The sequence below is a fragment of the Pyrgilauda ruficollis genome, unplaced genomic scaffold, assembly GCF_017590135.1.
Source record: "Pyrgilauda ruficollis isolate IOZ18807 unplaced genomic scaffold, ASM1759013v1 scaffold37, whole genome shotgun sequence".
NCBI lineage: Eukaryota > Metazoa > Chordata > Aves > Passeriformes > Passeridae > Pyrgilauda > Pyrgilauda ruficollis.
Window position 1 is genome coordinate 7,225,913 of NW_024525156.1, and position 72,089 is coordinate 7,298,001.

A 72,089-nucleotide genomic window follows, 5' to 3' on the forward strand; every position below is an offset into this window, starting at 1 on the left:
TCTTAGTTATTATATTTCTTTTCATTTAGAGTGGAAATCTGTTTACCTGTGACAACTTGGAGAAACTCAAGACTGTTTGTCATTCATTATCTGTACAAATATTCCTGGATCATCTTTGTAACACCGAAGAGAAAGAAACAGAAATATTAAGTCAATTTTAACAATGATGTAATGGATGTAATAGATAATTATGTCTTAATAAGGCCACAAATAAAATAAAATATGCAAAAAGGATAACATATTAGGAAGTCAGGAATGACAGATTCTATAAGAAAATATTTATAGTTGGAAACCATCCATTTGAGAGTTTTCAAGTCAATCTGCTATGACTTTGCAAATGTTTAGTTAAATCCTTCCCATTGACTGTTTATGTACCAGGATTATTTGGCTGGCTTTATTTTGCATACTAATTGCTATTTTAGGCTACTATTACTCTAGAAACAGCACTGTTAATATTTTTTTCACCCAAATAATTATGAATTCTGTGTCACCTTTGATTTACCAGATACAAAATATATTAATTTGAAAGACAGGATGGACATAGAAGTAGCTTTTAAAATATATTTTTAAGAGGAAAAGATGCAAAAATTGATTTACTTTCAAAAGATAAATGCTATTCAAAGGCTTAGTTAATTTAAGAGTTACAATTTTATAGACCACAATATTTATGGATTTTTTAAATCTTCAGCACAATCTAAACACTGAAATAGAAAAACACTGAGAGAGGAGAACACTGAAAACTGAGCACTGAATTTGCAAGAAAAGTCAACTCACAATGTAACCACTGCAGTATAGAACTGAGATTTTAAAAACAATATTTTCTGGTGCATAAAGCTTACAGAAATGAAAGAATTATTTTTTTTTACCTTATCTGTCTTGCATGGGTGGGCAAATTATATATTGGAAAGCTGAAGGAGAAGAAAAAGAGAAATATAGTTGGGCATCCTTAAAGTTTCAATCTGACTCCCTATCAAAATTTAAGGGGGTTAAACCTTTATGTCAATAATGTCAAGAAGGACACTTCACTTTCTTACTTCTGTGAACCCTGGTTTCTTTGTGAGTAAAACTCATATTTAGGAGAAGCATGCTGATAATCAAAGACTTACATGAAAAACAGGAATAACAAGTTAGGGGAGAGACTATTTTATTATTATTGTCATCTGCTTTTGGGTACAAGTTGCTATCAGCAACCATTTTGGGCTAATAAATTGATTTCTACATGCACTTTTAATTTAAATTGATACACTTAATCATGCATTCAAAAACCAAAAAATTATTTGTAGTCTTGTAGATTGATGGCTTCAGTTCGCACTGATGGAAACAGATGGAAAAAGAAAGCAGAGGACAAATAACTGCAAACAAACCTCTCTTTAAAGGCTCTTATGCAGTCTAGACGGTATGAAGTGCAAAGAGCTCACAGGGCAAAGAACTAAACTGTAGGACGAAGAAAATTGCAACCCTTTCATGCATCTTGTTCTTCCTCTTTTCACCACAGCTAATTTTAAGCAAAGTGTAAACCTGCTAAAAGTTGGAAACTCATGGTGGTAAAAATTTTTGATATATATTACTTGTTAAGATTGGAAGCAGAACCAACACTGACTGATAGCAAACTCCAAAAAGAAAGACTTCCCAAATTTCAATACTATTCCTTTGTGAAGCAGTTTTTCAAATTAATACATCAAATATGATATATTAATATATCAAATATCAATTCAACTTATATATTTTTCTAGTTTCACTTTGAGCTGTCATTGGCTGTTGCAGTCAAGATTTTGTTATTAACCATGTCAATATTATGCTTTAAAACATTGTCTTAATCTTTGTCTGATGAAACATGTTGATTTATTATGACCTGAAGTAGTAGTCAATAAAAGGATCATGATTTAAAAATAAAAAAGAAGGAAAATCCATTGCTTTCTAAGCCATTAAAAAAAGCATCAGCAACAAAACCAATTTCTAATTTGCCCATAAAGCATTGCTAAATTTTTCAATTTTTTTCTTAAGTCAATATTTTCCATTAGTGTTGAATTTTTACATCTAATATCACCTAACAATCTGAATGGTCACACTGCTCTAGAACTTGTTCTTTACAGACTGATCCTTCCTTCTGCTCAAGTTAATTTCTGAGTCTCTTGCAGGGTGGTTCATTTAATGGCTTTTATTAATTACTTTAGGTGTGGCTTCAAAATTGAAAACCTATCTGAAATGTGGATTTCCTTAAACTGGGTTTGGTGTTGGGGGATCAACACCAGCTACACTAGCAAAGATTTGGGCTTTTCTGCCTTCTTCTGAAATATCTGACCTTGTGAATGGAATGTGACATGTCTGGGACTGTGAAATTGAACTGTGGGAAAGGGCTCCTCTTCCGTGGCAATGAAGGGCAGAAAAGGAAGGACGGGGAGAAATGGAGGAGGCATGATGGCTGATGATAGAAAAGTGCTTCATTTTAAAAAGAGTCTCGTCGCTTCTAAAACAAAAGTCAAAAAAAGTCTTCTGTCTTGCAGCAATAAAGTAATAAAACTCTGTTGAAAACAAACTTAAATAAGTGTTAAATTTTACATGAGAGAGGCCACACCCTCTATTACTATGTACAAACAACAACATAATTAGATTATGAACAATGTATTGGTATAGAAGATACCGCTGCTTTCAGCTCAGGTTAGGAGACCTACAGAAAGATTCTCTGTGTAGGAAGAAAATAATCACTTCTGCAACTTAAAGTACATTCAGAAACCAAGCCTAGTGAGATGTGAATGAGAACAAGACTGGTCTGTACCACAGAATGTCATGAACAGTAAGGGATTGAAATACTTTGTTATGGTTTAAGAATAACATGCACAGGCAGCAAAACTGAAGCTGGTGACCTAGGTCTCAGTGCATCAGTCAGGGCACCTTGAGATACCTACAGTGACTCAGATATAAATGATGGATGTAGTAAATTATTGTCCATGGAAGTACTCCATCACATTCTCCTAAGAACCGTTCATCTTTGGTTGTGGTTTTATGAGAAAGAGCAAGAAGATTAATCCTAATTGATGCAGCAGGCTTAAAGGATTTAAATACAAATTGATTAAATACAAATAAACCTGGTAATCTAAAAAATTAGAAAAAAATCCCATACAAAATTAAGTAATGTATAATTTGGTAAGTGCTAAGTGAAAAGTCAGTTTATTTTCTGTCACTAGAAAAACAACCACGACAAACTTTTTAAAAAGTAATATAGGAGTAGCAATGCTGTGTTTCTAAGGAAAAAAAAAAGGCTTACCTCAGTTCAGGGCAAGGTTATGGAAGAGATCAACCTGAGTGACATTACACGGCACATGCAAACATGAGGCCTTGCCCACATGGACTTATGAAAGGAAAGTTGTTCTTAACAAACCTCATCTTCTTCAAGATCAAGACGACCTGCTACTAGATGAGGGAAAAGATGTGGATGTTGTCTCTCCTGACTTCAGTAAAGCACTTGGTGCAATCACCCACAGCATGCTCCTGGAAAAAATGGCAGCTCACAACTTGGATGGGTGACTGTGGTGGGTAGAAAGCTGGCGGGATGGGCAGCCCCAGAGAGCTGTGGTGAATGGAGTTAAATCCTATTGGCAGTCAGTCACTAGGGCTCAGTTTTGGGGCTGGTCCTGATTAGTATCTTTATTGATGATCCAGATGTGGTGATCAAGAGCACCCTCAGTAAATTTGCAGATGATATCAAGTTGGGTGGGAGTGTTGATCTGCTCAGGGGTAGAAAGGGTCTATAGAGAGACCTGGACAGACTTGATCAATGGAGTAAGGACAACAGCATGAAGTTCAATGACGCAAGGCCCCTGGCTCCTGTGCTTGCGTCAAAAAAATCACAGAATTCTTACTTGAACTGACCTCTGGATATAATTTAGTCCAAGCACCCTGCCAAGGCAGGGTCACCTAGAGCAGGTGACACAGGAACACATCTAGACAGGTTGCAGCAATCCAGTGTAGTAAGGCTTGGAGAGCAGTGGCTAGAAAACTGCTCAGCAAAAAGGAGCCTGGGGGTGCTGGCTGGCAGCTGGCTGAGCATGAGCCAGTGCATGCCCAAGTGGCCAAGAAGGGCAATGACATTGTGGTCTCTATCAAGAACAGCGCACCCAGCAGGACTGGGGTAATGATTTCCCCCTGTACTCAGCACTGATGGAGCCACCCCTTGAGTACTGCATTCAGCTTTGGACACTTTGCTTCAAAAGAACATTGTGGTGCCAGAGCATGTCCAGACAGGGGCAACAAGATTTATGAAGGGTTTAGATAACCTGTCTTATGGGAATGGCTGAGGGAGCTGGGTTTGTTTGGTCTTGAGAAGAGGCGGCTCAGTGGGTACCTCATTGCTCTCTACAGCTGAAAGAATGTTATAATGACATGGGGTCCAACCTCTTCTTCTGTGCCTGCAGAGAGAGTACCAGTGGAAATGGCCATAAACAGACAGAGGAGGTGGTGGAGTCACCATTCCTGGAGATGTGCAAGAGGTGTCTGGATCTGGTGCTGAGTGATGTGGTTTGGTAGCTTAGGGATTGCAGAGGCGGTGCTGAATGAATGGTTGGACTGAAGGATCTTGAAGGTCTTTTTCAACCTTGATGATTCTAGGATTCTATGATTCTGAGCTTGAATTAACTGAAAATAATCAGTACTGGTTTATTTGTGAAAGTGTGTGTAAGAAATCTCATTACTGAATTATTTTAAGCCACATCAAACCTGGCACAGCTAAGAACTCAGGCTTTTATGTTCTCAGGCAGAGAAGTTTTTCTTAAGTTCTCTGATCCTTGTGTCTGTTTTGCATACTTAGATGAGATGTCCTGTTCATTTATGCCTCATACAGTATAATGTGTCATTCGAACAGAGCTAACTCTTCTTATGAAATATGTCTGTAGTCACAGATAGTATTTTCTCACATTGTACTGCTGCACAACTGCAAGATGGCTGTGCACCACCCCTTGCAGTAAGGCTACATATTGTTCTAGTGCAACTGTGCCAAAAGTAGCCCTGTTTCAAAGCTTCCAAACTTGCTGGTTTTGACAAAGTAGAGTCATTAACACGAACCTTGTCTTATTTGAATACCTGTGGGAAAGGCACTGACATTTTTAAGGAGGATGGGTAATTACCAAAGAAATCACCTTAGTGTATTCAGCTATTTCTGAAATCATGACTATTCCCTTGGTGTACAGCTCGTCTCTTTTGCAACCAATTTGTACCAGCTATTTCCAAGTACAACTTGCCCTGATGTCACCAGCTATGCTTTGAGAGTATAAAATATCATCATCACCTGAAATTATGGCTATAAATTGGTATGAGGATAAACTGCTACATTGGGAAGCTTGCAGAGCTACAATTTTGTCAAGACATTTTACATTTGAAGTGAATATGACTCAAATTTTCAATCAGAGAAACATGATATGTCACTATATAGAGAGACAAATTGAACAAATTTCTACTCCTACCAAAAATTTATAATTAGCAGCGCAATGTGATGGGCTTATTTAAAACCAGACACAAGAAATTCCTTGGAAGACATAATGAGCTGCAGAATAGTTTATGGTGAATCCTTGTTTTTACACAGAGTCAAGAACTTTATCAGGAGAGAAAATTTCATTACTTTGTCATTTTGTATACCCCGTCTTTCTTTGTCCTGAAGATCATTCTTTTCTTTTCTCATCAGGACACAGATAATACTGGAAATGGTTCAGAGAAGGGTGCCAAGGATGATCAAAGGTCTAGAATGTGTTCCACATCAGCACCATTTCTCTATATGTGTTGTGCATTCATTTGCTTGTTTGCCTCTAAATCTTAAAGGAGACAAAAATAAGGTTGGAAAGAGGAAAAGGATGAAGACTTGCAAAATTGTGAGCAGCATCGGAAAAACAATTAGGAAATATGTTTCGCTATCCTCCTGTACAGGTAATGATAACATCAGTTAAAGCTAGAAAGTGAAAGGTTCAAAGCAGTCAGATGGAGGAACTTCCTATGGCACATTGTAAATAAGCTGAGGAATTATTTTCTGCAAGATGCTATGAGTTTACCAGTCAATTAGATAAATTGATGAAACAAGAGTTTCATCAACCCAATTCATCAACCCAATAATTTCATACAAATAACACCAAAGTAATTTCTAACACTTGGAATCTCCAAATATTTTCTCTTTTCAGCTTGGTAAATCCCGAAGATGAATTATGTGTACACTCTTTTGTCATCTTCATGCTTCTATATGCGTCCACAAAATAGTAGGCTAGGCAAACTTCTTGCTTCCATGTAGTATGTCTGTCCTTATACCCTTACTTCCTCTGTTCTCTACTGGCTATGACAGTCTCCTGACTGCCTTCAAGAAAATGAATAGTTAAAAAAGAAAATAGAAGGCAGCTTTCTTTTACACTATGTTGTTTATATTGCTGTTCTTTCTTTTCAGCTGGTATTTGGAAATCCAGGTGTGTCCTCATTTCCAAGACTTATGGTGAACGGGTAACATTACTCTTAAGAATTTAAAAGATTTTTTTCAAATTGTATTGTAGTGAAATCCAATTATCTCACTGTTATAGATTATATACCTTTCTTGCATTAAGGGCTTTTGGAAAAGAGTTTATTTTTATACTGGACAATTTTCATATTGTTGATTTGCTGTGCTCAATAGTATGTGTAATTCCCATTTCTTTTCAGCTTTTATGTTGTGACTTCAGTGTGTTTATGGCATTTTCACTTTATATGTAGATATAGATACTGCACATCAGGATTAGGAGGTCCATTTTGTAACACTGTTTCTTACAGAAAAAGAAACATCTTTTGCATAAAAATCCACAAATATAAATATTTCATATTTATATATTCTTGCAATACATTGCTTTAAAATGTTAAACAAGACATCTGAAGGCTGTTTTACCTTCACAAATTCCTAGATAATTAAGTTTTCTATTAACTTCAAAAGAAAACAGGGACATCACTGGCATGTGTTATACCATCATTCTTAAAAAGCTCACGTTGATTTTTGGCATTATACATAAAATTGTAGAATTGTATATGTTGGAAAAGGTCATTAGGATCATCATAAAATCAACAAATCATTAAGGTTGGAAAAGAGGGAATCATTTTAGGTTGGAAAAGACCCTAAAGATCAAGTCCAACCATTATCCCAGCATGGCCACGCACACCAATAAACCACATCTCTAAGCACACACCTACAAGCCCTTTAGATAGCTCTAGAGATGGTGACGCCACCACTTCCCCAGGCAGCCTGTTCCAGGGCTTAATGACCCTTTGGGTGAAAACTGTTTTTCCAATATCCAATCTAAAACTCCCTTGGCACAACTTGAGGCTGTTTCATCTTGTCCTATCTCTTGTTACCCAGGAGAGGAGACCAATCCCCACTTGGACACAGCCTCCTGTCGGGTAGAGGTGAAAAGAAATAGAGACACCCTTGAACCTCCTTTTCTTGAGGCTAAACAAACCCAGCTCCCTCAGCTGCTCCTCACAGGGCTTGTTCTTTAAATCCTTCACCAGATTTATTACCCATAAACATACAAATGCATTGCATTCAACTAAAAAAAAAATAAAAAATCCTAAGTAGAGCTTATCCCAGGGGATGCTAGCTGGTTTCAGTGGAAGTCCCAATGCGGCATTAACACTATCATAGTAGATTTGGAATTCTTACAGAACAGACGTATTCATAAACCATACATGAGCATAACTCATGTATTCAAATATACATATATGTGAACATTTTCAAAACTAAATCTTTTCCTTTGCTTATGAATTATTTGCAGATAGTCATTCTTTCCCTTTGCAATTTTAATGGAATTTTACAACAAGATTTAAATACTGGTTGATTTTCCACCATGGAAATTTTCACTATAGAATATTTGCTATTTGCTATTTTGAATTGCTATTCATGATGTGCTCCATTGATTACATTAATTTAGTAAAAAACTGTTCTTTAAAAGATTTCTCATACTCATAATTTTAATATACTGCGTAGATAATAAGACTTCCTAAAAATATGTCTAAAACCAGCAAAAATGTCATTAATTTGCAAGTAATAATTTCATTTTTTCCCACTAATGCTCTTGAAAACAAAAAGTGACTTAGCCAAGCATTTATAAAGTAAGATACTAAAAACCTAATCGATATCAGTAAAACATGTTAGCACTTTTGTATTTCACTGAACTATTTATGAATGTATTGTATTAATTTTTGTTTTGTCTTGATATTTAACCTACTTTCTTTGATTTTGCAACATAGTTACTGCAAAACAGATTTTACAGTAATTTTTGGTCAATACAGTAAATATTTTACTAAGGCTATTGCTGTTCTTCTCATACATCTGATTCTTGCTTTGAGAAAATAGGAAACAAAGTCAATCCTGAAATACCACCTTGCTGGGGAAAAAATCCCACTTTTGCTTGTGTATTTCCACATTCATGTGTTCAATTGTTCTTTCTAACCATCACTTTTCAGCTAATCCTTTTCTTATTCTTTTTTTTTAGCCCCAACTGCTAATGAAAAAAATCAAAATTAGGATAAAAATTATCATGTCACACAATTCAAAGCTGCGATGCATGAAAATTATAACACAAAAAATTACCAGAAAAAATAGGATTTTTAAATTAATGCTCTGTATGAGTTCAGATGTTGTTGTAGTTCTTTCTGCAAGTTTAATACAGACTAAATGCTCCACAGAAAGCTAACACAATATAATTTGCAGGGTAACCAAAAAGAGATTTCAGAGCAACAATAAAAATGTAACACTGATGTTTAACAAAAATGTCATCATTTCTGCACAGGGATACAGTATTTCAATACAAATAAATTCACAGGATCAGTAAATGTAATAACAATTGATAACATAACAGGGAGAACAGAGTTCTCTTCTGGGATATAGCTGATAGCAGATAGTGGGAGCAGCTATAATTGAAAATCATTCAGAATGAAAGTACAAATTTTTATTTGTAAAATTATTTGTTTAAATAAAGGAAGAAGAATGTCTCTAGCATCCTGCAAAGAGCAGGAAAGCTGTTATAGTCTGAGCTCAACTTTTCCCTATTGCTACATTGATGTATTTGCACCCTACTCAGCAATGGGACCTGTAATTCTTGCTGTTAACAGCACAGTTCAAAGAATGGTACAGTAACAGTGTTTCTCTAGTGGAGAAAATAAAGGTTTTTCCTTTGCTGTTTTAGGTTTTGAGAATATTAATGACTCCTATTTACATTAACAACTGTGGGACAACACATGCACCAACTGTTGCATTTTCCTGAATAAATCTTTTTCCTTTATAGGAGAATGCCGTTTTATTTTGTACTGGCAGTGCCATGGAAATTACGCATACTGATCTGTAGGTTTGTAGGATAATTGCTTGTGCTCTAAAAAGAAAAAATCACTAGATATCATTCATCAGTCCTTTATTACAGCACATGCAGTCAGCCAGCCATCATACCGTTGCATACACCTTTGCTTTAAACAAAACTGTGAAAAATTCAAAGTAAAACCAGGCATGACAAGAAAACAGGTAAGAGGATAAGACTTCAAAAAATAACAGAAATTGAAACAGAGCTCTAGAATAACATTTTTATGAAGTTTTTGTTTTCAAGAGAACCATATAAGAAATTCTGAAAAACTTCTCATTCCACATCCTGGCGGATAGAAGTCCCCTGAAATTTAGGGAATAAAGAAGCAGTAGGAGAGAGGCTCATGCAGACACTAGCTGTCCAAAAATAGCCACTAACCTGGTGCATAAAAGAAGCAGAAAGATGATTGCAGTGGTTGAGGGCTCAGAACAACCTTTTATTCCAGCTTTGGACTGCTAGAAACATCCTCCTTAGTCCTGCAGTCCTGCAACGTTTAAGGGCATCTCACATACTGAGACACTTTTTGTAAATTTATGTTAGGTGAGAAACTGGAACCCAGACAAGTCACATAATGTCTTTCAAATCTCCTCCATTCACTGCAAGCGTCTTTTGGAGAAGGGCAATTAACTAATTTTCTTGAGTGTTGAATCCTTACAACCTTAAAAAAAATCACTCAAAGCTCAGGTGTGGAATTCACTTCCTAAGGAAATGGAATTCTTTCCCTTCATGACTGACAATTCAGAGTAGCTGAACCTAGATGGACAATGTACAGCTGACTAACCTACTGGTATAGGGATTTATTTCATTATTTTGGTTTTTGTTCTATTGGTGAGTCATATGTAGCAGCTTGTTCATTTTTCATCTTGTTCACATAAAATATAGTTGTTTCAGATGTAGAAAAATCACCTGCATGTGTACCTCTTTGCAAATTTTACATTTTATCACAAACATCCAGTATAGCCTGTTCTTTTTGTGTGTATCATTGAGTACTTTAAGGGCAATCTAATCTGACAGACACAGCAGAACCACAAACCTATACTTCCAATTTCCTTCTCCAATTGTACAAACCGCTTTGATGCAAAGAAACAAAATGATTGTTGACAGAATATATTTCATGCTGTGGTTAGCAGTATGATAAAAATTATCATGGAATCATATAAAATATAAAAGCTTGGGTTGGAAAGGACCTTAAATATCATATAGTTTCAACCCCCATGCCAAGGGCAGGGATGCTACCCACTGGATCAGGCTGCCCAGGGCCTCATCCAACCTGGCCTCAGACACTTCCAGGGGTGGGCCATTCACAGATTCTCTGGGCAACCTGTTCTAGTGCCCCACTACCTAGTGAGTAAAGAATTTCTTCCTAACATTTCTTCCAACCAAAATATCTCATTTTTAAAAAATTGTAAACTATCCCTAAGAGTGGACAAAGTTTTATGGCTTCAGTTTTCCGGTATTTGAAGGCTGGTGTCATGTTCTTTCTCCGTTTGCGTTGCAATGTGCCTTAAAAACGAAGCTCTCTTCACATCTGTGAATATAGGATATCTTTGGATGCTCTAAGAGACATAACAAAGTGTTATACCCTACTTTATGCAAACTGAGAACTGGGTATTTACTACCACAAAAGACTCTTCCCTCCACCTCATTCCAGGAGTTTCAGTGAGAATATTTTCTTGCATCAAGAAAATTAGCTTATACTGATGCCTTTTCTCTGGTCCTAAAAATTAAGAGCCAGACACAATCAAGGGATAAAGGGTTTTTACCTCGGTGTTTAATAAAGATCCTTATGGTGCACCACTTCGCCAAGGTGGAATGCGCCAACATGCACACAAAAGACAGATCAAATGTACAGTTTTATAGACCTTACCAATCAGTATATCTAACAAAGATGCCCCAATGAGAAGCTTGAAAGAATAGAGTTGACATCCTCCCATGCTGAGGAATTCCCCCTTGGATGGGCGGAACCTTAGTTTACAGGGTATATTCTAGAGAGGTTTCTCAAGATAGCGTAGGGCTTTTTGGCCTCCAACTGCAAGGCCTCCAGGATGTTTGGTGCCTTGACTTCAGAGAATTCTAGGACTATGCTAAGTTATCAGACTTCAGGAATTACAAGTATGCATGCTAGGAGTACTGAGGAGACATAAAAGATATATAAGAGAAAATGCAAAAAATCATCTTGGCATCAATACAATGTCTTAAAAAAACTAACCTTGTAATTCAAAGATGAGCACAGTTCTGAAGGGAATGTCAGCATATGGTTTAAATTCTGCTGTGGCATCAGATCCCATGAGAGAGCAAAGTAGGAGGCCTAGACTGTTTGCTATAATAACACCTGTCTGAGTCCTAGCAAAACAACATTCCTGCTTTATCTGTGCTAAATTGATTACACCTGAACAGGCATACCAAGTACTACTATGACACCATTATTTTCTTTGCATTTGTATTTCACATAGGTATACAGTAAAGTTATATTTACCTTAAGCTGGTGTTACAAAAACTTTAATTTCATCTTTCTAAATGTATAAGACAACTTTCCATATCCACTTACTCTTTACAAACTAAAGCACATATTTATAAACCTATCATAGGTCCATCAAAAATATTTAAACTTTTACCATTCTTAGTATAAATGACAAGAATATCAGTTTATAAGTGCTACACTCTATATAGATTTATCAGATGGCAAGTCATGCTGTGTGGCATACTAAAGCAATTTGTGCTGTTTGTCCTTTGCCAAAAATGCTAGATGTGTTAGATTCAACCTGATGTTAAATATTTTATGTAAGATTGTCAACTCTGCCCCTCAGTGTTCTTAGGAAGTTTATAGTCTTTCATTTCCGGTACAGTTAGAAACTGACTACAATTAAGAAACGGGAACATAGCTCATTCTTTCTCTCTCTCCACCCTCTTTTTTCTGGGTGAGCTCCCCAGATGTTCTGGCTTGTATGCACGTGCACAGCTGTTGTAGGGTCCTACAGAAACCTATCCTTAATAACTAAAAGTATAGTTTATACTTTGATGTCACAAAATAATTAATTCTCAACAGTTTACACAAACTCTTTCTACCTTTCCCCCTCTTGTGACATCAAAAAAACATCAGTATAACTGCCCAACCAAGCTGATAATGTTGCAGCTTGCATAACAAGACTTTAGATTGATTCCCAAATTCTGGGAACAAGATAGTTTATTATCTCTGTAGTTTTCTGGACTGGTCCGCACAACAGTGAAAACCTAATTAATCACTATGTCACTACCAAGTTATGCCTGCTTAACTTCAGCAGTTTCCTTGAGTTACTCTGATAAATCAGGATCCTGAAGAGTGTAAGCTACTATGAAGGTCCATCTGTTGGACCAATCACATCCTCTGCCAAACAAGAACAGCTGTTGACTACAGAAAATTAATTTCAAATGTTTTGGCACTGTACTGGATTGACTCCTGTTAAGATGCATAGTAAAGAAAATCAAGAACTTACAAGAATGACTTTTCTCACTACTACATTATTGTGTAATTGAAAAAGCATAACAGAACCTCTGAAGAAATGAAGAAATAAGGAGGTGTGAGGATCCTGTCCTAAAACAATCACTAGCACTGAAACTCCTTGAGAAAAAAACACAGTTAAAAAAAGAAATTAATTCTTTACTGTCCTAGATGATCTTTAAAGCTCTTTCAAGATGGACTCTTCTATGATTCTGTAAGCACAATAAAATGACTATGCACCAGCATTTTGTTTTTTGGAAGTTTGTAACAAGATATACAATAAATGAAAAGAAATTAGAAATCCCACAAACTCGAAAAGTTACGTTATTATAGAGAGTTATATGAGAAACATACATGTGCTAATGTTATGTTGGTGTATGAAACAGGGCATAGGAATCTTCAAAGCAAATTCAAGGTATTATGAGAAATATTTGTTTAAAGAGTAATCACTTGAAATAGCCACAAATAGAAATGGGCTCATTTTAATTTGAAAAATTCTGGTGACAAGAAAGTCAAACATAATCACTGAAAAGAGCAAAAGTCTTTTAGAGCACTAAATTCCAGTAAAACTTTAAAGTGTATCAAGCGATATATATATATATATATATATATATATATATAAAGCCAAAGTAATTTTTTCCTTGTGTCCTCACGTGATACCAATCTTTTAGTGAGTCATATAACAATTTTTAATAGGCACAAGCTTTATGAAGAAATAGTTAGTAAACTTCTATATTAATTTGGGATTTTTATAATGTTTACAAGTAGACCAAATCTTGCTTTAGTTAAGAATAGTCACAAACCATAAACCAACATAACATCTTATTAGGTATTAATAGGATTTCTGCAATAGCCATTCTGCCTTCATTATTATGAAGCAAAATAAGCCTACCTTATTAAAATTTCAATTTAATTACAACATTATTTGTATCTTTAAGTAAAATCTGCAAAAAATTTAAAATTACCTTTGGAAAAAAAAATGCAATAACAACTGTGTGTTTTTCATCTCTTTCTCAGCATTTTCATTTCAGTGCCCTCTGATATCTCTCACCAATGTAGTGAAGGAGGATTGCCACTTCTGCCAGAGGACCCTATTAAAAATCTGGGGCAAAGAACTATGGATATTTTGAATATTACAATAGTCTATCATTCTGGAACATCAGAAAATGCCAAGGTTGGTCAGGTTCCTTGACTTGTCCTTCCAGAGTACAAATTTTGTGTGTACAAAGGAAGATTTTCTTTAATTTTTAAAAGTCTAAGAAAAGAAGAGATAACCAAATAACTTCTAATTATTCTTGCATTGAGTTTTTTGATGGAATTTCATAAGGTGTTTGCTGGGATTTTTTTGTTGACATTGCTAGATTGAAGGGTAAAATGTCTCTGATTTAGTAAACTAATATCCTCTGCCGTTTCTTATTTTATTACACTTAGTATTAAAAATTGAGAGATAACTTGAATTTAAAAAAAAAAAAGCTAAAAACATCCCTGACTTCAAGGGGAAAAAAAAAAGCAGCTTAAGAGATTTCTCAGGGCAATGTTTACCTAAATACCCAGCAACATCCAGCAATGTTCAAGTGTAAGAAAATCAATACTTGAAATCAAGATTAGCCTCCAAGAATAATTTTATCTGTTTCTTGAATCTATGTAAGTTAAACTTACAAAATAACATAAAAAAAATTTTTTTTTTTCTGGTGCTTTGAAGTTTCTGAGACCATTCAGGAAGGATGATCACAGAATCACAGTTTTCACAGAACTATTTATTTCCTGTCTTCTCTATTATATTAGGAATATTTTGGTTGCAATATTTTTTTCTAATTACTTAGAACTAAAAAAATGAATAAAAAAATCAGGCTTGCGTGTTCCCCTATTTCTCCACTATTCAGTCTTTGGCTGGATAGTGGAGTTATCTGCAAGAGCCACTTTGAATCATACAGAATGAATAAACTTGCAGCAGTAAATATGAGTGATAGACTTACTAACAACCTCCCTCTCCCTACAGAAGTTGGGAAAACTCTCCAGCTTCTGAACTGCATTGTTTGAAACTCTTAAATATTTTTACAAAGCCTTGATTACTCTACATAGTTCCCAAATCCATGTAATTCTACATCTTTGGCTAGCTTCTTTTTTTTCATGGAGGCTCCTACAATTAGGAAATAGATAACTTCCATGCAGAATGACTGAGAAGCCCTTACAGAGAAATAAAACTTTGAAGTAAAAGAAATATTTTCAGAAGTTTGTCCTGTCTTTCCTGAGATGAGTTTTGCTTCTTCATGCAGGACATCTGCACTGACATTTCAATGAAGAACAAAAAGGAAGAGGTGATTAGTTAATATTTGATTGATCATCACTCTCAAAATTGTTGAGTATGAAATAAAATATTTTGGCACTTTATATGAGCAATTTTCGTTATGAGGAAGCTGTCTTGTTAAGACCCAGAACTTTACTATGTTTGAAAATGCAAATGGTGGAAAAAAACCCATAAACCATATTGCAAAAATATATCCCAATCAAAACACAAACAAAACAAAACAAACAAACAATAACAACAACAAGAAAAACCCACAAAAAAGCCAACACAAAGAGTATAAAACTTCTATTAAAATTTAAGTTTTAGCAGCACTTTCCTACTCTCATCATCAATCTCCTCTTTAACATTTCTTTGTGAGTGCAACAGCAATAATTAGAAGGAAAGAAAAAGGCAACAGTTGCACCTGGTGTGACCATCATAATTTTAAAATAATTCCTGTTCTTTTTTTATGTCAAAATAAAAGTATTGTTATTGTCACTACTAATATTCTGCAATTTCCTTTTTTTTTGTGAAGGCTTATATCCCATATAATTGAGTTTATTTCTTCTCTTTTCTTCTGGTTTGCCCCAGTTGATCTTCACATTTCTTAAAAGTGACTGCAAATCTGCTGGAATTGTGAGGTGATGCAATTAGCTTTTTGCTCAAAAAACATGGAAAAAAATAGGAAGTCTTTCTTAAATAACATGGAGAAAACATAGCTTGTAGGAATGAAGGATGTGAGAGAGCAAAAAAAATCATATTTTCATCTTCTTTAACATGAAAACTTGATTTATTTTAAAGACCATCCATAATAAAGCCTTGTTTTTCCAAATGAAAGGCAGTTGCACGAGTATTGGCAGACTTAAAAACTCATTCATTTTCAATATGTGAGCCTATTTAGAAAAGACTAATATATGAGAAGTTATCTGGTTGTTATCTATTGAAGGAATAAACAGCATCTCTGACTACTCCTCAGAATGCAATGCACCTTGACTGTATAGTTCATGCTAGATGGAACTGTGGAGGTTCTTGGGTTCCGCTGAGGATTATTTAAGGCTTTTATCAGAAACAGAATAACACTTAGTCTTTCATCTTAATTATATTCTTGACAAAACAAAGTACATGATAGCTATTGAAAAGTACAGTTGTTTTAATTCTTAAAGATGCTACAATTTTCCTTATGTCTGTAACCAAAAGGTTGCAATGATGTCATACATTCAAAGCGTTAAATATGTATTTGTTTCTGTTATGACATTAAAACAGTGTAAGGCAACAGGTGGAGCTGCCAGTCTCCAGAGGTGCTGCATCTATAGTAAACAGCTGTAATGTATGACCACTAGAGAAAAATTAGTTTCACATGCCATTTTCCCAGTTTTTATCATGCCATGGGGTAGGAAGTTATCTTCAGCAAGGTTTCTCATAAGCAAAGCTTGATGGCTATGTGTGAAAAATGAAAAGAGTAACATTAGAAAATTTTCACATCAAGACTTTTTACTTTCAGTAAATCATTTTAGAAACTGACGGGACTTCATATTTTTTAATATATTTACATAAATATATGTGCAAATTCCAGCAATTTAGTTTTATCAATGAGGAAAATTCAAATGCCATTAAGTTAAGTAACGGAAAATCCAGATCCCTTAAAAGTGTAAATTTTACCATAATTTTAAGATAACTTGCAAAAAGCTGTCTTTTATTGGATTTGATGCTGAATATTTTAGTTTCTTCTTTCCCCTTTTTGTTTCGCATTTCAACTTTTTAAGTTCTCCACAGCAACTTAAGAAATGCACCATTAATATTTCCACTAAGTCTGTGGGAATACCTTGAAAAATTTCCCTGTGTATGAGACACTACTAATGCATTTGCCATAAGTTTATTCGCAGTACAGTGTAGACTGAATTTTAATGCTATGAAAAAGTACTGGGCTGCTACAATCAGAAACTGTGAGACCACAAGTGGCAATGATAATTATGGTGGGCGTCTGTAAGTCACCACTAATTTCTTTTCTGCTTACCTATGTAATTTAACCTTGATGTGACAAGGCCACCATTCTCCAAGTAATGGCAGCACAGGAGGAAGTGACAATGTTTATTACTTTTTATGATTAAGACATTTGTCAAATGGGAGTTCAACTGTAATCTTCCCTGTCATTTCATTTAGGTGACCCATTAACCAACTGAAGCTGGCTGCAATGTCGTTGTGCAACTTGTGAGCAGAATATATTCTACACAGTGATTGCAACTAACATTATGCACTTTCATGAAGCTTGTACTAACCACAGCTAGACAATAATTTTATTATTATCATTCAGCCACAGGTTATAAATATATGCCATTCAACCATGTTGGTTTGTCTCACTAGATTTGGCTTTGGAAACCTAAGGGCTAATTCAAGCATTTAAGATTTAGACAGAGCAAAGGCTGAAGCTGACCAGACTTTAAACACAATCTCATCCAAATTCCAGTAATACAAAAAACAATGAAAGGTTTTCAACATATCCCTAATTTATCCTGTGGGAGGCTGCTTATTCTCACATCTCAAACTTTCTAATAGCCAATTAAGAAAAAGGCAGAAGGTTAGTCTGTGTGTCTGCATTTAGACAAGTCTTCATCCAATAGATTCTGGCTTTCCTAAAACAGGAGTCCTTGTGGTCTATGATACGTGGAGTAAAAAAAAATTTAAAAAAAGAAAAAGTGTTAGCTGGTAATAGAGCAAATAGAGCATAGAATTTATTTTTACCCTCCATTATACTACATGGCACAACACCAAATTTTTAGTGACCAAAACTGAAAGTCTTGACTTAGTCTTCATTAAAATCATTGGAATATAACAGACTACACAGAAATAAGTCTTAAGGGTAATATAAAATAATAAAAATTAATATACTCCATTTATTTCCTTTGATACTTTAAGCAACTTGGTGTTCTGCCAAACCAAAAGATATAAATCTTGTTTTGCATTCACCTGAAAATGCAAGTCATCTAAAGTCTCTTCTCCTCAATGAAATTTTTTATTATAATGAGTCCAAGATTATTTTTTCCATTTTTTTTTTCTTACAGAATATTTCAAGAGGCTGACCTTCACTTACATGTTCTGCTTATACATCGAAAATAATAATTCTATATAGTCCAATTATTGTTAGGGCTTCTTATCAGTTAAACCTCTTTTATTTCTTTCTAGATCAGTAACATACAGTTTTGTTTCAGGGGAGGGAAAAAAAAGGCAATAGAATCTAAAAAGGCACACACAAAAAAGAGAACCTACTCCAAAACCAAAAAAATTGTCACTAAAGAAGCTCCTGCTTCTTTTCCAAATGTCTTGAGAACCTTAAATATCATGGGGGTTTTTGGCTGTTCTGAAAAACTGAATTAGTGTCAATCCTTCCAACTACATTTAGTTAGTTAATTTGTTAAACAGTAGACAGACAACAGAGTGTGTATATATAAATATATATACATATATTTATATATACTCTATTAGTATATTTATGCTACCCTTAATTATTATGAAAGGGTGGTTAACCACAGCAATTTCAAGATACTGTTTCAGATTGTTTATATTCCAAGAGTAGTAATAAATCTTAATAACCTCCCAGAAATCCTAGTGCAACTTAAGCATTGTAGAATTTACTATATAATTGTTATGAAGTGCAGTATTACAAATGTGGACAAGCTCAAAATGCTTTTAAGTCTGTGCCATATTTGATGAACTCCAATGCTGCCCTTTTTATGAGAAACCTACAGAAGTCACTATGGTAGTAGACTTCTGCATCACAGTATGGTAATTTCAGCTTCTCTACTTCTCAAGAGTATCCCTGAAATTTTGCTACATTTCTAATCTTTCCCTTGGTTTTGTGTGTTACACTGATAGCTGGCATGCCTATTTAAATACATTCTATATGAATTTTGTCAAGAAAATACATGTTGTGTATTACAGGATGTGTAATCGCTGTTGTTAGGCAATGACACCAAATATGGAAGAAACTGGAGGCAGCAGAACTTTAAAATGATTGTTGTGCTGAAAGACATTGACCTGTTCTACCTGATAAATACTCATTCAGAAAGAGGTGGAAAACATGACTGCTGCATACCTTTGCCTTTATTTTAACTTGTGTTGACAGTCTCATGGAGTTTGCAAACTACACACTATGCAGCATTAGAACAAAATAAATAATGATTTCTTAACACAAAGAACTTACTGGGTCACAACTAGTTATTTAACAAGATTTCTATAGGTGAAGTAGGGAGAGCTGTGATATGAAGTGATCATTGAGAGGCATTGAGAGTTTGTTATCAATTCTGTTGGTACTAAGAAAAAGTCAAAGGTGAACAATTGCATCAGAAATTGCTTTCTTTTATTCTGCATCTGGTGCAGATTTTCAAGGTTTAAGAGCTTTCCAAACATGATTGACTGCTAACTGCATTCAGAAGCTTTATTACAGTTCTGGTTTGTATGTACTTGACAGTTGTCATCCTAGCTCTAAATTCATATTCTTAATTTTAATTCTCAATAATAGCAGAGAAAATAAGCAGTCTGTTGTTTTCACCCTCTTAAATTCTTCTGAACTACTTTTTTAAAAGTTTGCTAATAAACTGCAGCTGGCTATACTCAAAGATATTTTCTCTGCTCTCCTCCCCTTTGATCACTGAAGTGTTTTCAGACTGTAAATTATTTATGGCTTATCTATTACTTCCTTGGGCTTTCAGGGTTTTGTGCTCCAGTGGTTTTCCAGTTACCTCAGCCTTACTTCAGTAGCTCTTGTCATATCCTTCCAGCAAGACCCCAAAATTTTATTTATGTTTACTTCTTTCTGCCCACTTGTGCAGAGGTCTCTCTTTGTCATGCTTTCAATGACTAAGGTCAGTTTCCAGTGTAACCCTTAACCTTAATATATCCAGCTTTTTCCCTACTAAATTTTCAGTTGGATTCTGACTTCTCTTACATATTTTAACTGATGTTTTTTAACAAATCTTTGTATTTGTTATAAAATTACCTCTCTGCTTATCCAACTGTGAAAAGGAATTTTTAAAATTATAGGCAAGTTAGTATTAGTTATTGTTTTTCCTCAATGTGCTCAGCATTCATCATTTTGTATTTATTCCTACTGGCAATATTTTTGTATCTTATCTAGAATTTTCAGCACTGATTACTTCATTCAGGTTGTTTGCTGAACACTCTTGCCACTTGTTTTGAACCACTGTATATCTACTTCATGAATGTTTGGTTATCTTCCAAGTATCCTAGAAAAACTGTGCTGCATGTGGTTGCATTTGTTGCTTTCGTGATTTCCTGAATTAATTATATATTTTGAAGAACATACATGCATATAAGTCACATATATACATCGTACCTTTGTAAGTATAACAGGTTTTCTCTCTTTCATATTCATCCTCAAAATGGTTTCTCTTTTTAGTTTAGCATGTATTTCTGCCCTCTGATTGGATACTACTTTCCCTTCTAAGAAAAAAACAAAGCATATATCAGCTACAATGTTTGAAAAAAATGACCTGTAAGATTATGTTTAACATGAAATCTCTTCAGTGCCATAAATTTAAATTTTCCTGTCAGCTGCCCTACTTATCTTTGTAGTCAGGTTGCATGTCATACTTAATTTAAAACTGAAAAAAATAGAAAAAAAAAGAAAAAAGAAAGAAAAAACCACAAACAAAACAAACAAACAAACGAAAAAAAAGGAAACAAAAAACCACCAAAACCCCAAAAATCCAAAAAGCCCAAAAACAAAGAGCATAACATAAAAACACAAATATCTCCTCACATCATACTATATGTCTAAGGAAGACATTTTTCCTGTCACTGTGGTTCTAGCCTCCCACTGTTGAATTAAGCTGGATTATTGCCATTGATTCATCTGGAATAGTTCCTGAGTCACTTTAAAACAATGGGGGAGATAAAAGAGCTGTGCAGTCTGTCAGATGGATTATCTTTAAAGAAGATAAACAGCTGTACACATTTTAGTTATAGCTATTATTAGAAGCTGATGTTGAGGTGATAATGTAATTAGTAGTGTTGTGAAATATTAAACTTAACATGCTGTATATTGATGTTTCTTCCGAGGAAATCCTTGATGCTTACTGTTTCTGTCAGACAAGGTAACGTGCCTTAATATTTCATCTGACAGAAACAGCAACTCTGCATAAGCAGCTCTGGAAAACATCCAAACAGTGAAAAGGGATAGCTAAATATTTTTAATGGTGCTCATAATGTAAATCCATTTTGTCCAGGGGCTGTAAGACTCTGTGTGAAGGCAGTCTATACTCACTTGAGACAAAAATTATGGATATAGAGAGACAGATAATATACTGAAAGGGTTCATACTTTTTCCCAAACACTGCTAAGCTTCAAACTTCTCTGTGGGAAACAAAGACGGTATTTAATGATTTAGCTACTGCTAAATAAATGTACAAAATGGAAATTGCAATATTTTATATGACTTGTAATAATTAGATTATTAATATCTTTTTCAGTGCCATGTTTATGCACTATGCTGTGTTAATCTCTTTGCCATGGGAAACATCAAATGTGGTCATAACCTTAACTTTGCACTAGGTAGACCATGTGCTGTCGCAGACAGTCTGTACAACTACAAAAGTTCAGTGTACTGGAAGACTTTGGTGTGCTGCAGAATCATATTTACCTACAAGAAATAAATGCCTTGACTCAGTGCAGCAAACATCACTTTTCAGTTTAGTGTTTATGCATACAGCAACTGGACAACTCCTTTCCAGCCAGCTTCCCACTGACTGTGGAGGTCAAGACTAAAGAATGTGCTGCTGGCCACAAATTGCATAACAATAAAATAATGGGGAGACCACATATATTACCTTACACTGCACATGAAATTGTGAAGGTGAATCCATTGAGCACCTACAAGCCTGTCTGCAATGAAATTTTAGCTTTTGCAGGAAATTCCACATTTGCATTTAGTTGAGTTTTTCTTCAAGGACTCACCAGAAAATATGATTATGGAAAGGCAAATATTTTTTTCTTACTGCCCCAGAGGGGCAGGGGGAGGAAATGGAATTCCCAAGTAGCTGGAACAACAGACCTAGTTGCAATGTCTTGAAATTGTTCAACCAAATGACACCTATATAGAAGAAAACACACTCTTTGAGAAAGAGGATTTCAATATATAAAAAGATTCAGAAGTTATGTGAAACTAAAAATGCTAATACATTTTTTAAGATGAAAGAAGTATGAAATAATAAGATTAAAGATTATAACACCTCAACAGAAATATAACACTATTATAAAGCACAAGTTTATTAGAGTCTACATATTCAAGAAGAATAATTTGATTAATTTCTTACTTATATTCAATTAATGACTCAGTTAGACAGCTAGAGAACTTTGACAGAACCCATTATAAGATATCAGAGAGTGACCAGAACCACAGAAGAAATTTATTTCAGCACCAGATAAAGTAAGGAAAGCCTATGCATCTCTGCCAAGCTGGAAAAGAAAAAAAATAAGCGCATCCATGTCTAGAAAGCAGGCAATTTGTAGCCATGCTCTGGAGAATGACCATCAGGAAATTGGAAGTTAATAACACAAGTGGAAGAATGAGGAATTGACTCCCTAGAGCAAGCATCTGTTGAAGCAGTATGAGAGACCTCTCTTGTATTCTTTTATTTTCTTGCAAATACCATGCAGAATTTCATCAGAAGAGGAATGTCCACAGTTAGCTAAATCCTTCCTCTACCAATACAATTTAGTTGGGTATTTGGAATCTAGCTATGCTAAAGTGTTATGCAGAGATCAGAACAGCACAAATGCAAATAGGGAGCTGAACATTTTAAGTGGAAGAATTGCTACAGACTAGATAAGCAAAAAATAGTTGCCATTTCCAATATTCATTAATTTTGTGTATTTTATAAATAAATATATGTGATACACCTAGACACATCTTATGGTATAAAATCGAAACTTTTCTGTTACTGAGTGACTTATCTCATTTGATAGCTTTGGTGACTGGGCTGGGAAGATGCCAGGTTGTGTGGGCCTGACAGTGGGGTACTGTTGCAATTAACCTTATGTTTCAGTGTCAGTACAGCAGAAAGTACTGATACACAAAGTTTAACACCCAGAGTAAAGGATGTCTATAGCTATAAAAACTTATATGCTTGGTCAGAGATTTAGCATATGTAAACCTCCTACATATTCAGAAGGATGTTAGACATCCATATTACCAGCGAACCTTTGATACAGAAACCAACTAATTGTGTCACCCAGGGTTTGATTGTTTCTGCATTATCTTTTCTTGTGACTTCTTTCACAGTCTGTTTTCTCATGCCTTCCATACTGATATCCAAAGGTCATCAGCTTTTTTCACGTTATCAGGAAATGTTTATCAAATGAAATTTCTATAATTTTAACACCAATATGATCCCAATGCACTATGGATGATTTTATTACTGGACTATTCTGTTTTTGGCAATTTCTGTATTATCCCAAGGAACCACAGTGAGAGTCACATAAACATCTAAACAGAGCTGTCTGCCAGTGCTCTTGCTTCCCATCCATGACTGCAATTAACAGCCGCACTAAGTGAGGATGGGACACATTAAATCCTGTGCCCAAGAGGATGCTCTTCACAGCACATCAACACACTGTCTTATGAACCATATGACTCGTTGCTCTGTGACAACTGGTGTTCTCAAACCCTGACAGATGCTCGCTAACATAACTTGAGAACTGAAACTACATTTCCTTATCGGAAATAGTGAAAATTATGCAGATTTCTCATTTCTTCCCAGCTGACAAAGTCAAAAGACCTCTCTGTGTATCTTCTTTATCAATGGTTCTACTAAAGAAAGCCTGATTTTGCTCTAATAGAGAAGAACTTAATAATCCAGGTATGTTGTAATGATGATGTAGCTAATCCTGATACACGACTGAAGGAGCATAAGCACATGTTACTCTAGGCTACTGCAGAGTAATTTTACATGAGGGCAAGAATATCTTAAAGGTTTGACTCATGGCTTTAGTACAATTCCAAAGTTCCTCCTAGCACATGTTATTTTATTGCTGATAGGCACACTGAGTGAGTGATGGAAAGTAATATAAAGTTTCCACAGCATCTTCTGATATCAGGAAGGCATATATTTGAAATCATCCCTACTGACAATTAAACAGCCAAGACAGAAAGAGTAGTCTCCAAACCATAAATATATATTAATGGAGATAATTATTTGAAAGGGAAATAAGAATTTAAGAATGGGAATGACAGATCAGTCAAGGCTAATTTTTTTTATAATTAGTGCTTGATATATTTCTCTTCCTTGAATCATCTGTGCAGCTGATTTTAGTATCTCAGATATCCAGTTGACACAATTCTGCTGTTTAAGTGTCCCATTTTAGGAAAAGCAACCTCTAGCTTTTTTCAAACCTCTTGCTGCTATTCTAATTTGGCACTTTCTGTTTATTGGATCAGAAGACATACTGGATAATCTTACTAAGCAATTGCTTTACTTTTTGTATATCCTTTAAATTCCTTTATCATAAGAAGCATGATTTCTAAGGTTCTGTGTACAGTGAAATACTTGGTTTTAAGGATAGGGAAGAATTTTTTCAGGTTATAGTCAGGTTGGTCAAAGAGGCATTCAGCTTCAAAATTTCAAAGTTGACTTTTACAAAGTTGACTGGACATTGCACCACATAATACAATACTTGTTGTAGTCTCTCATGATAGAAATACCTGCATTCTCTTTTATAATTTACAGCCAGAGAATTCAATATTGTCCATTTTTTTAAACAAGAAATAACAGACATATTATTTATAAGAAATAAACTTTTTTTAAAATGTGAAATGGTGGTCATTTCTAGCAGACAGGGTTTAACAGCAAATAAGATTTAGTTACATTGACAAAAGTGTCAATTTAGGTATCAATTTTTCCTTCCTTCTGAAACCAAACCAAACCTTTGTTCAAATATTTTGATATAGACATTAAAGAGAAGCTGCGAGTCTAAGGACAAAAAACTTATTGAGTCCAAGGTAAGGGTAGGGCAATGTCTCATCTATTAGATGGCTCAACATTTTGAGGTGACAAAGGATGTAAGTGAAAACCTAATTCAACAGGGGGAACTAAGTGGGATCCTCATCATATGATTTACTGATTGTTATTGCCTATTACACTAAAATATGTCCAGAAGATCTTTTGGATATTGTAACCTTGTATTTCTGTTTTACCTGATTGGAGCATTATCATAATTTGAGTTCCCTTAAAAACATTTACTGTCCTAAAACAACAGTTTGTGTATCATGATCTCTGGATACCAAAAATCTGTTGTGGGAGAAAAGGACCCTCTGTCCTGTCCAATAGGATGCTCATTTTGAGACAGAAGGAAGTATTTTTAGCAATGGAGAAAATGGGCAGCCTCGAGGGATACTGCATTTGCTGAAAAAGGGAGCACATCAATGATGACATTAGATAAGAGTTTGCAGAAGAGCAGCAGGAATTAAATAGGATTGCCCAGACTTTTCAGTCATCTGTTGGAAAGCAGTGTTTCATAAATGTATTTAATTAACTGAAGGTTTATACATAAAACAACAAAAAACTCTTGGGAATTAGTGATATGAAAGGACAACAAACATCGAATAACATTCAGTTTTTGGCTGCTAGTCATATTTTGATTCCCCTTGGAAACAAGACAGAAGACTAAACAACTGTATTGTTTAAAAAGCTAATACCCCCATGTCTGAGATACTGCTTTCTTTCTGTATCTTTTAGCATAATCCAAAATATTTTATTACTGTCAAGTAAAATTTTCTTTTCTTGTGACAGAATGGTTTACTGCTTCTCTTTGCCATTTTTCAGATCTCCTAGACTCAAAAAGTCCTGAACTCTAAGGGAGCGGTATCTCATCTGTATTACCTCCCTGATATAATTTGTGCTGTTTTAACTAAGTGTGATGCAGTGGGAGATGTAATTAGAGACACCAACAAACTCCTTTACAGCCTACAGATGATTTGTCTAAATCACTTTGACTCCTCTGCCATTTGCATGACACTCACAATTTCACTCTTCCAAAATATTTCCAGCTCTGAGATAAGAAAGTGCCCAGTTGTGTGGGCATGTAAAAAGTCTGAATACAAATTTCCATGTTCTAATTTTTGACTGACTCATCTGGCCACTTTAGTCCTGCATACCTAGATCCTCACCAGTAAGGCCAGGCTAATTAAGGAAAAATAGCTGTGCATATTAAAAATTAAGTCATATAAGCCAGTCCTTTTTAATTGAAATACCAACATGTGAGGTGATGACAACTTAATGGCAAATGGAATTCAATGATCCACAGAAAAGAAAAATTCAAAACCAGTTGACCCTGAGTGAGGTGCTGTCAGATGGAAAAATAAATGCATGATGCCTTCCTTACATTTGATTAGAGGAAAATTAAAGCACATAAAAGACATCTTCAGAATAAGTTGTGCTCTTAATTAATGTATTGTTGGGATGGTCAATGTACAGAAAAAGTGAGTCCTCCCAACCTGCACGGGGGACCAGCATTATGCAGATTGCAGATGTTCATGCACTTAGCAGAAAGCCAGGTGAATTCAGCCCCTTAGAAGGGTACTGTGGGCTGGCACCAGACAACTGCTGGGAAAATGGCTAGATGGACTAAAATCATAAACTCCCCAACAAGCCAACCCTGAAAAAAGGAAGGTTCACAGTTAAATTTCTTGGGAAGCTATTAAGACAAAACTGATTGTATTGAGCAGTATCTTATCACTTTTTAGTATCAACCGAATCAATATCTAGAAAAAAGGATTAGATTTGTGATTCACATCTAAAGCAAGAACTCTTTCTATTTTTAGTCCTGAATACTTTTTTTTGTAGTGTGCACAAATGAAAGTAGAGTCTAGCTAGGGTCATAAAAAATTCCTGTGAAATCTTCATTGTACCTTGAAAGTAGTAGATTAAACACACTAAGCTACATTCCAAGTACTGCTCTTGGTAATATAGAGTTAACACCTGTTGGTTTTGACAGAAATTGTACATACAAAATAAAAATCCACTTTCAGTTAGCTCTGCCCTTCAGGACTGTATTTAATTGACCTTAGGACAGAGAGCAGGGTTATCTCTCTCATCTCATAGACCAGCTGTAGTGCTGCTTCCAGCAATGAAATATTTCAACCTTCAGGAGAGAAATCCTTCAAAAAAAAAGTGCTGTTAAATGCTCCTGGTAATATTCTGAACAGGATTGTTACTCAGTGCCCCATATGGCCCTGGAATTCTGGCACTGTGGAATAACTTGGCGTGAACTAAATTACTTTCACTCCTATCCAGGATATCAGAATGATCTGCAGTAGTTGCCCTTGAGCAAAAGGGCAAAAAAAGAAAAAGAGCATTTGATCTTAATAACGACTTACTAATTCTCATTAATGAGCAGGATATCCTTTGTGAATTATAAAAGGAATAAAGAAATGAAAGAAAAATGTATTGATAAAAAGCAATTAGAATAAATCCCAAAGAAGACCAACTCATGAGAATGTGGAAGTTCATTTAAGGTTGAGTTAGTAGAACAATCATGTACACATTTTAAATTACTTCACTTTTTTCCCCAGGTTCTAGATTCATAGATGGCCATGGTATAGTTAATGGGGTCATGCTATACTTTTTTTTTAATTTTTGTTTGAAATATCCTATTAGTAGCAGTTTTTCTAATGCTTTGAGAAACTATTATTGCTTTTTTTCTTTTAAATAGCTGATACAGGAAGCTTATTAAAGAATTTCCAGAAAACTATTCAGATTTTCTTCTGAAAGGTTTAAATAGTGGGTAAATAGGATAAGTAATTTTTAACCACATCCCAAGATACTGAGGTTTGTGCCCACAGCTGCAGACACACACACATTTGTAAATATTTACAACAATATTTTATTCTTATGATTTCTCTAAAATTTCTTTAAATATTATTTTTGGTCCTGTTAATTTTGTATTTCATAATAATCACTCATAAATATTAAACAACATTAAATACCACCTAAATATTAGAACATAAAAAAAAAGGTTATCTGATAACTAGTGAGAAACAGCAAGCTATACAGGAATCAAGAATAGCTAGAACTGTAGCGTAAATAACTTTGCCAAACGCATTTGTAAAAACCTGAAGTATTTTTTTTTCTTTCTCTCTGTAGTTGAATTGGACCATGGTTGTGGTTTAGCTCTGGCAGCCAACAAGCCCCATGCAGCCACTTGCTCTTTGGAAGATGAAGAATGAGAAAAATAATGAGTTGCTATAAGAAAAGTTTAGTAGGTGAAGTTAAATTTGCACATGCAATCAAAGTGAAACATGGAATTTTTTGCCCCCTTTTCATGGGCAGGCAGTGTTCAGCCACCCCCAGGAAAACAGGGCCCCATTATTTGTAACGGTGATGGAATAAAAACACCAGAAGACAAACAGCAGCAGTCATCCTTCTGCTTTATCTTTCTTTCCCAAATTTCTACTGCTGAGCATGATGTCAGATGGTATTGGATATTCCTTTGCTCAGTTGTGATCAGCTGTCCAGGCTGTGCCTCCTCTCATACCTCCACTTGCTAAGCCCCAACCTATTTGTCTGCAGGAACAGAGTGAAAAACAAAGACCTCAATATTATAAAAAATAGTAAAACAAATTATAAGAAATAGCAAATATAAAAAGCATAAAAAATCTGAAAAAAATTATATGAATGAAAAATTGTGGCTAAAAAATCCCCTATATACCTAACCTTATCCTTTTGAAATCCTAGCTTTCAGTTCTAATCTGTTCTCTTATAATTACTACTCTAATATCAGATAAATAATATTCTAACCATTATGAAAATAAATACTTGAAAATGCCTAATTTAATAATGTTGAAAAATTACATTCATTTTTAAAATAATTCTAATTTCAAACCACAATAAGTATATTTTGAAATTGGTCTAAATTGGGAAATAATTTGCATTACACTTCTGCATTGCACTTCAATATCTAAGGTAATTAGGGTTTTTTTTGAGCAGTCAGAAATTTCAGCTATTCACTCAGGCATATGTCAATCAAAGGGGATTCACAAAATTGTGGATGTCAGAGCTGTGATGTTGTACTCTTGATAAGTACCCATGTCTGCCGTAGTAACTTGCATTTTACATCAATGAGGGCAGACTTAAGATATACACAGAATACTTAGTTATGAGGAACTTATTTATCAGGAAAAGCTAACACAATATCTTTAAGTCATTCAAGTCTAGTAAATCAGTTCTGAAAGATCATGCTGATGACTGCCTGATCACAATCAATAATGTAGAAAACAAGAGAATCATAAGGTTAGTTCCAGATCAAATCTGGGTGGATACCTAACTTATATAGTGGCTATAAGGGACTAAATCTATTAAAATGTTAAAAGCTGTATTTCTAAAGGGCTGCTCATCTATTTAAAGGAAGCTTTGACTTCTATTGTAAATTATGAAGAAGGTAGGAAATAAAACGTGGTGTGGTTTTAGGTTTTGCAAATAAACAAATTTTATTTCATTTGTTTTTAGAAGTAGTTAATTTAGGAGGTCTTCAGTGGTAAAATTCAATGGTAACTCTTAGGCATAAGTTATTTGAAAACTTTTAATAGATTTGTTTTATTTGCACTATTTTCTTCTAACAAATATGAGGCAGATTTCAAGTAACATTCATCTGGCTTGGCAAACAAATCTTATATGTATGTTTTATTTAGATTATCTTAATTAATTATGCCCATGGGAAAAAAAAAAGCTTCTGAAAAATAGTTAATGAAAAGCTGCAGATTCTAAATCTTAGCAGAGTTCTGTGATAGCTATATCATCGAAAACAATATTAATCAGCTCAGGATAGATTTATGTGCTATTTATTTGTATGTCAGCAAACATCCACAGCAAACAACTCGGTAGATACTTCTAAAAGAGATTCCAACATTTAATCACCTTTCAAATTTGATAATGCTGCCATTTAGCTTATCAAAATGACAGATTAAAATTCTCTTACTGCTGCTTCCATCATAACCATTAAAAAAATAAAACCAAAAACCCCCAAACAAAAAAACCCCAAAACAAAACCCCAAAACCAACTGTGAGAGGAAAAAAAAAGTATTTCTGGATTTAGTATTATAGAACTCTATGTAGATTATTGCAAAAGTGTTAAATTTGAACTACTGTTCCAGCTATAGATGCAGAGGGATAGAATGATACTAGTTTGTTCATCCCTTCTTTGAAAGAGCATGCTTGTTTTTTTTTACCAATGAGCAAGACTGAATAATTTAAGAGGAAGAGACAAAATTAGAGCAGGACTGCATGTGAATACAAAAAGTGTTGCTGCCAATAGCAAGTGACCTAAACTGGCATCTCATGTATACCCAAAAGTGTACCAATCTCTTCTTCACTCAATCTGTTCCTGCGTTCAGAGCACCTAGCTGTAACCCCTGGTCTTGTACAGCAAAAAAAAATTCCATGCATTTCTCCTCCATAGCTGATGTGTCCAAAAGTCTATTGAGCTCCCAAGTTAGTACAGATTCTTCCCTGGATTAGTAGCTTAATAATTTTTCTGCCATGTCATCTGCTTTTCAGAAGCTCACTCTAATGCTTCTCAAGTTCCCCTTGGAGCTACTTTCCCTGAAAAACTGGTCCTGCAGTACAGGGTTTGACATTCAGTGCTATAATTCCTAACTCCTTGCCAAATCACTTCCTGATGAATAATATCCTTTGACTATCTGCCCAATGTCTTCATAGCAAGTCTAACTAAAACCATTCTATCTTCATGCTCAATTCCTTGCTGCAAGAGTAGTGCCTGCCTCCATATTACAATGCTGCAATCCAAGGTTTCATTTCTTACAACGTCAGCCAAACATGGCAAATTTTCAATAGCCCTGAATAATATAATGCTTTTACATTGAAGCTGGAAATATGGCCAGAACTGAGTCTTTCTGGAAACCAAGAACACATAATTTTCTCACTCTACAGAGAAACACCATCAATAGCTACAGGAACCCAACATCAACACAACATGCTAAATTTTCATTAATTGAATGCAGCTGTGAATAGTCACAGTGTGTTTGATCCTGAAACACAGAGTTTTGAAAGGATTCTCAAGGCTGGCATAACCACTGCTTGTTGAATAAAGCATCATTCTGATAAAAATTTCCAGTCAAAAAAGAGTTCCTCTATGTTTCATTTGATGTAAAATTTGAAGTTAATTTGTATTGTTGGTTGTCTATGGGTCAGGTCAGGCACCATGGGAAACTTGATTAACAATGGAAATGTTTTTGACATTCTATTACATTCTGCTAAATAAAGAATATAGAGAAACATTCTGATTGTAGTTTCAAAAAGCTGTTTAAACGACCAGGTTTCTTTTTCTTCTTTTACACTTTCCTTGTGCCACATCATATTGAACCTTCATTATTAAAGTCTCCAAATAAATTGCTGTCTGAGCATTTAGAACATTTTTTAATCTTCTGAGCCCTGGCGATCTACTTCATTGGCACAAAGAATTCCTAAGCACTGAGAAGCCTCAAGGAAGTTGTAACTGAAGTCTCAAGCTCAAGACATCTGTTCTTCATAAATATTCCCACTCTTCATGATGTTCTTCTGCATACCATTATTCAAACATAGAATTTGATGAGTCCTTAGGATGGACTAATAGCAACCATCAAATACCAATAAATGAAAGCACAGTTGGAATTCTAATTTCTTATGACAGTTTATGGCAGAAAGTCTTGAGATGAGGTAAATATTTGCACTCTTTATTTCCACAAACTTATAACAGATAGAGCAAGTCTTGTATGGATGCAGAATAAATGAAATACATGTTTTCAAGCATCAGAAGAAACAGCACAAAAAGGTTTTAAAAGGTAGCCTGCACTGGGAAGGAAAGGGCACCCTTCCCCAGGCACTGTTCTCTTGGGAGGTACTGAGGAAGATGTTGCTTATGACAAGATGACAAGGCCTGCATTCTGAAAAGGTCACAGCACAGATGACTTTCTAGCTGATGACCACTGCCCTCACACAAGGAAGAAGGAAACTAGGTTGCTGCATGTAGTGCACACCATCCTGTTTTTCTCCTTGCTCAAAAGAACAGACTATGCACCCACAAGTGAGTAAAAGCATATGATAGGGATCAACATATTCAAAGATTTATGAAAGCATAAATTGGCAAGATTCCGAGATGACAGTGACATCTGGTGACTCCTAAGGGGTGTGAGAGAATTGTCCAGAAACCTTTTTGCCATCTCTCATCAAGAACTAATGCTTTTCATATTGCATACAAGTATGTGAGTGAGTGCGAATGTGTAAAATCCTTCGCTTGAGGAATTTGTAAATAGATATCCAGTGCTGAGCTTTACTTCGCTAATTTTCCTACCATGCTGTTGCAGTGTAGAGCCACATTATCAAACTAACCAGGTCATATATTTAAAGACGCTATTGCTCCAAGTGATTAGAGTGTATTTCTCATGTTTATTGTCACAATAAAGGAAAGAAGATTTTGATGCAAGGCTATGTAAAAAATCACCTTACTTAAAATAAATTATACAAAGGCTTCCAGTCATTTTCTTGCCTTAGTTTAAAACTTTGAATTATTTATGTTTATTGCAAATATCCTTTGGTCTTATGGAACATTTAAAGTTACTAAGTAAATATTTCACATTTGGTCCATTCTCTTTTGGTAAAAAATTACCACTTAACTCTGTGCAACTGTATCTTCCAGAAACCCAATTATTTCACTCTATCTTTGGTGCAGCTGTACTCACTTCAGTACTCAAATTCACAAATATTAGGAAGAAAACAGTACAATGAATGAAGTAAATTCTCACTTGTGTAATTTCCCTGAAAAGTAGTAATCAAAGTTAATCTTCCCAGTAGGATGTGACAGAAGTTCAATGATAATAGAAATACTGCTGCTTTAGGAAGTTCTCAGAGTTTGCAGACCCAATATACATCATAGCTCTCCAAGAAAGGTAAATAGTAGTACTTAGACATCAGCATTTCAAAAACATCCCTAGGCAAAGCAAAAGAGGTCAACAATTCTATTTCTTTAATGCTTCTTTAAGGAATAGCTGAGAAGTAGTTCATGCTACAGAGAATGAATGCTTTTAATAACTTAATATACTAAAGTTATATATTAAAAAAGGCAACAGTCCATCAAGCAATAAAATATTAAACATTTATGGAATATACCACCTTGTAAAGTAAAGCCAGTAAAACCTACAAGTTAGTTTTGTGTGTGAGCACTGTCTCACACACACACTGCTTACTACACAGAAAAGTGATCAGCCTAAGGCCCAGACTAAGATTCATTACTGATCAGAATTCCCTTCTATTCCTGTGTAATTTTTTTTGGTTCCTTAAATATAGATTTGCAAGAAACATATGTTTTCTTTTAGATGCTGGAAATAAAAAATCTGAATCTGATTTCTCAAAATCTGAAAATTTCCAAAATACAAAAGCAGTTCTAACATGGTGAGTTTTTGTGCATAACAGTTGTTTGCATTACCTAGAAAATATTTAGGAATTATAAACATTGGAATTAAACAGGGACTACTCTGGGAATGAGTTCATAGCTATTGACTCATTTACTGGTGCTTAAATTATTGAATGTTTAGTCTTTCAGGCTACAAATCATGAAAGAGGCTAGCTATACCATGGATCTGGTCCATGAAATCTATTACTCAGAAACTGTTTTTCTGCCCAAAAAAAAAAGCCATGCACCTACAGCTCAATACATCATCAACTTCACCAAAGACAGAAGCGGAGTTCAAAAAAGACAGGACAGAAAGAGGTGGAGAACTGTTCCAAAAAAAGCAGCTGAAACTACATAGGGACAAATATAAGATTCTGCACTTAGTCAGAAATCACAAGGTCCAGAGTCACTCAGGACAAAAAAAAAAAAACAAAAAAACCTTGAAATATTAAAGGAGGTACAAAAATCAGTCCCTTGCTTTGAACCTAATGGAATCTCACCTGGAAAAAATACTTTTATTTTGAAAAATTCTCTTAAAGAAAAGAGAAGCAAATTATCTCCAAATTACCCACTGAAAAAAAAGGTAAATAGTGACAATTCTGTAACAGTTTAAAAATAAAAAAATAAAAACATAACCATACTACAAGATAGATTTTTTGGTGAAGCTGCAGAACTTCAGTTGCAGACCGTTTTCATCACTTAAAGCAATGCAATTTCTGCTTTAGAAATAATTTACATCCTTCTCCTTTGCTTGACTATTCTCAGAATGAAAAAGGTCTTTCTTCTATCCAGTGTGAAACTCTTCTCTTGTTTCAACTCACATTTCTTGTCACTTATACTCTCATCAAATTATCATTTGTAGGTTTTTCTAGGCTGTCATTAAGTTTCCCTGAATTCTTCTCCAGATCTGGTTCCTCAGCCTCTCATATGTCAACGGTGATCTCTGCTGTATGTCCTTTCTGCAATACACGGCTGGAGGTGGGAGAAGCAAGGCAAAGTCTTAGGTGTGATATCCCAAATACCAGGCAGATGGGCATAATCTCTTCTCTTGATGTACTGGCTCTGTTCCTGAGAATATTGCCTGGGATATTGCTTGAGACCTCTGTAGTAAGGCCTTTATTCAAAGGCCTGGAAAGCATATAATCTGTTCTTATATCTAAATATTTCCAATGTCTATGTATCCACATATACAAAACTAACTCTGAATTTAAAACTAGTAGTACTTTTCCTTGTGTTCTACCATATCACAATCAGACTTCCATATAAATAATATTAAAACAAATATATTAAGGCCAGAGGCATATGTACAGGTATAGACTGAATATCAGGACACAGACTTCTCAGTGAGAAGTTATCAGTTTTGTTGAAAGTAGAGGCATGAGGCTGTCTATCAAGTCACTCGCTCAGGCTTGTGTGAGGTAAATAAAAAGCAGACCAAGTTACATCACAGTGGAGAAGTCATGCTGCTACAGGGAAGTATTTTCTCTGTAGGAGGGCTCTTTGATGCCTGGAGTGTAAAGCTGGAACCTCTTTACCACTCTGAAAACCTTTATGCTACGTGGACTTGGTTAGGGATGGCTACCTAGGTACAGAAATACTGTCTAGCAGATGGTGACTAGAAAATAGAAATCACTGGGTACTTGCTTTGCGAATGTGAGATGCTGGTGCACCAAACAGGAAAACTGAGATGAAAAGCAGAAGCTGGAGCTACAAAATTAGACTGAAGATGAAAAACAATTAAGGTTGCATGTATCACTTATAATTTGCAGTGGAGTGGAGGGGTTCCATCTTGCAAGGAGAAGTTCTAAAATTTGAAAGGAAGGAAACATCAATCTTTTCATCCAGATGTGTAAGAAGCAGGATGTGGTGAATTATAACCTTGTTAGTCTCCATGTTGATCTTTGGAAATGTGATAGATCAAATCTTTCTGGAAACCTTTCCAAATATATTAAGGACAAGAATGTCATCAGGAATCAGCAACACGGATTTACCATAATGAAATTTTTCTTAATCCACCTGATGTGACTGACATGATTATTGAGGGGAGGGTGCTGTTATAAATTAGAGAAAGGCTATCAACATTGTCTCCTGCTGCACCATCTGTGACAGATGAATGAACAAGAATGGGCTGAAAACTGTCTGAACTGCTGGACTCCAGCTGGAGACCAGTCACTAGTGATGTGCTCCAGGGGCTGACCTTTTAAAATCCTTGTTAATGATCTAGAGTATAGGCCAGAGTGTACACTCAACAAGTTTGCAAGTTGTACCAAACTGAAAGGAGTGACAGATCCAGCAGAAAGTTGCTGTCATTCAGAGGGACTTTGACAGACTGTAGAATCAGGCAGAGAGGAATCTCATGAAGTTCAATGAAGGGAAATGCCAAGTCTTTCTTGCGGACAGAAATAACCCTGGGTAGCTCCACAACTGAGTTCTTAGGTTCAGCATATCCCTATCCACTACCACCCAGAAAAGGCTTTTTTTGTATTTTTCTGTGAGTAATAATATTTTAAAGCCAGGTCACTAAATTTAAGAATGATTTTAAGGACCGAGTTGAACTTTCAAAGATAAGAATTTGTGTGCAGTATAGATGAAAGTTAGGCTTAGAGATCATAAAAAAAAGACACTCATTTTCTATCAAATCACCATCACCAGCATCTAAAATATTCAGGAAACTGCCAGTCTTAAAAATTTAACTTCAAAAAAAGACCAAACCTTGTAAATGTCTTAACACTTTGGAATTAACTCTTGCATTATTCTTATTTTGACACACATATTCCCTAAACATCTTGAAAAAAAGGTGAAAGATATATTTCAAAATGTTCTTTGCCAAGTGTACTGGCTTTGCATGACAAGGCTTTTGGTAGCAAGGGGATGCAGTAGTGGCTTCTATGAGAAGATGCCAGAAGGTCCCCTCATGTCCGACAGAACCAATGCCAGCTGGCTCCAAGATGGATCTGCTGCTGGCCAAGGCTGAGCCCATCAGCGGTGGTGTAGCATAAACTGTCATAACACATTTAAGAAGAGGAAAAAAGCTGCTCAGGATCAATTGAAATTGGAGAGAGGAGTAGAAATATGTGGGAGAAAGAAATCTGCAGACACCAAGGGTACTGAAGAAGGAAAGGGGTGGGGTGTGGTGCTGCAGATGTCGGAACAGAGATTCCCCTGCAGCCTGTGAGGAAGAACCTGAGGAGGCAAGCTGTCCTCCTGAAGCCCAAGAGGGAGCACAGATCCAGCTGCAGCTAAGGCTGGAGCAGGTGGATGCCCAAAGGAGCCTGTGACTCTGTGGGAAGTCTGTGCTGGAGCAGGCTACTGACAGAAGCTGTGACCCCACCCAGAGATCCCTACCTGAGCAGCTTGGTCTGAAAGACTGCCCCCCTGGGAGGGACCTGTACTGGAGCACTTTGTGAAGAACTGCAACCTGTGCAAAGGACTCGTGTTGGAGATGTCTCCTGTGGGAGGGACTCCCTGTGTGAGCAGGGAAAGAATATGAGGAGTCCCAGTTCTGAGGAAAAAGGAACAGCAGAGACAACGTGTGGCAAACTGACCACAAGACCCATTCCCTGTACCCCTGCTTTGCTGTGGGGGCCAGAAGGTAGAGAAAATGGGGAATGAAGCTGAGTCCAGGAAGAAGGGAGGGATGGAAAGGTGTTTTAAGATTTAATTTGATTTGTCATTACCCTGAGAAATTATTTCTTATTACTCTGATTTGTTCAGTAATAAATTGAATTAATTTCCCCAAGTCGAGTCTGTTTTGCCTCAGATGGTAATTGGTGAGTGATCTCTTCCTGCCCGTATCTCATCCCAGAAGCTTTTTGCTATATTTTCTCTCTGTTGTGCAGCTGAGGAGGAGAGTGATAGAGCAGCTTTAGTAGACACCTGGATTCCAGCCAGGGTCAATCCACTACACCAAGTTTCAGATATGTTCACACCATGTTATCACATCACGTAGCAGGCAGCAGAGCATTATTTTTGGCAATTAGTAAAGTAATACAGCTTTCAAAACTCACCAGTAATATCCCTATAAGTTACATGCAACTGTTATGCTCTTTTTATACCCTACTGCAGTATCTCAGGCAAAATAGATGAACTCAAGTCCTTTCTCTAGAATATCTTTCACAGAATGCAGGCTATGGTTTGATCCTGTTTCAGCAGTGCTTTTGGGGCTACCAGATTGCTAGCAGAGCTCCTGCTTGCAGCTCAGGTAAGACGAAAGGTAAAATAGCCAAAAATATTGCTCAAGTACTCCTAATAAACATTGTGGCCCTGCCTGGGAGGCTATTGTATATTGAGGAGTTAGTGCTCCACCAACAGCTGTTCTGAGTGGGTCCTGGGCTGTGCTGGGTTGTACCACACATATTACTTAGCCTCAAGGAGTGCTGTGCTACACACGTACTTTGATGAAGGATAACTTCAGTTCCCAACATGTTTTCAGAAGTACATTCTCTTGAAGAAAATGCTGAAAATCTCTAAAGACAACAGTAGCAGCAAACGTCACCATAAACAGGAATTTTGTTCAGAATGCCAGTCCCTAACCGTTCCTTAGCCTGTGTCATCACTCCAGGTTTTCATTATCAGGCATGTAATGTCTTCCTACATACTATCAATTTTTCTGGACTATCAATATTTGGCTTTCTTGCTGGGATCCAAAAAGAACCAGCACATCCTGAGATAAAACAATAAACAATAAGCCTATGTTAAAATGTTGAAAATTGCTTAAAGCTATCCTCTTCCCTTATTCTATTTCCACCACTGTTGTCCCTGCAGATCCCAGTCTCAGGATGCTACTGATTACTAATGTAAAATCTTCCAGCAAAAGATTTTCTACATCACTTCATGTTGATATCTTTAGTCATGACATGATGATAAAAAGACAAAATTTTTAGTTCTACATGACCTTGTTATAACAGTGAAACTCAGAATTGTAACTGATAGTATTATACAGGACCTAAGTCCTATTGTGAATGCTTTAAGAGCAAAAAAATGCCTCAGCATTTTACTATTTCTTTATGTATACATCACGCACCTCTTTGGACTCACACAAATCCATGTACATGTACAAAAGTAATAATTTCATTACCTGAATTCCTAGTTCTCTTTTTTATTGACATCCCAGGGCTTCTCTAGATATGCATTTAGTTTTTAACATTTTGTGAAGTTTTTCATTGCTAATACCATACTAGATAATTTTCAAAGTCTTTCTGAATATCTAGTTAAATCCTTTTTAATGCAGTGCAGCACTTCCAAAGAGAAATACAACAAATTAAGTAACACCCCACACATCTCAGTTTATTTCCCAGATTATTAGAAAATAAACACTTCAGCAAATTTACAAATAGTTTAATCCTTAACATATCCATAATGCTATAAGAATAACACAAATAGAATGAGGTATACAAACAGGGAATTAAAGTATGGGAAACAATAAATGGCTTGAGAAAAACACATGAAAAAAACAATTATCCATTTGTTTTTGAAAGGGAAGGAAGTCTTCAAGCATGAAGTATTGTTTATAGATAAAAACCTCCCAGCAGACTATGAATGTTCCAGTAGAGAGCACTTTTAAGGTTTTTGTTTGTTTGGGATTTTTCATAGCCTAGAAAGCTCTCCCTTACCTATTCCTACTGGTTCAAAAATTGTGGCAGGAGAAAGCTAGAAACACGTCAGCTGTAGGATGGGCCAGAATTGCAGCTCTGATTATGCTATTAATTCTCACACATATTGAGAGATCCCTGTGGGTCATACTTAATGCTTATTGTTCTGTTGCTTGCCCTCATGTTGTTTCAATTTAGAGTTCTTTTTCTTGGTAAAGATATTACATAGGTGAGAGAATTTGTTTACTTTGCTGTTCCTCTTCTGTATCTCTTGTTTCATATAGATTAAATACACTGCCATTGTCAATTTCTTTTCTCTTAATAGTTAGACTATGCTATTATTAACTGAATCAGCAGTAATTATGGAACATTTCAGCAAGTAGAAAGCAGGATAAGAAGGTTTAGGTTCATAATGTTATTAGTGACACTGTTAGCAGAAGTAATGAAGGGTTTATGGTTTTAGACAATCCAATCAAATTCATGAGACTAACACTTAATTAAAATATTGTAAAGAAAATGCTCTCTTCTTTCAGTGTCCGCCTTGAAAATGTTTTAAGTCAACAGATGTATGTAATATGTCAGATATCTATAGACAAAAGAGATTCATCCTGGCATATGGGGCTTCAGATCACATCAGCAAAATCCATTTCACAATTTTTTTTCCCTCAACCAAATTTGTCTAGTATCAGCTAAAAAAAAAAGAAAAAAAAAAAAGTGAGCTGCTGAAAATGCAAATACATAAAATAAAACCCAGAGACTCAAGGACTAAAAATTTTGAGTAATCTTGCAAAAATACTAACTTTTCCTTATTGATTCCTGCCAAAATTATATACAATTCTATATAAAATTCTTGTTTCTTTTACTGGACTATGAGGAGACTCAATTTGTATTCTTATTCAGGACAGCATATTTCCACGATTCTCTGATGTACTATGGCTTTACTGTATACTTGGGTAACACACCCTCCACTGAGAGTTTAGTTGGTTTATTATTTGTTTTTTCTGACTTAGATGGTCCCAGAAGTAAGTATTGGCCTTGCTGGTTAAATTACACAGGCTAATATCTGAATTACACTGTATCTAGAGCCAGTTAGTGCAGTTTCTGGAGTCACTTCTGTTACAGGGATGTGAAACAGTGATGCTTTGTTTCTTTCCCCCTCATATTAAAATATCAGAACAGGTGTGTGGATTTTGGCTGCAGTAGAGTTGATTTTCTTCACAGTGGCTATGAGCTATGTTTTGGATTTGTGCTGAACACAGGGTTGAAAATGTAGAGATGTTTTTGTTGTTGCTGAGCAGCGTCTGCACAGAGCCAGGGCCTTTTCTGCTTTTTGCACTGCAATGTTGGCAAGGAAACTGGGGTGCTTGGGAGGTGGGAAGGAGGAGACACGGCTGGGAAAGGTGATCCCAACTGACCAAAGGGGTATTCCAGACTGTGTAACATCATACTCAGTTTATGAAGTGGGAGAAAGAAGAAGGAAGCAGGAGAACATTTGGAGTGCTAGCATTTGTCTTCCCAAGTCACTGTAATGTCTGATGGGGACCTGCTGTCCTGGAGATGGCTGAGCACCTGTCCAGCCATGGGAAGCAGTGAATTAATTCCTTGTTTTGCTTTCCTTATGTGGTGGGTTTTCTTTTCACTTTTAAATTGTATTTATCTCAAACCACAATTTTTTTAGTTTTTGACATTTTGATTCTTTCCCCTACCCACCAGTGAGGGAATGGGCAAATGGCTGTGCGGGGCTTGGTTACCGGCTGGGCTTAAACTGTGACAGAAGGGGAGATACTATCCAGAGGAATGTGACACATCTTCCCCTAACAATGATCTGGGTTTTCCTTCTTTTCCCAGCACATATGAACGTCATCTGATGGCAGAGAACTGGGTAGCGCAGTCAAGATCTCATTTTATCTGATAGCCTTTTGGGAAGGGTTCACTCAGTAATGTTTTGAATCTTAGGTTAGTCCTTCACATTTGTATACACACATTGCTTTCATGATTGAAGAGAATATATACACATTTTTGCAATAACTTAATCTATTTTCAAATCCATTTTAGTGACCCAATGAGATTTTAAGGTCTGTATACCATGTACTATGTGCAGCTTACATAATTAAATACACAATTATCCTATAGAACATCAAAAGCTTCAACAGTTAAATGAAGTTGAGTCAAAATATATGTACAGTCAGAGTCTGAACAAATATTTTTGAGATAAAAGTTTTTTAAAATAGTCTTTTATCTTTCTTCTGAATTAGATCAATATGGTATTAGTTTCACTATGCTTGGCAGTTAAATATGTAAAAATATCCAGCTGGTATTATTTCAGTTTGCCTTTGAGGTTAGCTGGGTTTTTTTCCTTTATATTTTTAATTCCAGTAAATCGACCTTATGCAGAGCCTGCACTGTCCCCACTCATAAAAGGACTGCTAAAGACTGCCACTTGAATAATATATGATTTATTACATCATGTGATATTGTCCTGCTTTATATTTAAACAACAGAAAGCTTTTAAACATCTCCTGCATGCTTCTGTCAGTACAAGTAAGAGATTCCATGAAGTTTGCTCTATTAGGCTGTGAATATTTCCTCTATTTTTTTTCTGTTGTTCTGTAGGTCTCATAAACCCCAAAGCCTTCCAGTTTTTTTTCCTCTCCTGTTTTAAGATTCTTAATGTAAAAAGGTCAAGCCTCAGTAATGTATTGATATTAGTAGAAGAGTTACTTTCCTAGTGTGCAATATTTTATTAGAAAACAAATGTATTTCCAATTTTACAAAGACAAAAACATACAAGAGTCAGCCAGCTGGATCCTGATAGTTTTAGCACAGTAAATGAAACACTGGAGTACTTAAATGGTTATGTGGGATGTGCTACATCTTATTGTTTTAATTTGGGGAGGTCAGATTTCACCAGGGAAAGAAAAATTCTTTTATATTTAATAATATGGATTAGTAAAGAGTAATCACTTCCAGAAGGATATGGTTGGAAATTCCCAAGTTTGCTAGTAAAGAACCAAGAATTCATCTCTTAGACATTCTTTCCTTAATTGAAAATTTCAACTTCTGGAAAATAACACAAGGCTGTAATTTCCTGACTGCAGTTGAGACATGAATTTGATTCAGTAAATTGTGTTTGTACACTTACCATGTCAGTGAATATCAGCTTCAAATATTTAACCATGTACGAGTTGTCTAATTTTTGATACCACTGCAATATTTCAGAGGGAAGCTATGGACCACTTACAAACTGCTACCCCATTTGCACTACCTGCTGCCATAATGCAGAACTATTTAATTTTCAGTGGTGTCTAAAAGTGGTCTAGTTCATGTGTGGTTTGACATATGCCATTTTAGACTTTCTGCATAATACCAAACTAAACAGAGCTAACGAAGTTAACTTTTTCTTGCTGAGAATTCTATTAATTCCCTTTAATTTTGAAATGTATTGTCTTTGCACATTCTGCAGACACATTTTTGTTTCAAATACAATGTTGTTTCCATGACAACCACAAAATTAATGTCCAGCCTGTGTATCAAGATGTTGACTACTGACTACCCTTCTCTCTGCAAGACAGTGTCTCCAGGAGGTTATAAGGGGCTATTGTAGTCTGGTAAAACCTAAGAAACAGAGAAGTTAGTAACATACTGTACAGAGTATAACACACCTCAATAGGACACATTCCTCAGGTACCACTTCCTTCCCATTAAATGAGTAGGGGTGAAAAAGCTGAGAACCAGCCATGATGAGCTATCAGCTTTTGGAATGAAAGGCAAGGCACCTGTGTGGGAAACTCCTGTGTGCCACCAAAGTGAAGTATCAGTCAGAATTCAGGGTTTGTTATACTTTCTGGCACAGTCTCAGTCTACCTGAATGCTTTTTAGTTTTCAGGAGTTGAGATGCTACTTCAGCTTTCTTGTTTTGCAAATACAAGTCTGATACTGTGCATTGTTTGGCTCAGTAAGATTAGTCACATTACACTATGCTCACGGATCTGAGCTCTCCCATATCCTCCAGAAAGACAACCTTCAGACACGGTTGTATGTTTGATAGACCACCTATACTTTCACGATTTCCTGCACAGTATCACCTACAGGTGTATTGAGCAGCCACACTGGCTAGAGGATGGATGGATGGATGGATGGATGGATGACACTGTACATCACTGAGACCCATTACTTTATACTTTCCAAAAAAAAAAAAAAAAGACCACTTTTTTTTTTTCTGCAGAGATCTCAAGCAGAAATTTGCTCCACTGTGCATGTCTAGCAGCCTAATTTGTCCATACAGTGAAAAATAATGTACTATTAAAAAAAAAAAAAACAACAAAAAAACCCAGTGACTGTATCTGAAGCTTCTTCTTCATACTAAGACTGAGAATTAATGTATTCCCTCTGTCCCAGTTCCTCTGATTATGCACCTCTGTTTCACATGAATAGTCAATGTTATTGTTAGCAGGTTCAATTAACCAGCCTGCTTTCTGCTTCCTCCCTGCCTTAGGCAGTAGGTCTCCACAATATTTCTCAGTTCTGAATAATAACATTTCAATGACGGCATCTCAGATAGAACAGAGGGAGCGATCAGGCAACAACCTAAGTTAATTTCTTTTTCAGAAGCAATCATCAATCATTCCTTTTTCTCCAAAGAAAAGGAGTCACATTAACAATGTGCACATATATCTGATATCTACAACTGATTTCTAGGAATAATCTGCATTCGAAAAAAACATTTTTTAACCCTTCACAAGACTAGATATAAAAATAAATTTTTTTAATAACACCTTCTAGTTTTGATTTACAGTGTTTCCCTTATAATCTCATTTAATAGATTGTCACCTGATAGATCATGCACGCAGACATTGAACATAAAACATGTATACAGGTTTAGGCAGAAGAACATTCTGATTAAAAATGCTAATCCAAATCTATATAGTCATTAGTGAATGGGAAAGGCCTACAGCTCTAATATCAGGCTGCACTTTGATAGAAATAGATTAAGTACTTGCTCAGAAGGTGGTCAGACAGTGTTTTCAAAGGACATATCCTTTGAAAGGAAATATCCATAGAGTTTCAACTCCTATTAGTAACAAACCAGGTACTCCTGAAACCTGCCTGCAAAGTAGACCAAAACATTGGCTCATGCCCCGTGGTTTCTTCTTCATACTGACCTTGTGTAGAAATATTTCATCAGCATTTGGACTGTCCATTAATTTTGAGGGCAGTACTTCTACAGTATATGACCTTGTTAATTACCTAATACTTTAACTAACTCTTCTTACTCTAATGCTACCATAAAAGTAATCTCCTTTCTTCTCTTCTTCAACATCTTGACATTTGAATTCATAAAAAAAAATAGGATTTTGCTCTTGTGAATGCCAAGACTTAAACAGGAAAGCACTACTGTGGAAACCATGCTTTGTTGGCATGTGTGATAGTCTCTTTTCAAGTATCTTGCACCTCTGTCACAAAAATGAAATAAACTCCTGTTGCTTGTCCCAGTCAACATACAGTTTGGGGTCAGAAGGTCCATAGCAGGTAGGATTATTTCAGATGGCACAGAGACCATCATATAGATCATCTACCCATGACTGGTGCATGTCCACAGTATCAGCAAGGCCAAGCAAACCTACAGTGAAGGCATTACTGTCCCACCTGCACAAGGAAAAAATTAGCACACTGCTAAACCCACGGAAAGTCATGCCCTTTCTGTCCTTTGCAGCCATAGGCCTCTGCAGAATTCCTACAGCAGCTGAAAGATCTTCCAGTCACAAATCCAGAAGTGAAGAATCACACATATTCTGGTTAGTTCTGCCCAAAACTTGCAGCCGTTGCAACAATAACTACAAGACCTGTTTTTGGATTAGGACCTGTGGTCCCGTAGAATCTCATTGCAGTGTTTGACCTGCTGATTTTGAAACAGAAAACTATGAGGGACAGGTTGGACTTCAGCATGCCCAGTGCTGCAGAAAACATCTGCCTGGAGCATCTTAGTCGTGACTGAGAATGCAGGCAAACTATTTAATAAGGACGATTCACTGCAGGATTGGGTCCTTTAGCTCATGTAAATCTTCCCTGACTTCACTGCCCTCATCATGTTAAGGGCTTTTCCATCAAAATATTCATGAGGATTGCAGCAGCATTCCATCAGCCACATATCAAAAAGCAGTTTTAAAAATAGATCTGAGCTCTCTCCCACGCTCTATATGGCACTAACATATTTTCTTGCTGTACATTGGTTCTTTCGACTTAAAAAAAAAAAAAAAAAAAAAAAAAAAAAAAAAAAAAAATTTGTCTATAGATAGATAGGTATTCTTATGCAATGTTTGCTTTCCTATCATTGTGATACAATGGTGTGTTGGTGTTGCAAAACCTGGTTTTTGGTAGCAGGGTGCCACAGAGGTGGCTTCAGTGAGAAGCTGCTAGAAGATTCCACCATGTCCAGCAGAGCCAATCCCTGATGTCTCTGAAGGTGGAAAAGCTGCTGGCCAAGGCCGGGCCAATTAGAGATGATGGTAATGCCTCTGTGATAACAAATTTAAAAAGAAAATAAAAACAAAGTGGGACACAGATTTTTCTAGTCAGAGAAGAGGAGGATGTGAGAACATGTGAGAGAAACAACATGGAGACACCAAGGTCAGTGGAGAAGGAGGGGCAGGAGGTGCTCTAGGTGCTGGAGCCAAGATCCCTCTGCAATCTGTGGTGAAACCATGATGAATCAGGTTGTCGCCCTGCAGCCCATGGGCATCCATGGGGGATGCAGAGATCCACCCACAGCCTGTGGGGGAAGTGCCAGTGGAGTGGGTGGATGCCTGGAGGAGGCTGTGATCCAGTGGAAGACCCATGGAGAGAGGGCCCTGCTTCCAGGGAAGCATCCTGTCCTTGGAGGACTGCACCCTGTAGAAGAGTGATGGACACCACAACAGTTTTGGGAGGACTGTGCCTGTGGGAGGGACTCATGCTGCAGCAATTTTAGGAGAACTGCTGCTCATGAGTGTGGATCCACACTGGAGAAGTTAATGCAGAACTGTCTCCTGTGGAAGTGACCCCATGGTCTCAGGGGAAGGACTCCTCTCCCAGAGCAGAAGAAGAAAACCTTGGGTAATGAAATGACCAAAACACCCACCCCGTCTCCCTCCCCTGTTAGTGGGAAGGAGGGATGGGTTGGGGAAAAAAAGGTGGTCTTAAGGTCTTATTTTACTTCTCATTATCTTCCTCTGACTTTACTATTAATAAATTCACTTTTTTACCTCTAAATTGAGCCTGTTTTGCACTTGAAGTGTTTTCTCCCAGTCTTCACCTCAGCTCATGAAGCCTTCCTTAATTTTTCCTCTCCTCGTGCAGCAGGGAAGGGCGAGTGACTTTCATGGGTGGCTGGAATTTGGCCAGGGTTAAACCACAACAAATGGTTTTAGGAAAATTCTGTCTGTCCCCAGTTTACCACATTTACCTCTACTTCATGCATCTGTTACCCACAATCACAACATACCAAATTGCAACACCCAAATAATGAACTTAGGGAAGAGACAGGAGGGAGGATAAAAGCTGGAAAAGACTCAACTGTGAACTGCTCATCCAGACCTGCAGCCAGTCTGCTCATGGCAAGTCTGATAGACTGCATTTGCAGTGTGCTTTCCTTGAATCTGAAGATCCCTTCCCTTGCAATTCCACCTGGCTATGAAAACAAAAGCCTGTTTTCTGCTCCAAAGGGTGGAAATATGTGGAATGATCCTTTAAGTGCCCCTCCGGTGCAATGGTAGAACAACACAACAGCATGAAGGAGTGCATGGAGTTACAGTTTGGTGGAGTCACAGGGCCTGCTTCGATGTTGAAAGGCAGAAACAGGTCCCAAGAGACATTTTAACCACTGAAATACAGCTGGGAATTATTTGGGAAGATTGGTAACTAGCATGGGCCAAGCTGATGCAAGTAACATCTCTAACAACCTACTTCCATAGACAGACTTATTCTACTTATGGGAAATTTTCTCAGCCAGTGTAATTTAATAATGTGGCTGTAGTCCTTAGGTGTATGCAGAGACAGTGATGATTAAACTAGCACTTTGATTCTGTTTCCCAGCTATGCTAGTTTTATTCTGGTAAGCCACAACCTCTGTTTTTTTGTGAAATGGTTATAGAAATTATGTTCTGCATCAAAAATTAACCCAGAAAGAAGATCTACAGGGAACAATACTATCATAACCATACCACTGTATTTATTGCTCCCTCTCATGGTACCTATTCTAAAATAAGCATTTCCAGGAAGAATTAGACCAATGTAACTATAGCAGTAAAAACTATGGCAGTAAATTTTACATGCAGACAAACTCTAAAGAATTCATACTGAACGAGAAATGTGTAAGAGTTGCAATATTCTTATGACTTTGAATCACATCTGTGATTTCTCAAGAGTAATGAGAAATAAGTGCAACCACACTGTAGGTTTTTCTAGTTTGGTTGTACTGTTTAGTTCATTAATCCATAACAGGTGATTTTCTCAAAGACTTTTTTTTTTTTTTTGCAGAATGACCCTAATATTTAGATTGTGGATTAAAAAAACAAAAGGCAATCACATGCTTTGTTCAAATTAGATCCTTTTTTTGGTTTGTTTTCTGACTTATAGTAAAATTTTTTAAGGTTGTTTGAAGTAGGCAAGGGAGATAGAGTAAGAAGAATTTGAACAGGAGTGGGAGAGTGGTGCCTGTTTTAGAGCTACATTTTTGACTTGAAAGATGTGCATAATAACAATTAAGTTACCTCAGCAACAGTATTTTACAGCATAAAATTAAATAGAAGTTGATAGAGGAGAAAGAGGTGAATCTTAAGTGGACATGAAAGCTCTTTGCCAAAGTTTCGTATCTTGCAAATATTTATTTAGGTTCCCATGTGCAACATTTGTACTTATCACAAACATGCTTGCAAATTAATTTATACAACTTAGTGTTTATCAATAAGCAAACAAAAAGGGTCATGAACAGGAATGAAATTATATGGTAGCGTCTATTTATAATTATAGTTAACAGACAGTTTTAACTGCAATATACTTGGTAATAAAGTGGATGTTTACTTCTGTTATCTATAATCAGACAGCAGGCTATGGAGAGAAATCTAGATAATGATGGTCCTCATTCTACCACTCCTGCTGGTACTGATTTCAAAGGGAAGCAGTCAAAGAGGTATTCTGAAGAAAAAAAAATAAGATTCTAAAGCAAATAATTGTTCCAAATGATGTATTGTGAAGATTTATGTTACTCTACATTGATTAACAATAAAAAAAGAATTACTTCGATATTTGCAGCAGAACATAATTGTATACTTCACTCAGAGAGAAAAGAGGCCATTTACAGAACAGAACAGAACACACAAATTCAAACTGCCTACAACTGATCACAAGGAACTAAAACTCAACGCTTCAGGTGATCAAGTACAAGAAACAAGGCTTTCTTGCACTTAGATCAAGGTATTTAAGCACTGTACAACTATTTCACAATAGCAGTGTTCACAGGAAATCACAACAGGAAAAGGACTGAAATTTTGTCAGATGAAAGTGATTTGTGAGGTATGAGATCAGAGAAGACAGTGCTGATTGAATAAGCCCCGCTGCTGCCTGCTAGATTACTCATCTACAGAACTGTCTCAATATGTTTTCAGATTGTCAGGTTTCAACTCCTGTGAACTATTTTCCTTTGAAGTAGAGACACATAGCTGGAGATAAGTATAAAATTTGTGCACCCTGCCATTTAAATTAAACCTTAGGAGCAATTATTCTGTAGCAAAAGTGTTATCCATCACTAGAAAATTCCATCCAAGAATTAGGGGTTTCCCCTGCTGCTAAGAGAGGCTATCTGGAACAGAGGATAGACAGAGTTAAAGGATTAAAGTAGATATTTATTAAAAGGCCTTCAAAGGATACACCTTGGGCAGTAAAAGAGCCTGGCCAAGGCTCTACCCAAGATGGACTCGAGATGGACTCAAGATGGACGCAAGGTGGACAACAGGTCAAGAGTTTTCACACTTTTATAAGTTTTGGTCCATTTACATATTGGGGTTAATTGTCCAATTACAGCTTCAGGTTATGAAGTCTCATCCTCCCAGATTGCTTTATTCAATTCGCCATTGTTTACAATTTTTTTTTTGTGTCAGAATCTAAAACAGTGTCCTTGGTTCTCAGGCTGGAAAAGGATTGTTTTGTCTAAGTTGTGAAGAGAACTTGCTAACACTTTATATGAAGTTCAGAGTTACACACTAAGGCAGTAGAGAATCTGAAAATATGATAGCTAAAACTTAAGGCATCAGCCCCGCAAAGAAGGTGGTGGGATAAATAGCCTAACTGAAATGCATCTATGCTAACACATGTGTATGGGCAACAGACAGGAGGAGCTGTGCAGCAGGAAGACTATGACATCACAGAAACATGGTAGGATAACTTGTGCATAGCCTTGAGAATTTATGGGTAAGAATCAGGGAAGGACAATGAGATGGATATCCTGGTGGCAGTCTCTTATAGACTCAACCAAAATGAAGAAACAGATGAAATATTCTATAAACCGCTGGGAGAAGCCCCACCATAGGGAACTACAACTTATAGGATGAGATATCTGCTGGAAATAAAGTACAGCAGAGAGGAAACAGTTTAAGAGTTTCCTGGAGTGCTTGGAAGATAACTTCCTGACACAGCTGGTAAGTGAGGCAGCTAGGGGAGGTGCCCACTTGATTACCTTTGAATAGAGAAAAGACTGGTGGGTGATGTGATGGCTGTGGAAGCCATCTTGGGCATTGTGATAATGAGCTAATGACTTTTGATTATCAGAGAAGTAAGGAGAAGAGTCAGCAGACCTCCTGCCTTGGCCATTGGAAGGACAGACTTTGGCTGGCTGGTTGGAAGAGTCCCTTGAGAGGCAGTCCTGAGGGGCAGAGGAGTCCAGTAAGGCTGGGCACTCTTCGTGAAAGTAATATGAAAAGGACAGAAGCAGGGCATCCCCATATACTGAAGGATGAACCAATGGTGAGGAAAAGTATCCTGGCTGAACAGAGAGCTGTGGCTGTAACTTAGGAAAAATAGGAGGGTTTTTAACCTTTGGAAGAATTGGATGACAGCTCAGGAGGACTACTAGGATTTCATTAGGTTATTCAGGGAAAAAAAATTAGAAAGCCAAAACCCCAACCAGAAATTAATCTGGCTACTGCTGTAAAAATAAAAATGTTTATATAAATACATGTGTCACAAAAGGAGGTCTAAGGAAAATCTCCATCCTTTTTTGGATGCAGGGGGAAATATAGTTGCAAATAATGAGGAAAAGGCTGAGGTGCTTAATGTCTTTGTCTCAGTCGTTAACTGCAAGACCAGTTGTTCTCTAGGTAGTAGCCCCCTATGCTAGGAAGACAGGAAGCAGAATAAAGCCCCAATAATCCAAGGGCAAATGGTCAGTGGCCTGTTAACACCACTTGTTCTATGGGACCAGATGGGATTTACCCAGGGGTACTGAGGGAGCTGGCAGAAATGCTCACCAAGACATTTTTCATCATTTGACAGAAGTCCTGTCTAACTAAGGATGTCCCAGGTGACTGGAAGTTCACAAATGAACCATCTATCTATAAGAACTGGGCAGAGGATCCAGGGAACTACAGTCCTGTCAGTCTGACTTTTGGTTCTAGGGAAGGTCACAGAGCTGATAATTTTAAGCATCATCACACAGCATGTGCAGGACACCCAGGGGATCAGGATAATAAACTCAAGATGACTTTATGAAAGACAGGTCTTGCTTCACCAACCTGATCCCCTTGTATAGCAAGGTGAAGTGATTAGTGGATGCAGGAAAAGCTAAGGATGTTGTCCACCAGGAATTTAATAAAATCTTTGATACTGTATCCAATAGCATCTTCCTGGAAACAGTGGCTACTCATTGCCTGGACATGTGTACTGTTTGTAAGAAAAAAAACTGACTGAACTGCCAGGCTTAGAGAGTGGTGTTAAATAGAGTTAAATCCTGTGGGTGGCATGTCACAGGTGGTTTTCCTTAGAGCTCAGTGTTGGGGCCAGTCAAGATAAATATCTTTATCAATGACCTGGATGAGCAGATGGAGTGTACCCTCTCTCAGTTCGCAGATGACAACAAGCTGGGCAGGAGTGTTGATCTGATGGAGGGTAGGAAGGCTCTCTGGAGGAGTCTGGACAGGCTGGACCAATGGGCCAAAGTCAATTGTATGAGGTTCAAAAGGTCTGGTGCTGGGTCCTGCAGCTGGGTCACAACAACCCCAGGCAGTGTGACAGGCTGGGGCAGAGTGGCTGGAATGCTGCCCAGTGGAAAAGGACCTGGGAGTACTGGTGACTGGGGCCAAACACAATCTAGTATGCACCCAGCTGGCAAAGAAGGTCAATGGCATCCTGACCTGTATCAGCAATAGTGTGGCCAGCAGGACCAGGGCAGTTATTGCCCCCTTTATCAGGCCACACTTCACATCTTGTGTCCCGTTCTGGGCCTCTCACTACTAAAGAGATATTGAGGTGCTAGAGTGTGTCCAGAGAAGGGCAACAGAGTTGGGGAAGGATCTGGAACACAAGACTCAGGAGGAGTGGCTGAGAGTTCTGAGGTTGTTTAGCCTGGAGAAAAAAAACAATCAAGAGGACCTTATTACCCTCTACAACTATGTGAAACAAGATTGTAGTGAAGTGACTCTTCTCCTCACTAACAAGCAAGACGGACGGCCTCAAGTTGCGCAAGGGAAGGTTTAGTTTGGATATTGCAAAAAATTTCTTCACCAAAAGGGCTGTCAAGGACAGTCTGTCCAGGAAAGTGATGGAATTACCATCCCTGGAAATATTTAAAAGATGAACATGTGGCACTTGGAATATGTTTAGTGCTGGACTTGGTTGTGCTGGGTTAACAGCTGGACTCAATGATCATGAAGGTCTTTTCCAACCTAAACCATTCTACAATTCTGTGAGTTTGTACAGTAAACCAAGGCCCAAAAGAACAATCCCAAGCATATGTAGTCACATATGAAAACTGAGATCTAAAAGCTCTTGTGTGATTGCAGTTATCCTTTAATTTGGATATACTTACACAAACTGAAACTGGAAAGCAAAATTCCTATCTTTTCCAAAGCAGCCCCACACAAGACCCAAACTCACAGCTAAACACTGCCCCACACCACCATCCATTCTTTTTAGCCTTATATACCATGCAATAATTCAAATTATCCAGGACACCTCAGAGAAGAAAATATTGCTGAAATAAAATCAACGAACACTTTTTTTTCTTAGCAGTAGGAATCGCTCTTTAGGTTATACATGCAAAATAAGTGAGACTTCACAATCCTTTTCAGCAGCATTTCCTGCTGACTCTTGCAGGTGGGAGAAGGAGTTTCCACAAAGCACTGCAGCTGAGTCTCTACAGGTGAAGGCAGCAGGTGAGGGCAACAGAGCTGGCTGCTGAACCTAGTGGATAAAGGGCATTTGAAAGAGATCAGGAAAGGCAGAAGGGAAGGCAATCCTGGGTGAAGGAGATTTTAAAAGAATTGTTTAAGTTAAAGGCTAAACACAGGGTGGTATTAAGTACTGAAAATATATGTTTGGTATGAGAATTTGCAAGAGCATTTTGTGCTGGAATAGAAATTCAGGCGCTCAAAATAGAAATGCTTTATATTGGATAGTGAAGGAGACTTCAAAATTTTCCATTCAGTCTTTGTGCACTCCCTCAGGCAGGGATTCCGTACACCATAAGATTAATGAATAGAGATTTATTTTTGAAGACACTTAATTTGTAAAAATTCACATATCAATTCTGTTACAGTTGAATTTCAAAGATCACATATTGGAAACAGAAATTTTCCATTTTACCAGACTTCATGCTATTGAAAAAATGTTCTTTCTATTGTTGATGGGCCTTTAGATTAAGCTCTTGATACTAGTTTGGACATAATTTTTATAATTTAAATATGCTGATTTAATATGTACTCTTAACTGTAAATCAGTAAAATCACAAGATAGAGCAATGTTCCTGACATCTAGCATACTGCCGACATTAACACCAGTATGCAATGGATAGATACCTTGTATTTTATTAGCTTCTGCTTTTAGCTGCTAAATTAAAATTACTTTGGTATGAAATACCAGAATATGTCAGAGATACTGTGAGAAGAGTCATTATACAGGTGACTACTAAGTGGTATGTTCCATCCAGATTTCTTGAAAGTCACAAAGGCTGATGCAATTATTTTTTTAAAATGTAGATAACAATTATGTTGTAGGAATAAGGCAAATATTTACAGTGGAGCTCAAGATAAAAAAAAAAAATATTAGCTGAGCTGAAAGAGAGCTTACTCAATACCTTGAAACAAATATGACAATGCTTTGCTCCAGTGCTCTCAAATCTAGCTCCTCTCTGTAATCTTTATTAGGATGCAAAAACCTTCATGTCAATGTCTACAATATTTCAGATTTCTTTTCGGCTCACTAATATGTCCTTCAAAATAAACCAACATTATAGATTTCTCTTATTTTCCAAAATATTTAATAAATACATACATTTTAAAATCTGTATCTATAAACAGTGACTGTCCCTTATGATTTAATTTCAGTATTATTTGTGCAAGAGAAAAAAAAAATCACATGTCCACTGAGAAGCTGCAGGAAGTAAATTTATCTCCTAAAATTAAGACTGAAAGGTAAATCATCCCATTGTGTTTGTCTGTAGTTTATTATGTTCAAGAAGTGGATAAGCGCATATCTAAATTGCACGTAAATATAAAAAATTTGATGTTTTAGACAGGAGATGGACACAATAAGTAGAAAGCATTATTTTTGATGCAGATGATGGAAGATTTTTTGCCTGATGATAGTTTCAAGAAAATAAACAAATGCTCCATTTCAGAGAGTTTTGAATTATGAAAAGATAATTGAAACTTACATCTTGATGCATGGTAGTAAGTGTCTTCTGTCTCTTTTGAAATAAACTTGTTTTCGTAATTCTACAGATACAGTTCTTTGGTCCTAAGTATACACAATTTGCCTGCTTTTGTTACATAAGTACACAGCAGCTTGAAGTCCCTACTCAAATGCAAGCTGAAATGTCTAAGTATTAGGAAAAGAAAAGAAGAAAAATCATAATTTCATTCTGAAATGGGACTTGTAAAGGGCATTCAGAAGTCCAGCTGAGTTACAGCAACACTATAGTACAATCCTGTAGTACCTTTCACAAAGAATCTCTGAGTTCTCTTCAACTTGGCACCATTCAAAACACCTTTAAGTAAAGTTTTTCTCAGCAGGCATACTTTGAAACAGCTTTCTAAAACTTTGTGCTAAGACAAAGACTTTTGAATACAAACATTGAATTTCTTCTGCAGAACAGCAACATTTATAAAAATATCCGGCTCCAAGATGTCCATGGTAGGCTCCAAGCAATGAAAGAAATGTTTCCTTTAACAACAGTTAAATATTAAATTGAAGTCATAATAGATAAAATATCTGTAAGAAAACAGCATCATTTCCTAAAGAATCAATATAAGATAAAGAAAAATAAAAAGACATCTGAAAAACACAGAGTACTGAATGTCAGCCCTGATCACCAAGAGCAGTATCATGGCAGAAAATATAGCATTGAAATGCAGTAAGGAAAACCTGGAGTGATATGACTGCTAAAGAACCATCAGTTTTCTTTCTCTGTATTTATTTCCATAATCTCCCTGAATGTGATGCGGACTAACAAATAAACCATTTTTTATTTGAGAAGCTCCTGCATCTCAAACAACTTGTGAGCAATGGTCAGGATCATTGAGGAGACATCACCTTTCCTCATCTCACTAGTGCTCAGATTTTCTTGCTCTCAGCTCTTTGTACCTTCCAGTCAGCTTCCTCACAATTATCTTTGGCACTGAGGTGAAATATTACCCTGCTCTGTTTCAGCTGGTGTCATCACAGCACCACCTCTTTGAGACTGGTTTCATCCAGAAGTAGGAAGAGCATAGAAAGACTGGACTTTTCTCCAGAATAGTCAGTCCAAGAGTTTCTATATAAAACTCTTCTGCTTTAGCACCTTGATAGCAGAGGATTGGGAGGTGAATAACATAATACCTTTTTCATTTTAAAGAAGACCAGGAGAAATTTAGCTGCCAGTCCTGACATTATCACTTGATAGGAAACACACAGGAAAGTAAAGTCAGCAGCCACATAAAAATAATAGCATGGGAAGCAGCTGACAGTTTCTTTGGGAATAAAATGTGCCTCAGTTCCCACTGGCATTTGCTAGCAAAATTATCAGATTGACACTGCCTACTCAGTTATAAAAGGAAATAAATTAGTATATCCATCTTCTTGTAAAAGAGTGAAATGTGTCCAAAATAATGAAGAACTGTAATAGAACATTTTTTTATACTGAAAAATTAAACAGAGGGGTTTTCATAACTGATAACCTGGAGGTTTCCAAATTTTTCTTATATCCATTTTCCCTGTTTGCATCTGGATGCAAACCAGGATCAAGTAAGGAAAACAAGGTCCAAAGAAAAACACACTTCTCAACATTCAATGTGAATGCTAGAAAGAAACGGCTTAGATTTCATTATGATACAAATGGACTTCAGTTTCTCAAAAGTGTCCTTTTATGCATAAAGCACATCATTACAATGGGGCACTTCAAATGAAAAAGAAAATCAAACAAAAAAAACCCCAACAAACAACCCACAGAATATTTTGGAAGTTTAAATTTTACATATTTGAGGCTATCACTGACAACATGAGGAAACAAATGGCACAGTTTCCATTTTACTTCCATTTCAAAGGTCAGAAGAGTAAGACACCTTTAGCTAACTTGAAAAATGTGGCACAAAAGTTCACAAGATATGCACAACATATTTAGAGACCTCTAAAAACTGATGGCAAGCACTGCTGGCCAACTCTACTGTCACAAAAGAATGAGTGGCATTTTTCTGCAATACATATAAAATGCTACAGAACTGAAAAGAGCTAGGATATGCCATGTCCTTGGAAAGTGCCATAAAAAAAAAAAAAACTCTAAAGACCTTTTTGTGAAATGAGCAATATGTTTAAAGTTATTCTTAAAATAAAGAGGGGAGATTTGCTTTTTTCCAAAAAGCAGCAGAATTATCATAACCAATAGAAACAGCCAAAAATCTAGATAAATCAAAAATTCAGTTAGAAATAAAAGATAGATTAAACCAGAGTTTTCTCTGACACAAAGGTTAAATTTATAATCTATTTGTAAATTTAAGCTGGAGGTGTCACTTTAAGTCAGAGCAGAAAAGGAAACAAAGATATCATTAAAAAACTTCAGATGACCCACTCAGAAATTTTTGCCAAATGCTGAACAAAAGAATACCTTTTACCCTAATGGTGAAGAAATAGAAAATAATCTAAATCCAGCTTTTTATCTTGTATGGAGAACACAAATTAACCAAATTTAGGGTTGTTAATTGACACTTTGAAAATAAGTGTCTCTGATATTTGAACATTTGTAGGAATACAAATATTGAATTTTTGGAATTGAATCTGGAAAGCAAAATTTCTAGGGGCAAAATGTCTATAAAGGCCTTATTGTGCTGTTTAAAGGAAAGTTTTACAACAAATTTAAAGCCATTACCAGGAAAGGTATTTACAGATGTCCATATCAAAACAGTCTCTGTCAAATGTAATTTTTGCACCACCCAGAAAGAGCTAAGTGTTCGTTATAATACAATGGTCCAAGGATGACCGAAGAGTGTCACTTATTTAATCAAAAAGGGTAAGACTTGTCAGTTGCATGATACTTTTCACTCTTGGCCTTCCGGGTGTTTTGGTATAACCACAGCTACCAATTCATCACCATACGGATGTTTGCTCACTCCTTCACTTCTCCGCTCCCCTCTCCCAGTGGGTTAGGGAGGAGAATCAGAAAAAGATAAAACCTGTGGGTTGAGATAAAAACAGTTTAACAGTTTAAATAAGGAAAAAAATGACCACCATAGCAATAATAGCAATAATGATTATGAAGAAATGGGAGATAACAAAAAGAGAGGATTATTGCACAATATCATTGCTCACCACCTGCTCGCTGATGCCCAGCCTGTCCTTGAGAAGCAAATGGCTTCTCCTGGCCAACTTCCCTCAGTTTGTGTATTGGACATAATGTTCTATGGTGTGGAATATCCTTTTGGCTAGTTTGGGTCAGCTGCCCTGGGCATGCTGTCTTCCAGCTTTTTTTTGCACCTGCTCACTGTCAGAGCAAGGGAAACTTAAAAGTCCCTGACTTAGGGCAAGCACTGCTCAGCAGCAACTAAAAGATCTGTGTGTTATCAACATTATTATCACCCTAAATCCAAAACACAGAACTGCACCAGATGCTAGGAAGAAAATTAACTTTCCCAGATAAACCCAGGACAGCGATACTTTTGTTTTTCAAGCCATGCAGAGTCAAAGATGTGGTGTCTTCTAAAGTGACTTCACAAAATTTCAGTGCTAGGGATTTTGATTTAAACAGGCACAGTTTGAAAATGATTAGTTGGTTATTTTCAGAGAAAACCAAATAAACACTTTAAATTAAAGCTATTTTTAAGAGATCAGCATAATTGTAAACATTTATGGAGTGGAGTACATGATATTTCCTAATGAACTGCTGAAAAACTAACCAGAGTGCCAAAAAACTTTTTACTAGTTACATCACTTTTCATTATTTATCAGGATTATAGACATTATAATATACAAGCTATATGAAATATAATCCAAACTCTGAAGAACTTACAGTCTTTAAGCAAGCCACACTGCCACAAGCAAGTAATAAGTTAATATAAATATTTATATATAGATACATATCTAGCATAAAGATCCATATGTTCCTAGTGTGGGTTGTTTGGGTTTTTTTTTACAACTTGTTGTATATCTACCCTGAAGCTTCCAATATATGTATCTACATACTTTGAAAGATAGTTTCTGTCTTCAACAACTTAACAACCAAATATATTTCCTGCATTTTCTCAGAACTCTTCAGCATGAGGGTAACTATGACAGACTATTTTGTGTGGGACTGAACAATGTGTATGCCAACCTCCTTTTCATTTCATGTGACAAAGTTGACAGTTTGCTGTAGAAATTAGATGATGCACAAGTATAAATATACATAAAAATTCAGTAGCTAGAAGATACAAGGCATGCCTCATCAGCAAGTTTCTGCTGAGATAGAAGGGCATCTTTATCTGTCCGCTTCCTATTTTCTCACTGCCTTCTACTTAGGAGTCTGAGTTAGGGCTTATCACACAGGAAGGAAAAAAAAAAAAAAAAGGATTACTTTTAAAGGCCTCAATTTTATCCAAGTTTATTCTTGTTAAGCTTGACCACTGTCATACTCAGGTTTGCTGACTTAAGAAAAATAGGAAAGTGTTTTTTCCATCTAATATCACATTCTCATTCCAACTCCTTCTATTTCAAAATACATTAAGAAAAAAAAATGTATGAAACTGAAAAATTAAGAAGAAAGGTAAGTAGTGGAGAATCTGTAAGAAGAGACACATTTGGTTTTTTGTAAGAGTTTCAAATTTTTTTTGTCTAGTCAATGACTTTGAAGAGAGCAAGAACCACAGACATCGCATCTTCATAAGAAATCATTATGGATCAGTCCATAACCATGTTGTGTTGTCTTGAAAGAAAAAAGAAAAAAAAAATAGCTTCTGGTATCACATAAAATACTTTCTGGTATTGGATGTGCATTACACTGCTGCAGTGGAAAGCTACAACTGCACATGTTAATTTTCATATTTAGGTACTGTAGGAGCAATTCATATGTAAAAAGCACCCTTTAGTCTGAGCAATCTGAAGCTTCATTCTGTTGGAAGAAACAGGAGGAAAACTATGGAGAGCAGGGATGGTCCATCATTAAAATTCCTTAAAATATATATCTGTGCAATGCTATGATACCAGTTGCACACGTCGAGGGCTGAATAGGGAGTGGGGCGACAACAGACAATATTTTCTGTAGTTCCTATGGCCTTAAACATAAGAAAATACATAGACAAAAAATTTTGTCCCAGCAGCTACTGCTGGCAGTCAAAAGAGCTCTTCATTTTCATGATTTTCTTTGATGTTTTCTTATTTTATATGAATCATGCAAAGTGGGAAAAACTGAAAAATAATGGAGGAAGGAAGTAAATGTCAGGGTTTGGCAAACTTTTGTTGGAAAAACCAGTACCAGTATAAGATTTTGTGAACCATAGTTCAATGTTAGTTAACTGAAAAAATGAAGAGAAAATGTGTACGGAACTAAAAAATCCCCTGCCAAAAAACTACAGGTGTCTACTTGAATGTTTTCATAGTAAAATTGTGGGAAATCTTTGAAATAATATTGAAAAAGGTCTTAAATCCTCTTGAAGTTTAAGAAGGACGGACATTTTTTCTTGGGACATACAGACACTCATATCCTTTTATTCACATGAAAATATTTACTCTATTTTGCACTGAACAATACCTTCTATTATTCTCAAAGTGAAAAAATATGAAAGGGCACTTCTCACATCAGTATTTTGGGTCAGATTTTTCCATCAGCAAGATCACAAGACAAGTCATAAAATTTTCTCTGAAAAATAGGTATATCCTTTGCTGATAGATGTTTAGCTAATTATATGCATATATTGTCAATACCAAACATATCAGTGAGACCTAATACTTTGAATAGTCTCTTATCAAACTGGCTTAAAATTGCAATATATTTTTTTATGAATTAGTTTGGGTTAAATTTACATTATTATTTCTTTGGATTAAATATGGGTAGCTTGTAAAGTGAATGTTTGGAAACTGAACAGTCACAAACAAATATGTACAACTTCAGGATGTGGTTTATGGAAGATGATAGACTGAACTGAAAACAAATTCAAATTAAAGCACATGGTTTGTAACAGAATTGAGACATTAAACAAACATTTCCTAGCATGAATAGGCACGAGGGTTTCAATCTAATTTCAAAATAGAGATTTTCATAAATAATATTTCATGTTATGGACTTTTTATAACCATAAAAACTATCTTTATTTTTGTCAATTAATATAAGTTTTGGTATTTGAACAGATTCAGAAAAATACAACAGCAGCTGAGAAAGAATTGATCATGGATCCCACACCCTTCAGAATAGCATGCCACAATTTATAAAAAGTTGCCTCTGCCCTTGTGACCTGAATTATAAAGAATGAAATTTTTACTATTGTGAATTAAACTAACTTCATTGCTTGAATCTGTAACTTCAGCTTTGTTGTCCTGGTAACTACAAAAGTAACCTTGTCATGTAACTGTTCCATTTATAGTGATTATTGTTTATGTGAGTGTATGGAAAATGACTAATTTCCTACAGTGAGTCCTTCTCACTATGAATACCTGAATATTCAAATGAATCCCAAAATTTAGATTTCCATGAATATTTTGCACACACTTAAGTGATTTTACCAGAAAAACTCCATAAATGCAGTTTGACTAAAAGCATTAAAAACATATGGTATTCAACAGAATACATATTTCAAAGCTGTCACTAAATGACTAATCCTGTAGCCTCCATATTTCACTAGGCACATCATTTATGCAATTTTTTATTTTGTTTCTGAATTGTGATAGCTCTGTTAGTGGTGAATGAAGTTGATCCAGGATGAATCCAGATGTGAGTTGGCAGGAAATAAATTTATGTCATGAGGAATTAGATTATTTTTGTTCTGTATTTGACTTGTCATTGATTACTAAATTTTCCCTATTGAGTTCTATCATCACTTCTCACATACAGCACAGATTGACATGACATCTTTTTGCCAGGATATTACTTGAAGTCTAATGTTGAGTTCTTGTTAGGAAAAATAATGTCAACTTTTCCAACACTCTTCAGTGAAGAAACTTACCATTTCTTTTAAAAATTATGTATTTGGAGAAGATGAAATAAAATAGAGATTTATGATGTATGTATTGTCCTGTGAATTCTTAAGTATCTAAAAGTTAGTTGTAGATAACCCTTTAAAAATATCTTTATTTAGTCAATATTGGGGAAAAATATTTTAGCCATACTTGGCTTGTTTTTTGAGATGTATCATCCTTGTAACACCACAACAGTAATTTGCACTGGTGCTGGTCAGAAACAATTCTTCTTCCATCAGAAAAAGAAAAGAGAAAAGGTAGGAGAAATATTTGCAATTAGTATATTATTTGTAAAACTAATAATAAAATCCTTTCTATTCCCAGCCCCTCTTCTTTTAAAACAAATTCACATTTGCCTGTCTGTAAGGTGTATTATAAATATGTCTTACAACATTTCGCATGTATTCCATCACAAATGATTTGGCACATTCCATTGATAGTGCACAGGAGAAGAATAAATTGCAACACTTGACACTGAATAATAGTTGTAAAAATGTCTACTTTTCTGTACCACTGCTAAGGAACTCTGATCAATCGTAATTGCCCATCAGACCTCTACATATCTCCATATCAAAGGTCAGAATGCTCAGGTTGAAGTTCTAACACTGAAAACCAAAAGCTGGCAGCTGTCAAGGAGCCTGTCTGCAGTATGATGCTGGATATTTATCAAAATTGATACAAACAAGATACACAAAATACATACATTTAAATGAATGCATGAAATTTACTGAACTCTTGATATCAAGCTGCTAATTAATGCATAGCCACTCCAGTTACACAGTGTTCCTTTGCCTGTCTTTGGTTGGTTTCATCAGGTGATTGCAGAAAAACCTGTGATGAGCTGCACAGTAGCAAATACATAAGGAAATGGCTCTGAGAGTGACACCATAATATTGGTTTTGGCATCCTCTGGAGCTAACAGAAGTGAGTTTGACAGTGCTTTATACTTAGGAATGCAGGAATTCTCAGGGGACAACAGGTGACCCTCACTCTTACCCTGGCAAATCTAATTTTTCAGAATTATTCAATAAAATAATTGCGAAAATGCTTTTCTGGAATATCTGAAAAAGTTTGATTTGTGCAGGCAAACATTGGAGTGGGGAATTTATCTAAGATAGACACAAGATTTTAGAACAGTCCTTGAAGGTCTTTTAATTCACTTTGATTTTGTTCTAGAAAGACAGTGAAATTGCCATAGAATATTTGGTCAGAGTTCCTAAAAGTGGGAATCTGATTTGTTAAAAATTAAGTATAGTAAAAATCCTGGAGCCCAGACTAAGAAATGAGTAACATTAAATCTAATGCCTTAGTGATTAGGAGAAAGGGATGATTTAGGAAATGTCTAGATGAACTGACCAGGAATTATTTTAAATGATGCAAATATACTGGTGTCCTGTAAAAAAAAAACAAAAACAAAAAAAAAAAAAAAACAAAAAAAAAAACAAAAAAAAAAAAAAAAAAAAACAAAAACAAAAACAAACAAAACAAAAAAAACCCAAAAACAAATAACATCCAAAAAAAAGCTTTAGAATTATTTCCACCAACATTTCATCAAAATTTGAGTGACTCTAGTCAGAGTTGTAAATGAAACACATTTACATCTGCATGAGACAACTTGAATCGCATCAATATTCTCTTATAAGAAAAACAGACAAATCTTCTGAAAAAAGAGCAACCCTTTCATATTTCTAAATATGAGGCACAAAAAGTACAATGAATAACCAGCTGTATTCATATTATCACCACATTACTTGGCTTAGAGTAGATTCATAAAATACAACTGAGTTTCAGGAAAGAAAAATCACTTTTAACTTCATAAGGTAAAGAATCTAGATCCAACACAGACTTCTCAAAAGGTCTTAACATTTCAAATCTCAATAGACATTGTAGCCTTGAACAGGACCAAAACTGTGAATTTCTACTTTTCCAAATTTAGACAGTGTAAGCTTCTCAAATGAAAAAACAAAAAAAACATTATCTAAACTTTTATCTGATTTTTTCATTCAGTTAGTTTTTTGGGGGTTTTCCCCTTCTATTTAAAGAGCAGGTTTTATGATTATAACTGCTAGAAAATGGCAACCCATATTCATAAAAAATATGACAGCAGACATGCATTGAAAGGTCTTTCCATTTTGCAGAAAAAAAATTACACAAAATAATCTTTGTTAGGTAAAAGTAGATGCAACTGAGAAAGACAATACATCAGGAACTTGAAAAAAGACTGAGATTTTACTTTGTGTAAATTGGAGAAATAGGGGGAGCTCAGCACAGGACTAGAATACCATTTAAAAGCTCTTCATTAAAGGAGCCATTATCATATATATATATATATATATATATATACACACACATATATATATACAAGGCCACAGTCATGCAACTTATTCTAGTTTTCTTTCTACTAAAAACTTTACTACTTCTTCCATGTTAATTTCCAAATTTAAGACTTCAGAAGAAGGAAGGGCTGTTTCTTTAGAAGAGACATGGGAAATACGCAAGTCTGTATGATTGGTGGTGAAGTGGCAGAAAGAAGTGCTACATTACCCAGAAATAACAGAGACTACAAACTCTATGGAGTAAAAAAAGAGTGAACAACAGGAAACTCATGTGAGGTTTCTGCTACTCTGTTCACAAGTCTGGGATACTGCAGTCTCTCTGTAAAAAAATACTACAATCTCTGGGAAAAAAAAAAAAAAGTTGGCTATTTTGCTGTACAGTGGCATCAGAAAGGCCAAAATATCCAAAAAGGAAGCATCATGAAATTTATTGGCAATAGCTCAATAAGAGCACACACCAGCAAAAACACTTAAGCAACAGCACTGACAGCTGCCTGCTGAGAGAGAATTCTGCTAACAGAACGGTTGGCTGGGAAAGGTAGAAGAAGAAAATAACTTCAGTGACTGGAAGCCAACCATCTCTCTCTTTCTCAGAATCATTCTCACTGAGAGTTACAGTAAGTTGTCATACTGGGAGACACCACAGAAAATGAAATAAGTTGAGCAGCAACAGCAAGACTGGAAATTGCTCATCAACAGACATACTAAAAATGTGCTGTGAAATATGGACAATTTTTTTTTCTCTGGGAACTGTGGTCCATATAAGCCAAAGCCAAAAAAGTTGCATATTTTCAAAAGTTATTGAAGAATTTTACTCTAACCACTAGGGTTTTATGTTTTCAACTGGAATCACAGAATGATGGGATTGTTTAAGTTGTAAAGGACATTTAATATTATCAAGTCCACTGTTAAATTGTAGTTATGATTAAGAATTTGTTTTCACTAGAAATTGTTACATTTCCTATTTACAAATTTGAAGTAAAATATTGAAGTAAGTTAATAATAAAAATAGCAAATTTTATTAATTAAATCAAGAATCTGGGGTACAGAGAAAGTTTATTTATACTAGGGTATGAATGAGAAAGAAGTTGTGGATCAGTATCTGAAGTCACCTAATGTGTATTGTCTCTGGTGACAGTCAAATACCAGAAAATAGGTATGTGTATTTGTCTTTAGGGTATTCTGTGTATTTGTGATACACTGGTTATAGAATTTAAGAACATATTTTGAACTGTAATATCCTATTGAGTTACAAAGAATAAGCAAGTCTTAAGTTCAGTGAGACCAGATGTCTACAAGCTGTTCATTTTCAGGGATGATCCTTACTCTATAAAAGATACATAAACATCTTTTAAAAAGTAAAGGAATACTTTCTGCCTTTAGCAATATCTGTTGTGAATACCAGTAGATGCAAAGACTGCTTAGGATGTTATAAACAAATATTTCATTACGTTTTACTTCACCCTCATTTCGAGGAAAAATGAGGCAACTGTTAAAAACAGAATCTCTGACACAGCCAATCAAACAACTGAAAAACTAAAATAACACCTTGTGTTTTGGATACCTAAGGCATTAACTACTATTATCAAAAGAGGAACACAATGAGCCTTTGTTTGAGCTCTATAGCCCAGAGAGCTTACCAGAAGAGAATGAGCTTCCCTCACATTCTGATGTGTGCTTTGGGCTGTGTGCTTGAATTCTGAAGGTCACAGAAAGTGTCCCATAGTTGGGGGAAGAAGGGGAAATAAAAGTGGTATGATGAATGATCATAGCTGAGAAAAGAAAGTTGTGCTTACTGAATGTATTTATTTTTCTACGGCAACTGTTCCTGGACAAATAATCTCCCAGACCTATCTGAAATTCATGAAAAACACTACATACACCATGGATATTGTCATCGAAAAGAACATACAGCCACATTGGAATAAGAGCAAGCATCTCTCTTCTCTTAGTTCTAAGGGGACACTTGAAAAATTCCATTCTTATTTTTTCTGGCCTGAAAAAATGGAATATTGTCATTTGGAACTTCCTTGGGTATTGTCATTTTTTCTTATATATTATGAGGTTAGACTATCAATCATACAATTTTAAACCACAAGGAAAATTGAGACAGGAGACAGTATCACTGCATATATCATAAGTATTTTCTCCTGGTTTGACTTCTTTTAGATGGGTTGGAAAGCCCCACACAGGCTTCGAAAACTGTCTGAGATGTTTCCTATTTGTGGCCTGGATAAAGAGGAGAGGAAGAAAACATAGTCCAAAGAGAGGGGCGAATTGTTAAATAAGAAAACATTCTTACAGTTAAATTTTAGGAACAAGTCTAGTTTAATTAATTTTATTGTCTTATTAAAATAATAAATGTCTCTCTTATGTGAATACTACACTGACATGGTTTATTTTCTGTTAACATAGATGGTTTTAACATTCCATAGACAGTGCCAATTTATGCCACTAATTCCCCAAGGATTAGATTTCATTATGTTTATCTGTAGCAGTCAGTGAGTTGCTATGCATGAAGATTAAATTATGCTAATGAGATTATTCATGAAACAAAGAAAAAAACATCATGAGGGAATATGGGAGAATATGACTTCATGGTGACACTTTAATCCAGTACTAAAAGATTTTCCTCTGCTTGCCTTCCTTCCCCTTACGAACTTAGATATCTACTCCCATCTTTAAATAACACACTACCATCTACTTGCTTTAAAGAGATTCAAAGAGCTTTGAAGCTCTTCAAATAGGTTCAAGAGCTTTAAAAAGCCTGCTGTAAACCTTTTTAAACCAGAGTAAAACTTAGGTAGAAAAAGAAAGTCTTTGGACATTGGAAGCCAGGACAGGTGGCACAGGAGGACTACAGAGATGCTGTTTGCTACTGTAGGAAGAAAGTTCATGAGGCCATAGCTTGAGCAGAGTTCAACCAGTGAAGGCTTTTTGGCATATTTAAACAGTACAAGGAAGATTAGAAATAACACTGATCTAGTATTTGATGGGGTTAGTCCACCTTAAAATAGGGACAAAGACAAAGCAGAGATGCTAAATGACTTATTGAAGGAGGTGATTGTCTCACTCCGCTGCTCTGTGGCCTCACCTCAAATCCTGTGTGCAGTTTTGGGCACGACAATAAGTAAAGGATACGAAGCTTTTAGAAAGCATCCAAAGGTGCTGAAAGGTCTCAAGGACTGCTGAGGAGAGGCTGGGATCACTTCATTCATTCAGCTTGGAGAAGGCTGAGGGCAACTTCATCACAGTCTACAACTTCCTCAAGGGACCAGCAGAGGGGAAGGTTCTGATCTCCAAATTGACAAAGAAATGAAGGGAAGCTGTATAATGAGAAGTTGAGGCTTGGTATTAGAAAACTGTTCTTCACTGAGAGGGTGATCAATCACAGGAACACAGTCTCCAGAAAAGGCTCTGCCAAGCCTGCCAGAGTTATAGAATATCTAGGTTATTGCAGAATATCTGGATAATTTTGTTCCCATGGTTTAGGTGGTTTTTTTTTCATTTTAGGTCTTTTTCAAGGAGCAGGAACATGGATTCAATGATTCTTATGGATGTCTTACAAACTGATATATTTGATGAGATTAAAATTTACCTAAAGCAAATATATTAAACAAATACTAAAAAATCTAGAAAAAAGATAAGGATAAAAACCAGTAAAGTTCTCATGTAAACACAGGACTAAGTATTCTAGTATGACAGCTATTTCTACAGCAATGAAACTTTCACAGTTATGGTAACAAAACAGCCATCTGCTCTGGGTAGCAGGTTCAATCTTATAAGACTTTCCTCTGTGCATGTGTGAAATGTTTGACTCATGCAATGATTTCTTTAGTCCCTGTTCACAGGAAAGGCTCTCAATCATACCAGCCTAGGTATTTACTCTGGTTCCAGATATTGTATAAGGCAATGGGCAAACTTGGTCTTGCTTGTGCAGTTTTCCCTGTAGCTCTCACTGATCCCTTTATACTTTGTTACATTTAGCTATGACCAACTGAGGCACCATAAGTATAAAAACCAGTTTTGTTCTGGCTTTCCTTCTTTTTCTTTTTACAAATACAGAGAATGGGGCTGCTATATGTTTTATTCCTTTTTGGTTCTCTTGTTATTTATGCTGCGCTTTCTCCTCAATAGAATTTTACTCAGTTTATAGTAGCTAAAACTGTGACTCTGGGCAGTTTATTCTGGGTTTGTTTTTCGGCAGACATTGTTTCGCCTTCTTTCTATTAATTCTGTCTAATTCCGTGTTCGGTACTGCCTCTTTCCAGAGCCATAATTGCAACCATGCCTGGAAATAGCTAGTGTTTAAGCTTACAGTATTCTCCTCATAAACAGATTCAATTCTCTCTTGTTAACCTCATCCTTTTTTATTAATAGGTATTAATACATTGACTTCTGTTGTGCTTTATTATCTGTAATAGTTGACAAAATGTTTGATCTTTCATCCATGATCTTTCTCATCAGTACTAAGCTATTTTTCTGTAGCATCCTTGGGATTTTCACCACAAAGATAAGTGTTACTTCAGCTATAGAAGCTTTCAAGCATGCTAGAATGAGTGGAACATCATATAGAGCTCAGATTTACTGCAGCATGGGGATTGTTTTATTTTATAGGAAGTAGAGGTGGACTAATAACTCAGAGTTTTCATAGTGAGGAATCTTTCCTCTCATTTCTTCATCTTCCTCCTGATCTTGAATCATATTCGGCACATTTCTGGCCCTTCTGTAAGCTTCTTTAACATTATCTTGACAGGAAACAGTCAGAAAATTCCCCCCTATATAACAGTATTTAAAGTGGCCATGAAAGGGTCTAAGATATGAAAGAGATGCCAAAAGATAGGTGGTGATGGAGAAAGTGTGACTGAAACACCTTGTTTAGCAGCAATGAATTGTCGCATTACCTGTACACATTTTCTGGAACTGTGCTCTCTGTCAAGAAAACTTTTTAACAAGACAGTGTTTTCATAGCAAAATGGCAGATAGAATCTGTTCTATAAATGACAAATTGCCTCGCTGAGTGTGTGACAGGACTGATGCACTCAAATGACCTCGAGAACCAAAAAGACCTTTACAGGACCAGGAACATCAGTAAGTCTTTTTTTCCTTCCACAACTCTACCTCTTCGTTCCTTGTGGAAGGAAAAAAAAAGTGTAACCTCTGCATCAACAGAAGTCACTGTCATATCAAGGAACATTACTATACAAGAGGAACAAAATCTGAATGAAAAAGATAGGCATGCAGTTAGATTTTAATGCATCCCAGACAATGCATTCAGTCTGTCCTTTCTTATGCACAGCTGAGTATATTGTTTCCCCATGCTTCTATTCTGTTATATATTTATTTTTATAAATAAATTATCTTTTAACACTGAGGATATATCTTCAAAGAACCAAATTTTAGCACATCTTTTCATCTGAACATGCAATAAATATTCATGCATATATCTATACATGAACACACATGAAGTCTCAGTTTCATGACACAGTCTTAGCTGACACTCTGTTTAGCTTTATTATAAAGAAAATTGAACTGATTTCTTTTTTCCCACTAAATTTAGGCAATCTCCCGTTCTGTTCTCTGTGTACCTCACTCTACAAAGTTCGTGCACATCGTGTTTTACACTAATGGGTTTAGTTTCAATCATTTTTCTACTGTGAATTTATAAGCTGAAAAAGCACTTAATCAAGAGGTCTGTTACCACTCCAATCTGACAATAAGGGCAAAAAGACAAGTGTTACATCTTGACAATTTTCGATGACTTTAATAGATTTGAAAGTGGAATGGCAAGGTAACCTCTGTGCTCCTAATGTTATTTGACCAACTTCTGAGATGAACCTTTGTTAAAAAGCTCTGCTCTCCTTATAACATTTTCAGGCTTTAGGTTTATTTTTTCTAAAGTGTGCAGACAGTTTTGGTTTTTCCACCTGAAAGGCTGTGTAACATAAAAGTCAGATATTTAACATGAATTAAAGGATAAGTTTCAAGATATCAATCAGGTGATTGGTACCTGTGTTTGTTACTTTTCATTTAGCTGATTGTTTCTCCAGGTTGATCTTTCCTCTCTTACAGTCAGTAAATACCTGGTATCAAATTGGACTTATTGTGTTCAATTTGAACTTATTGTGTCCAATCAAGTACTGCACCATGTTATTGAACAGTCTGTTGTTTCTTTTTGCTTTGAGTACTCAACAGTGTACAGAAATATTTTCTCTCACAGTATTCTTCCAGGATGACCCTTAGAAGAAATTTAAAAATTGCTTGAAGACTTTTGGGAAAAAGTACATTTAATACAATAAAAAGAGATTGTTCCACCTTGTAAAATACAACAGTCTAATGCTCAGGAAGTAAAAGGTTAAGAAATTAAGGAGAAAAAGCTGAGAAAATTTCTTTATGAGAAGAAATTATAGAAATTAATCCATGTATGGGAAGTTCAAATATTGAAAATGCAGCAATTGCCAGTAAAAACTTTAAGTCATACCAGAATAAAATGACAGGCTGGAATTAAACAGAATTTCTTCCATGTTTTTATCTTCTATGAACAAAAGCTATGAATGAAAGTTTGTTGCACTTAAAAGAGAATATGAGCACTTAGTTCATGGCTTTAATTTATGCTTAACATCAGAACACATGGTAGTGATAGGAATGAAATTAGAATAAAAATATTTTACATAAACCATCAAGATTTACATTTCCATATTTTTTTATTTACTTGAACAAAGCCTCCTGCCCTTCAAGAAAAAAATTTATGGTCCTTCAATTTATTTTTTTTCTCCAAACATTCACAAATGTACTAATCACATGCTACTATTAGAAACAGGGTTCAGAGTGTCATTAAATTAACACTGTGCTTAAAAAATTTTTCCAATCACGTCTATCATACAAGGAAAAAATCTGATATTTCCTATTAATTATTATCATTCAGTCTTTCCAGATGAAAGTCTAAAACTGTGTAGCAGAGATGTTTTTCTGATCTGATGTCTCTCTTCAGTAATTAGCTATCCTACATTTTTTAGTATTTGATTTAAAACAAAAGATGTTTTGTTTTATGATATAGTATGTGATTAAAAGGCATAAAAATCCATGTTTATGCTTGTTGTCTAATTACATTTTCTTTTTTCTCTTGGTCTTTCAAAATGTATGAAGAAGACAAAACTACTGCTTGCTGTCTCCATAGAGACACTATGAGAGTATCAGGAGAAAATATTTTTATTTCAGTTCCTAATGGATTTGACTCCTGAGTAAAACCACTCAATAAGGAAAGTGCCAGGAATAGAAAAACCATTCAATACAGTGTGCATCTCATTGTGATCTGCATTGGCTTGGTCTGTACTAAATGGTTTAGAGCAGTATTTAAAATGTTGCAGAAGTAGATTTATTTTCAGATTTGTTTACTGTGCTAGATTCAGGGCTTGAATGTTTAAGTTCACATTCCAGTATAAATGACACAAAAGAACAGTCTATTTCTCTCAATATAGGAAAATAAATATTTCCTTGGCCCTGGAGCTAAACTTGGCTAAAAAAAGCAACGTATTTATTTATGGAGAAATTCTGTATAATTTAACTGATAATTATCACAAGAGGTTGTTTTGTATTTTTTTAATTCATAATGTAGACCTGGAAATATGTGATGACTGCCTGCAACACTACCACTCTAAACCATAATTTGCATGTGATGTTAAGTTTTTCCACAAGTTAATATGTCAGAGCTGAATTTTTGTGTTATGAAAGACAGAGGCACTACAGAATCTTAACATTTTTTTGCTATTTTAAATACGCAAATGTTTAAAAGGAGTTCATCACCTATGGATTATTAGATATTTCTAATTCCCCTTCAAAATACAGTGTGGCACTACATATACAGATGAGTTTTATAGTATTGATGATATGAATCAAGTCAATTCATTGTATGAATGAAAAAAAGAGACTGAAACCAAATTAATGTATATGTCCTCCCAAGTAATTTAGGCCTCTTAAACCAAAGCCAATTCAGTAAGAATATGTGATTTGGAATTTTTAAACTTTTTATGATGTTCTAATTGACTAATACATTTTTTTTTAAGTGTGTGAAATGGATTTTAGCTCACTGGATGAATTTCAAGTCTTCCGAGGTATCAATTTCTTGTTGTAAGGAATTTAAATTGAAAATGTATATGAGAGTGATATATCTGTAGTTATGATCTTATCAAAAAACAATGCTACACGAAAAATCTAGAGGTCTCCTCTTTTTGAACTAAATATACAGTGATTTTGGAAGAGGATACTAACTCTGATTCTACTGTCACCATCATGGTTAGATACCACTCTTTTCATTCTCATTCCCTCTCATGGTTATGAACATGTAAACTATCCCTGTCATGGTTATGAACCATATAAACCTTCTGAAAAAAAAAAAAAAAAAACCAAAAAAAACACCACAACCAAACCAGCCCCATCCCTACACCATCATTCCTTTTGAAGCACTGAGATGTCTCTTTACATCAAGTTCCATTCCTGTTCAGAACACCATAAAATAAAACAGGTTTGGTCAATACTCCTGAACTGGAAGACGAAAGACGGACAGCAAAGTCTTCTCACTATTTTTGCAAATGTTTTAGAATAAAGATGGATGAAAATACCTAAAAAAATTATTTAGAACACTGAGCATCCCATCCAGGTTTTCAGTAACACTAACTTGTTGAGGTGTGGCAGAAAAAGTCATGACTTGTCACTGTATTATGGTTACACTGGCAGACTCTA